The 70,340-nt window shown below is 36.8% G+C and overlaps 8 protein-coding genes, 1 long non-coding RNA gene and 1 pseudogene across 9 annotated transcripts; 4 read left to right on the forward strand and 6 right to left on the reverse strand.

Moving 5' to 3' along the window:
- Window positions 1-8,711: 8,711 nt before the first annotated feature.
- Window positions 8,712-10,137, reverse strand: LOC137744576 (UPF0481 protein At3g47200-like). Its single transcript, XM_068484355.1, has one exon. It carries the CDS (start codon window positions 10,135-10,137, stop codon window positions 8,764-8,766), a length of 1,374 nt encoding a protein of 457 aa, XP_068340456.1. The 3' UTR covers window positions 8,712-8,763.
- A 2,030-nt stretch (window positions 10,138-12,167) lies between these two features.
- On the reverse strand, window positions 12,168-15,364 carry LOC137744577 (E3 ubiquitin-protein ligase RGLG5-like). Its single transcript, XM_068484356.1, has 11 exons — window positions 15,324-15,364; window positions 15,004-15,053; window positions 14,785-14,919; window positions 14,579-14,692; window positions 14,392-14,489; window positions 14,132-14,178; window positions 13,947-14,052; window positions 13,735-13,862; window positions 13,366-13,477; window positions 12,629-12,685; window positions 12,168-12,550 (listed from the first exon to the last, which is right to left on the reverse strand). Exons 1-11 carry the CDS (start codon window positions 15,362-15,364, stop codon window positions 12,467-12,469), a joined length of 972 nt encoding a protein of 323 aa, XP_068340457.1. The 3' UTR covers window positions 12,168-12,466.
- Window positions 15,365-22,438: 7,074 nt separating this feature from the next.
- On the forward strand, window positions 22,439-30,338 carry LOC137744578 (heat shock cognate 70 kDa protein-like; annotated as a pseudogene).
- Window positions 30,339-30,493: 155 nt separating this feature from the next.
- On the forward strand, window positions 30,494-31,268 carry LOC137744634 (uncharacterized). The gene is made up of 3 exons (XR_011069610.1): window positions 30,494-30,822; window positions 30,947-31,039; window positions 31,209-31,268. It is a non-coding gene; the product is annotated as an uncharacterized lncRNA (long non-coding RNA).
- Window positions 31,269-33,403: 2,135 nt separating this feature from the next.
- LOC137746025 (F-box/LRR-repeat protein At4g14103-like) lies at window positions 33,404-37,390 on the reverse strand. Its single transcript, XM_068486072.1, has 4 exons — window positions 37,211-37,390; window positions 35,770-36,828; window positions 35,039-35,218; window positions 33,404-34,834 (listed from the first exon to the last, which is right to left on the reverse strand). The coding sequence occupies exons 2-4, from the start codon at window positions 36,772-36,774 to the stop codon at window positions 34,580-34,582; spliced, it is 1,440 nt and encodes a 479-aa protein (XP_068342173.1). The 5' UTR covers window positions 36,775-36,828; window positions 37,211-37,390; the 3' UTR covers window positions 33,404-34,579.
- A 2,333-nt stretch (window positions 37,391-39,723) lies between these two features.
- Window positions 39,724-41,646, reverse strand: LOC137744881 (F-box/LRR-repeat protein At3g58900-like). Its single transcript, XM_068484691.1, has 3 exons — window positions 40,636-41,646; window positions 40,231-40,398; window positions 39,724-40,038 (listed from the first exon to the last, which is right to left on the reverse strand). The coding sequence occupies exons 1-3, from the start codon at window positions 41,644-41,646 to the stop codon at window positions 39,724-39,726; spliced, it is 1,494 nt and encodes a 497-aa protein (XP_068340792.1).
- Window positions 41,647-49,367: 7,721 nt separating this feature from the next.
- On the forward strand, window positions 49,368-51,446 carry LOC137744049 (replication protein A 14 kDa subunit B-like). The gene is made up of 3 exons (XM_068483911.1): window positions 49,368-49,482; window positions 50,342-50,591; window positions 51,176-51,446. The coding sequence occupies exons 1-3, from the start codon at window positions 49,465-49,467 to the stop codon at window positions 51,238-51,240; spliced, it is 333 nt and encodes a 110-aa protein (XP_068340012.1). The 5' UTR covers window positions 49,368-49,464; the 3' UTR covers window positions 51,241-51,446.
- A 1,735-nt stretch (window positions 51,447-53,181) lies between these two features.
- LOC137744579 (heterogeneous nuclear ribonucleoprotein Q-like) lies at window positions 53,182-56,133 on the forward strand. The gene is made up of 7 exons (XM_068484357.1): window positions 53,182-54,107; window positions 54,187-54,303; window positions 54,518-54,658; window positions 54,893-54,917; window positions 55,004-55,185; window positions 55,499-55,584; window positions 55,761-56,133. Exons 1-7 carry the CDS (start codon window positions 53,673-53,675, stop codon window positions 55,894-55,896), a joined length of 1,122 nt encoding a protein of 373 aa, XP_068340458.1. The 5' UTR covers window positions 53,182-53,672; the 3' UTR covers window positions 55,897-56,133.
- A 315-nt stretch (window positions 56,134-56,448) lies between these two features.
- LOC137745763 (F-box/kelch-repeat protein At1g57790-like) lies at window positions 56,449-59,342 on the reverse strand. Its single transcript, XM_068485771.1, has 2 exons — window positions 59,229-59,342; window positions 56,449-57,770 (listed from the first exon to the last, which is right to left on the reverse strand). The coding sequence occupies exons 1-2, from the start codon at window positions 59,255-59,257 to the stop codon at window positions 56,672-56,674; spliced, it is 1,128 nt and encodes a 375-aa protein (XP_068341872.1). The 5' UTR covers window positions 59,258-59,342; the 3' UTR covers window positions 56,449-56,671.
- A 5,302-nt stretch (window positions 59,343-64,644) lies between these two features.
- Window positions 64,645-66,051, reverse strand: LOC137744136 (uncharacterized protein At3g28850-like). Its single transcript, XM_068484002.1, has one exon. It carries the CDS (start codon window positions 66,004-66,006, stop codon window positions 64,822-64,824), a length of 1,185 nt encoding a protein of 394 aa, XP_068340103.1. The 5' UTR covers window positions 66,007-66,051; the 3' UTR covers window positions 64,645-64,821.
- Between the last annotated feature and the right edge of the window lie 4,289 nt (window positions 66,052-70,340).

A 70,340-nucleotide genomic window follows, 5' to 3' on the forward strand; every position in this document is an offset into this window, starting at 1 on the left:
CTTTCAAGATTCAATTACAAAAGCATGCGCTTTTTTAAAATTCGTCAATTTTTTTTTTTTTAGAAAATTAGATTTTAATTCTTAAATAAGATAAGTTTAGAAAAATATCTTATACAAGATTAAAAATTGATTTTAGTCCTTAGATTATTTTATGCCAGCATATGTATTCAATTTCTCTCTTCTTTATTTATAATTTTATGGTGTTCATAAATTAAGTTTTATAAAAATATTATAAATTTTAATTCTCATTATAGGAAGTATCTTATATAAGGAAATATTTGAAAAATTTTAAGAACCCGAATTTTGTATCTCTAAACCCAACTTATAAAATTTGTCCACCAAACACCCAATTTATCGTTAAATAAATAAATAAATAAATAATATTTGAACTCAAAACTCATCAGAAGAGCAACAACACTATTCTATCTCCACACCCGCTCACTTTTTACCCGTGAACCCAACACGTCGTTGTCGTCGTAGACAGTTGCCTCCAAAAATTAGGGTAGTGAGAAAAAGACTCAAAAATCTATTGCACAGTATGATCCAAATGAATTGAATCCATTGGGAAGAAATACCAATGAGACATAATACACTCCGTATTATTTTATAATTATTTTCATCCTAATTCTAATTCATCATATGAAAGTGTAATGTTGGATCTTTTCCGCGTAGAAACCAGATAGAATACAGTTTGCTATGCAAATTACAAATGGTTGACATTGACAGCTTAGGAACAATGCTCTGTCAGCTTCGCCATCGACGTTGGTGATGATATAAAGATAGAAGAACTACAAGCTCCAACCAATTGGTAAACAAAGAGAGGCCAGCAAGGAGGGTAGTTGATGGACGAGAATAGGGCGACACAATTTTCGACAGTGTCACAAGCAGAGCGTTGTGGTTCCTATTAAGTCAAGAAGTAAAGAGAAGATGGGGATGGTGGTCGTTGAAGTCATCAAGATGTGCCAACGTTTGGATTATCGGAAAATACGAAGGGGTGTAGAGATAAAAATGGTGTTTTCTTTTCGAGTGGAGGTTTTAATATTATTTATTAATTTTAAGGGTAAAATTGAATGTTTGGCGGATAAATTTTTAAGTTGGGTGTAGAGATAGAAAATCAGGGTTCAAATAAAACTTCTCAAAATATTTTCGTACAGATTTTTTCAATACACTTATGTTTTTGCATATTTTCTTATGTGCTACTAATTCATTACAATATTTTTAGGTATGAACATTTCAATATATTAAGTTAGTATAATATGCTTAGGTACCGACATTTCAGTACACTAGTTTAGTACCATATATTTAGGTACGGAATTTTTGTTACACATATATTTTTGCATATTTTCTTATCTACCACTAATTCACTACAATATATTTAGGTACGGACTTTTGAGTACACTAATTTAGAAAAATATATTAGGATATGAACGTTCAGGTACACTAATTAGAGAAAGTTAAAGAAAATTAATGAATTAAAATGTGTATAATAATAAATTTAAAATTTCAATATAATGACATTAACTAAGATATCTATTAAATATTAACACAAAACGTTCAGGTACACTAATTAGAGAAAGTTAAAGAAAATTAATGAATTAAAATGTGTATAATAATAAATTTAAAATTGCAATATAATGACATTAACTAAGATATCTATTAAATATTAACACAAGAATATTATCACATCCCAGCCCAGGCCCCACCACATTCTAGGCTCAACTCCACAGTAGCACGATATTGTCAGCTTTGGGCCCCTACCACACCCTCACGGTTTTGTTTCTGGGAACTCACGGTTTTGTTTCTAGGAACTCACAAGAGAACTTCCCAGTGGGTCACCCATCCTGGGATTGCTCTCGCTCGAACTTGCTTAACTTCAGAGTTCTGATGGAACCCGAAGCCAGTGAGCTCCCAAAAGGCCTCGTGATAGGTAGAGATGATAATATACATATAAGGCTTACAAAATCCACTATCCTAGATGATGTGAGATCTAACAAATATAATATGAATTTGAATTGAGAACACATTAAAGGACCAAAATCAATATTCAATCTATCACCAGGTTTTTATTAAATTTTAATCTTCTTCAAGAATTAAAGTTCAAAGACCACATTTTCCTTTTAAGAAAAATTAATGAAAATAACTTCAAAACTTTGAATTTTAACCACTAATTTTATTTAATGGTAAGGACATGAGAGAAAAAAAGAAGAAAAAAAATTTTAAAAAAAAAAAAAAAAAAAAACCCTAACTAAAAGCACGTGAGCACACCAACCCCTTTACTTCTCTCTCCCCGTCATCTCCAACATTTGCCGCACACCATTAGAGGAAATTACAGCCAGCTTTTAAACGAACGCGAAAAGCATACAATGACCGGCCAAGTCAATCCTTTGGAGTTTGCTGCTGAATCATGATCCATCTTTTTCTCCTTGTGTGGTTTCCACCATTTATGTCGTTGCTGTGTCTTGTTTTCCATCACAAATAAAGTAAAAAGTGGTAAAGTTAAAGAGGAAGAGATTTATATAGAGGAGGATAAGGGAATCTGCATCTGCATATCTGCAAATATATTGGAATATTATAATTTAGTTATGATCATTTTGCAAATATATTGGAATCTACAAATGTCAGTTGTGATTATTTTGCAAGAAATTGATAATTTAGTTGTTCTTGTCTGTGTTTTGGAGGAGGGAAAAGTGAGTGAAAAGATTTGGGAATTCCAATAGCTAACGAAATTAAAAATAGCTGCTTATGAAATTGAACGAGACAGTATTTATAAAACTAGATCAAGAAATAGATATTATTTCTAAAACTGTACCAATTATTATACACTATTTATAAAACTGGACAAGAATTAGATATTATTTATAAAACATGACCAAGAACAGGCACTACATATGAAAATGGACAAAGAACTAAACACTATTTATGAAACTTGACCAAGAATGAGACACTATTTATGAAACTATACCAATTTCTATACATTATATATGAAATAGAACCTAATAACTAGACACTATGTATGAAAGTCAACCAAGAACTAGACACTATTTATGAATCTGGACCAATAAATAGTATAGTACCTTTCAATTTCATAAATAGTAGTTTCATCAATAGTGTTCAGTTTCATAAATAGTGAAGTATTGTTAAGTTTCATAAACAGTGTAGGTGCGGATCCCGCGCGCTAGGTTTTTTTTTTTTTTTTTTTTTAATATTAAAATTGTGTCCTTTTCATTAAAATTTAAATTGTTTTGTCTTCTTTATTAAAATTTAAAGGTTTTTCCATTAAAATTTAAGTTTTTTTTTATTAAATAAAGTTATAGCATGGTTTTTGTTTGATTCTATTTTTCTATTATGCCAACCGCTAATTATATATTCTATGTACATAGTAATGAGCGATTGCAAACAATAATTTACGTAGGATATATAATTAGCAATTGGCATAATTGAAAATCTTCACCTCATTTCACATGAGTCTTTTGGTGACAACTGAACCTCGTCAAAGTTAATGATCCTCGCTAAATATGCTTCATAGTCTTCAAATATGACCGGTCCCTGTGAATGACTTAACTCATCATTTTGGTCCCTGAGGTTTAAAATTGACAAAAGTGGTTCGTGAGATCCTCCAATTGAGCTGGTGATTTCTTCAATTTAACAAAAAAAAAAAAAAAATCACAGAATGACCAAAATGATTTACGGTTGACAATCTCAGAGATTCCTTCTATCGATTTTAAATCTTAGGGATCAAAATGAAGAGTTATGACAATCTTAAGAATCATTTTGGCTAAAAAACCTTTAAATTATTACCTAAAAGGGCATAATACATTTGTTCTTTATAGATATTTTTTAATTCGTTTATAGAAACAAAAATGTTCCCTTTTGATACAATTTTACGGCCCAACATTACGATTAGTCTAATGTTTGGTTAATTTTGACCTAGGTCTAATGACTAGGGCTGCATGTCAGCATTTTTTCTAATTAGATTGATTTTTTTTTTTTGTATTGTAATTACTATTTTACACGCTTTTCATATATTTTTCACGTTTTAAATTTGTGTCATCATTCAAACTCTATATATATCCATTGTTAGTTATCCATATAAAAATAAAAAAAATAAAAAATTCATTCTTCAGTTTCGTTTATCTTATGCTTTCCGATTTCTTGATAATAATTTTTGAGTTTAAATTACTTATTAATATATTTTTACGGAGGGATTTCATCACTTTTAACTTTTATGCAGATTAATTAGTTGTTTTTTTATTCGTACAGGATTTCTTCCGGGCCCTATTAATTAATATCCTGCACAGCTTCTCTATGTTTTCTGTTTTTCAAGCTCCTGTTGTTTTCGTTCCACCCCTGTAGGTTGACAACAACAAATTAGTTATAAAAACTCAATTCCCAGATCGAAGACAAAACACAATAGTTTTCCACCCATTCTGGTACGTAAATAGATACAAAATTCATTTCACACAAGTAATTTAATTTCATTCCACCCTTGTAGATAGACAACAATAGCAACTAAGAAACAACTAACACAATTCACCCAATTGGTTTGATATTGCTGTGCTTTGAAAGAAAACTGCTTCTGCTGTGCTATGAGAATAAACTCATTTTTGCTGCTTCACGTTTTCATCTCTTTTTCATTCAAAACTATGAAAATAAGCTATTTTTAAGTGTTTACCAAACACTTTTTTGAGCTTAGCTTGTTTTTTTATACCGTCTTTTTATAAAAACACATTATTACCAAACCAATACTCATCCCAATTAAAACAAGCTACCTGTGAAAAAATTAAAACAAGTGAGTATCGAACAAAAGTTACCTGTTCTACAGAACCCACCAACCCAATTCACACGTATTTAAAAACTAAAGGCTGAAAATTCTGCTGATCCTGATTCAAAAAACTTTAACCCGAACCAATAATATAAACTCAATTTCACAAAAGGAAAGGTTCTCTCAAATCAAGTGCATGTATAATCTACTTCCACTTAATAGGAACATTATGTTTTCCTTCCAGTCATAGGTAGACAACAAATGCAACTAACAACAATGGATGAACAGATAAAACAGGTGCATATTGCCCAAAGTTCATTATGATAGATAACATCGTTTGTTAAATAAATAAATAAATAAAAAGAAGTTAAAACGGGTATATAGGGTGGTTTCAAGTCGGAAGATGTTAATTTCATATCCGCCTCGTTGGATTTCAAGGTACAGATCCCCACATCTAAATAGTAATAATAAATTTTGTAATGTAAAGTCCTTTACCGTATAAAGGGCTCCATTTCCAATCTTTATACCCACACATTATTAATCCTTAACTTTTGTAAAATAAAGTCCATTACCTACTAACTTTTTTTTTTTTTTTTTTTTTTGAACATTTACTGAGTGCTTAGAAATAGAGAAAGGCCTCTTTTTTTCCCAAAGAAAAAAGCCTATTTCTGATGCCACTTTTTGGTAGCCTGGCTGAGCTTGTCTTGAGCTTTTACCTGCTTCTGAAGCAACTTCACGCCTAATTAATTAATTAGTATAACCTTTTAGCTACTCCATCAAAGCTAAGAAATTTTCTAAGATAGTACTTCAAGATACTCCGCGTTGTAATGCCAAAAGTTGGTTTGAAACTCCAGTGCCCCTGGCGGCCGGCTGGCCTCTTGTGGGACCTGCCACCGTTAAAGCATTTCTTAAGAGGGTTAATCATTAATAATACAAAATTATATTTGTGTTTAGATCTTATAACATAATAAATATAAATAAAGCATGAATGGCAGATTGATTTCCCACCGTAGCTTATTGTCAAGTCTATCCAACAATAGTATTTTTCTTTCTTTCTTTTGGAGAAGTCCAGCAATGATTTCTCAAAACCCAGGAGAATTTACCTACTCCTTGTGAAATGTAAAATGTGAAAATTGTTTTTACACTACTCTAAGTAGGTAAATTAAAATATAAATTAATTTACTTATATTTTGAATTCTCACTTAGATATCTCTTCCATACAAAATTATTACAATATTCCATGGAAAAATATCAATGAAATACTTAATAATTTTTTTTATTAATAACTTTTTTGTTAATTTACCTATATTTATCAAAGTAAATAGTACATAAACCTTTTTCATAGTAGATAGATAGACGTGGAAGACCAGGAGTAATATCCATGGGGTAGGCAAATTAGTCTTCCTAATACTAGCTTAAATTATATGCGCTGACAAATAACATCAATAACCCCTTATACATTTTTTTTTTATTTTATGTATTTTTCTTCTAGAATCATTAATTCTCAGTTTCAATTTGCATAGTTTGAAAAATATTTCATGACATTAACACATAATATCCATATAATTAATTGTAGATAACAAAAATATTAACACATAATATCCATATAATTAATTGTAGATAACAAATAAGTAATTTGGGATATTTTAGACATTTAGAAAATACAAATTGTGCAAAGTCAAACTTAATTAAGAAATTTACTTAGGTGGAGCCTAATTACTAGGTTTTAATCAGAAAATTAAATTATGTTGGATTTTAAATAAGAAAATTAAATTTCTAGAGCTAAAGTCATATTTTCATTATATATAATTAAGTAGGTGCTAGCACCCCTGGCACCCCAGTTTTAATTTAATTCCATCTGCGTTTTTTTTAATTTCTAGTAAGTTATTCTTTAATTTTGTGTGAATATTCCTTCCTAGGCCATTGGCCTTATAAAATGATGGATTTTTTTTAGTTAAAATGGTCTCTCATATTAGCATAACTTTTTACTTTAGTCCTTGGTATTTAAAACCAATAGAACTTGTTTCTGAGATTGGTCACCGCCAATCATTTTGGTCTTTATGTTAATTATCTCCGTTAAATTGAAGAAATCGCAAGTTCAAGTTGAGGGATTGATTTGACACAAATGCCCTTAATTTATGATAGCAAAATTCCGGCGTTTTCAATCTTGACGAACGAATAACACCTTTGATCAAAGACCAAAGCCTCACGAGCTCACAAGATTAGGGGGAGGGGGTTTGGCCAATGTGCTCAATCTTCTCATGAATACGCTAGCCATATTCATATGAATTGATGCATAATGATTCAGCTTCATGTTCGTCATTGGTTTCAACGTGATAATTATTATCCCGAATGTCTTTAAAGCTTAACAACATTCTTCCGGAATGAGGAGAATATCGTGCCTCTTTAAGGGTTAATTTAGTATCATTGGACAACATGATATGGGTAGTGTCGTATCCTTAATTAGATTGGATGGATCTGGGAGGGTTATCACAAGTGAATTTTCAGGTATGAAGTTAGTAAAATAGTGACATTCTCGCTGTATGTTATGTAACATTTATCCCTCACCTTCCCATATGCGGCATCTTTCTTACATTATTCGCATAAGAGTTCAACATCAGGAGGGCGTTTGAGATTCTTGAGAAGGTTCTTCTTCATTGGAGCCCTCTTCACCTTGTTTCGCATGAGTCTTCTGGTGATGACTGAACCTCGTCAAAGTTAATGATCCTTGCTAAATCTACTTCTTAGTCTTCATAGGAAAGCCGATCCTTTAGATTGGCATAACTCTTCACTTTGGTCCCTGAGATTTATATAAATAACGATTGGCATAATTGAAAACTCAATTGCCCAAATGTACGCCCCAATGAACCATCAAACCTGTGACAGATGTCAAATTACTATCTGTCTGTCTTCTAGCACACAGACAAACATGGCTCATTTGCCGGAAAGAATCTCGGAAAGCATACTTCATCTTGTTGTTAAAATATTAAAAGAGCTGCTAAAGAGACTCTCAAAAGTGGGACTCTCCTAAGTAGAAATAGATTAGAAATCCTTTGGGATCTAGAAGTTTTTTCCTATTAAACTTTGTATTACTTGGAAAGCAAGTTTCTCTCCTCCTTATCACTATACATAAAGGTACAAGGTCTAAGAAATAACACACAGAATTCCTCAAGCCTATTATCCATCTTTCTTCCCCTATTGCCGCTCCTTTCTCTTCCCCTAGTTAAATATAGGCCACAACAACTAGAACCAAGACCTTTTTTTTTTTTTTTTTTTTTTTTTTGGTAAAAAGAATACCAGAGTAGTGGTTGTTAGATGAGTAGTTCAACTGTGTAAGAGAAGCCAAATTCACACCAATGTAAAAGTCTTTCTAAATATCTAATTTGATAATGTGTGAAAGAAGGTAAGTAGATAGACTTTTTTGACAAAAGGAAGAGCAAAACGTGTAGGACCTATTTGGTGGGCTGGTTGGAATAAGTTGTGATCAATTAAAATAGATTTGAGTCTAGTCTATTGTTTGTTGTAAAAAATGAGAGCTAGACGTATGTTATGAATCTACAATAGAGTGGATTATATAACATGTCTTTATATATGAGTTATAAGTTCTGTCTTACAAAGCCTAATCAATCCCTGCCAACCCAATTCTATGTAGTCCACCAAATGGGCCCGTATTATATTTGAGGGAGAGAACAACGCCTCCCTCCAAGATTAAAAAAAAACTTGCTACTAAACTTTTTGAAGGAACAAGTCCTCGAAATATTTTGTGGGCGATTTCTTGCCATTTGCTTGTATATAGTTCGATGACTAAATCATTTCATACTTTATTGATTTACAATATGAACAGTTTCATGAGCAAGAAATTCAGTGAATCAGTCACAGTGTTTTGAGAGGACTTCTTTCAAAATTTTGAGCAGCCAATTATTGTTCACGTTAAAACAAAACAGAAAGTTTGAGGGAGAGCCAAGAGCCCCCTTCATCAAAATATCAATATTGTTGTTCTTTTAATTGTTGATGTAGCTCATGATAGCCATAGCAGTTTGGCCTCCGGTAACGACAAGAAGGATGAAGGCGTAAAAAACTGTAATGAAGGACCATTGCTTGCTAAAATAGGTGCGCATGAAAGTAGCCCAATGGCTGCTGTAATAGGCCTCCACATCTCTGAATTGCTTGGAGAGGTAGCAATCTCTTATGTTGAATCCAGCTTTTTCCCCCAACTTTCTAAACATCTCAGCTACGTTTTGGTCATTCTGTGAGAAGCCGGTGCTGATGATCCCATTAGAACACAGTAACTTGACGTCTCTAGTTGAAGTGAGGAGACAGCTCATGAAAGTAATGTAAGTGCTGAACCACGTACCTGTACTGTATTGGAGGCATTGTTCTAAGGCCAAGCAATTGATGACGAAAGTAGTGGTGAAGTCATTGATGGTTAAAGGTGGGATATATAGAACCCTGTTTTGGAAATTGATGTCAAGGAAGCTGTCCGCTACTTTGCGTGCCTTGAACTCGATCCCCGAGGATCGTAGTTCTGTGGTACACTGGATTGACTCGGAGGATGGACGGTATAACTTTTGAGAAGAGTACTGATCATTTGAAGTACCTTTGAGGGGAAGGAAGGTTAAGCGAAACAAGTCAAGCAAGTGCTCAGGCTCCAACAATCTTGAGTTTTTAAGGACCTCAGTAGGCCTAAGTAATGAATTACTGAAGAACTTCACCGCTTGAATGACTAGTGGAACCGCGGCTTTACGTTGATCCCTCGAGATGTCGTATAATGTTTCGAGGACAGAGAAAGGGAGTTGATTTTCAAGCTTAAGGAGGTCCCTCGTGAGAATTGGAATCAACCATGGCGTGGCTAAGATCGGGTTGCCCTCGCGATCATTTTCATCAACGACGTGATCATCGTCATTGCTCTCACAAACAAATCGAAAAAGCTCAATTATAAAGCACCCATCAAGAACCATCATTTCAACAAAGTCGCTGACGCTCAACTCGTGGTGGTCGGAATAGCAATTTCTCGTGCTTTTCTCCAACCTGCTCATGGCTTTCACGTAGTCTTGTAGGCCGCGCTTTGTTCGCCAAAGGAGGCGATCAAGAAACCACCATTTGTAGCTCTGAAATTCCGATAACTCCTTTTTGCCGTGGTGGTATGGCCCGATGGAGACTATCTCTGGCTGAATGGCTTTTGGACTGATTCCGGCGAGGCCGGGAGGAACTCTATATATGCACACCGAGCTCCTATTTTTTGTTGTTGGAATTTCTCGTCTGTTTTGTTCAAGACGGCTTTGCATATCAACTGCAGATTCGCCGATATCAATCACGACTTCTTCTGCAGTACAATTTTGCGCTGCTACCACTTGGATAGCCCCACTATAATCCATCTCTCTACAATTTGTGAATAAGGAAACATGGGAGCATCATGTTTATGTATATAGATTACTCATGGAGGGTAATGCTAAATTTCGTTGTGTTATTGAATATCATAATAAAAGTTGTGTTGTTTGTCTATATGTCACGCTTTTAAATAGGGAATTGTTATTTGCACTTGAAAATTTTTATTTGGTATTCCAAACTTTCTATAATTAGAAAGAAAAATACGCTTGTGAGGAGTGTAGAATGAGATTTTTGAAATGCTAATAACAATTTATTTTGAATATTATAATAAAAGTCGTGTTGTTTGTCTACTGGAAAATTTCGTTGAAATTTCATTTCTGATCAACGATAATTTCATTTGGTCGAAATTTCATTTATAAAGTTGTTGGTAGAAGTTCTGCAAGCACGCAGAAGTTTCCGGGATTATTATTTAAATGGTAGCAGCATAGTGCTCTTTCATCCACCAATGATTTATTTTTCTAAATTTACAGCATCTGGCCCTACTCCTTTCTGTACGTTTTCAACAAGTTTGGTTAGTGCATTCTTTTCTTTTGCAAATGGTTGTCAATGCTTACTCTCTAAGGAAAGCCTTAAGTTTTTAAAGCCAATTTTGAAGCAGTTGAATATTAATGCTTTCGGAAATGTTCATGCAGATGTTCGGAAATGTTAAATGTTGTTTGGAGATTTCCCAAGAAAATATAATAAGAAGAAATTAAATGTCTTTAATTTAAGCTTATGTACCTAATCCAATAATAAGATAATCTGGTTATAACAAGAAATTTGATTGTATACACAAAAATAGATAATATTTGAATTGTTTAATTGTACGTATGTACAAAAAAAAAAGATAATATTTGAATCGTTTAGAGCAAGTCCACCATTGTGGACTGCTCGAGGGACAGTGTATCAAACAGGGCTCAATAGCCCGGCTGAAGGCCTCCAGCATTGGGAGCCCGAGGGACTGGGCATGCCCGACCAACAGGCATGTGATTAATCGCTAGCCTGCGAGCCCGAGGTGGACTTGACGCAGGGCTAACGTCAGCCTGGCGTCAATCCCTTTTTTAACTTTTTTTCTGTCAGGCACGTGGGGACGCGTCATCCGACATATTTCAAACCCCAAGGGCCCGCGATGCAGTCTGCGTCAGTTACCGTTGGGAAGCCACGTGGCTTTCCACGGTCCGTTTGATCTCAACGGCTCTTTAAATTGGACCATCCGATTTGCAACGGTAATAAAAAAAATTTTGATTTAATATCAATCGTTCGATCTAAGATCGACGATTGATATTAATCTGCTTTATAAATAAATAAATAAAAGAAAAATAGTTTTAAAATTAAGAAAAGTTATCGTTGTGACACGTGGCACAATCTGGAGTGTTGGAATTCAAATTTTTTTATATCCAATGGCAGAGATTAATTAATTGAATAAAAATTAAAAAAAAATTGTAAAAAATCCGAAAAAAAAATATGATGGAAATCTATCCTTTAAGATTGTAAACAGATTATGACACGTAGCGCAACGTAATTGGTTAATAATCTTATCAGAAATCCATCACCAACAATTGTATTTTCGGATAATGACACGTGGTGCAACGAGTACGATTAAAAATCTTATTGAAAATCCATGTCCAATAATTGTATTTTCGGATTTTATGACAAGAGACGCAACGAAAACAATTAAAAATCTTATCCGAAATTACAAATAAAATTATTTTGTATTATTTAATAATTTTTGGGATAATGACGCAACGAGAACGATTAAAAATCTTATCTGAAATTACAATTACAATTATTTTGTATTATTTTATAAATAAAAAAATTACTAATATTTATTGCCTATTGTTTGGGCTATTGAAGTGCAACGGTGGAGATGCAAAAAACGATTATTGTTCATTAAGGGCATTTACTGTTCATTGAGTGGATATCATAGTGTATTGCCTGGGGGAGATTTCATACGCTGGAATTGCTCTTAACTGTGTAATATTTGACTCAAACCAGACCATATGACCCCATAAAACAAATACAATCTGAATCTGCACAATCAAATTTGATCTAATAAAAAATAAATAGAGGGCCGCAATAAGACCCAATCAATATAGCCACTTGTACGAAATATTATTTCTGAACTCACTCGCATAGATTCGAAACATGTCTGCACCAAAAAGATGAGTTGTAAAAGGAAATAATAGCAATAATATGCTCTCCGGTTGGTACGGCTGCAATTAAAACTGTTCAACAGCATGTAAATGAACACTCAGAAGACAGTGTGTTAAAAGAACGAAGCAAGCAATTGCATATGCATACAAAGTAGATGGAAGATTATCAAACCTTTTCAAATCCCTATATCAATTTGTAATCTTCGGTCCCCACTTGAATTCGACACCATGGGCAATGATAAATTTGTCGTTTGCATTCGCCACATATCTGCACAAAGGGGAAGAAAGTTCAAGGTCTTGTCAGCAATCACAGCATGTCTGCTGAGCAAAACTCAAATCAAAATACCTGATGCCCGCAATACAAGACCATGTTCACTGAATTAGCAAAGCAGATGGTGCAAACCTGCACAAGACAACACAAAATGTTAATCCTGATCCTCAACACCCAAGACACAATAAATCGTAGAACCATCGTAGCAGAAAATTGCAAACACATGTAATTATCCAAATGTGATACAGGTCCATAAAGGCACACAAAAGCTTCAAGGTTTCTGTGCAGTAGATGGTGGACTGTCAAAACTCCATACCCACGCCAAATGGAATTATGAAAACAAATTGGGTTCTGCTATGGCCCATGTCCTAAAGGGTTTCGAACAGTTACTGCTTTTAAGTTTATGGTTAGCACCTTATTGTTCAAAATAAACATCTTCACGAGTAAATCAAAATGTGTCTGTCTACAATATACAAGGACTGCACAGAACAATAAAAAAAAAAAAAAAAAAAAAACCAAAACCATACACAAAAGACCAGCAGCAAGAATAGACCTAAGCTTAATCTCGTGATGCCCGTGTTCCAAAGGGCTTTGAATTCAACACGAAAGTAGCAACTATAAAATCACAAACATCTATGTAGTAAATACTCATAGGTATCACTTTTCAACACAAAAGTACCACTTTCATAAACAAATCAAAATACATCTGCATAATGTAAATTGAACTTCAGATGTGCAATATAATACTCTTTGTGGAATTGTGTGAACAAAATCTATATACTTCAGATGTGCCAGCTTAGAAATCTGTATACCTTATTCTCATCGGTAGATCTGACAACAGTTGGAGCCGTGGTAACAGAACTCCTTTCTCTATAATGAGGAGGACAAAGAGAAACCCTCTGCGAAAAATTGCTAGTCTGACCACTGTCCATTTAAAAAGAAGAAAATATGTATGAAAAAGATGTCAACAGGTAACCAACAGCTTTTCACGGATGAGAAACATAAGAACATTGTGAGGAGGAAACCATTTGGGAAAATTGTCATTCCAACCACTGCCAATTTAAAAAAAAGAATAAAAGAAAAAAAGAAAAAGAAAAAAGAAACAGAAATTTCATTCGAAGAAATATGTCAACGGATAATCAAAAGCTTTTACAGATGAGAAATATCAAGAACACTGGTACCCCAACATAGAGAAGTTTCTTGTTGCTTTATACTGAGAAGGAACTTTCATCAGAACTGCTCGTGCAAATTCAGCCTCCTTTTTCGAAGGTGGCACATTCTTTGTCATAATGTCTGTAAAATTCACAAACTACAAACAAAGAAACGTTCTTTCCTATTCAGTATTTTCCAATAATCATTAGAATCAAGAATACATAAAATTTTAAAAGCTTACTTGGAGATTATCAAATAACCGACTAGGAGTAGAGTCACCAAGTTTCTTCACGATGTCCCAGGGCCCATCACCAATACCAACTAGTATAATTGATAGAGGGAACTTGCTGGGATATAAGAAGCATACCAGATCAAGAATGACTGGGAGAACAAACAACTATTATTAATACAAAGTTTACCACTCACCTTGCTTCAACGATGGCATCAAATGTGTTCTGCTTCTGCACACCAAGCTTATCATGCAGTATCACCACTTCAAGTTAGTCACACTACATCAAATGTTTACTACTCACATTGAAACTAAAAATACTGACGCAGACTCCTGAATTTGTGCTGAAATGTAAGCTCAAACACAAAATTTCCAGCCAACAAGAAAACCAAATTGTTTTGTAGATTAACTTACTAGTATATCTTCAACTAAAGAAAATGATATTTAGGCAAAATACCTGGCCGCTCGTAATTATCAGCAGGAAATGGAATTGGCCACCACTCTTCTCAACGATAGACGTGGCCTTTTCAATTATAGGTGCAAATGAAGTTGGACCTGCCAGAAACAAGAATAAAGTAGAATGACTAGTTAGCGAATATGAGGACTTCTCGAGCAATAAATACGTAGGATGAAACAGTAAAAACCTGCCAGTCGCCGAGAAGGAACAATTTTCTTGTAGGCTATCAATATTTCCTCAAAACCATCGCAATGTCTGCCATCCGGACGTATACAGAAGACACCATTGTCATAAGTTGTCGCTGAAAATTATAAAAACAGTGTTTCACATCCCCATTTTCCATAGGATAAAATCGTAGAGAAACAAAAAGGAAAGTAATGGTTTGATAATTACCATCTCCAAAGCCAAAACAGGGGATTATATTATCAAAAGGAGCGCAGGTTTTTCCAATAGTGGATATCGCCTGTTCAAAGGGATTTGGACTGTCCCCAATGTGATGCAAGCTTCTTCTGTTAAATGACTTTTCACCTATTTACAGAACAAATTTCAGCATTTTCACTGCTGCAACACAGACAAAGCATAACACATACTTCAAGAGATTGAAGGCTTAACCTGCCCAGTCACTGAACTTTGTGAAATCGATACCCACAATAAGTTTTGATAGGATACTGTTAGTGATATTTGTACAAGGTTGTGATAGGTTGATATTGTTAGTGAGAAGTGTCTGGGAATCATTGATTGAATGTTGTGGTGGTTAATTGATGATTAGTTAGGAAAATATCGTGTAACTACCCTAGCTTGCAATCTGGTATAAATACTGGATAATTGTGCAAATGCAGGATCATGATTTGTAACAGAAGTTTGTTAGTAATACAAGAGGAACTATCAGCGTATAAGTAAAGGTTAGAACAAGGGTTCTATTAAGTTTGGAAGAGTCGAGACCAACATGTGCAAGAGCCCGAGTCACCTGCATCAAGAAAAATAAATAAGTTTGGCAATGGCAGTGGCAGGCAAGAAACTTTCAACGGAATGTTAGTCTAGTAATGCCAATCTCACCGCCTTCAGGGAATTGTTATTCCCAGCACTTGTTGAGTACAGCTTTGAGTCATAGCACTGAGTTTCTTCAGAATCTTGCGAACGAGCTTGAGGATATACACTCTTTGAATAAGGCCTTGATCGAGACTTCTTCGGCCGCCTCAGCATGGTTGGAAAGCATCCAAATCCACCCATTAGCTCAATTCTCTGCAGAAATTCTCCAATCCTGGACGAAACCCAGAAAAAGAAATTTTTTGAATCCGAAGCTACAAGACACGAACACAAGCACTGATGAACATTTGACTACTTTTCAGCTAAAACAACATTTTTAGCTGAAACCATGATTAGGGCCCAAATTTTATCAAAAAAATGACAGATACCTAAAGATAATGAATTAGAGAGCAGATAACTATGTAGTACGCGGCCAAGGTCGGAGGCAGGACTGTTTTTCCAGGGACTTGCACCGCCTATATTTATATGCCGCTGCTTTCAATTTTTCGTTACCCTTCGTGGCATAGGAGATCTCGCATTGAGGATTTACACGCTTTCCCATTGGCTCAAAGCTCGTTTCCCGAATATATGCCCGTAGAATCTTTTTTCCCTCAAATCTTGTTTCAAACAGTGCCTAAAGATTCCGACAGAATGAAACGTGTCAATTCATCCTTGGCTATTCTGGCCACTTGACCCTTCTCAGCTTTCCAACAACTTTGATCGTACGCATATTTGTATATTGTACGCATGCTTCCAACAATTTTGGCTTTGTGGTAAGTGTGTTTTTAGTGGGGTGTTAGTATCACCAACTAAACCCTTAATTTGGATTCCCCTTAAAACTCTTTGACTTTAACTCATCATATATTGAGTCCTGACCTAAACCGCTGGCTGGGTTTTAACCAAAAAAAATTCATTAAATTTATTTTATGACTGAGATTACATAATGTCCCTTATTATGTGATGAAGCATTTGGTTGTATTTGTTTTTAATTTATTGCAATTTGGTTAATTAATGATTGTTGGTTTTAAATTCCTAAGAATTAAAATTTCAAATTAATACCTAGCATTTTAAACCCGACCCGTTAAAATTAGTATTCTGATGACTATTTAATGGGTCGGGTTGTTAATGAGTCAACCCGTTAAATAACGGATCATTTTGGATCAACCCGCGAAACCAAAAGTTTATGTAATGGACCATCTCACATTGTCATTATACATTATTTGTTTTCAAATGTCATAAGTTCATTGGTGGTTATAGTTGACAAGTAAGAATTGATGAAGGAATGCTAATTTTTCTTTAAATTTGACGAAGTTGTGGATGGAATATACCCTAAAAAAATAGTTCAAATGGTCAATTGACTGATTTCAAATAATTCAAAATGTCAAATGGCAATTTACTTGTCGAGAAGGCAGAATTTTCCAAAAACAAGAAAAAGCGAATTCTTCCAAACTAAATAAGTGGTGTAAAAAGCTAATGGTTCGAAATTGGTGTAGAAAGCTAATGATCGGTGTAGAAAGCTAACGAAGTCCTTATTAACCGTTTTAGTGCCTAATGATCCGAGTTCATTCCCATAGTGAAATGTGATAAATAAATAATAGGACACGTGTCATTTATCTGTCATATGTTATTAATCCAATGGATGAAATGTCTTAAGTATTTGATAATGGAGAAATACATTTTCAGTTCTCTCTCTCTCGTTTCTCTCTCTAAAGAATTATATAGATTTGCGTTCAAAAAAAAAAAAAAATTATATAGATTCATTCTCATATCTCTAAAGATTAGTGAGTCAGGTTGAAGAATCTATATAAAGTGAGCATATTATTAAAATTAACACGACAAACCGAAAAAAAAAAAAACAAAAATCACCCCCATTAGTGCTCAAGTCATCAAGGAATAAACAAAATCACATAGGAATAAACTAAAGTTAAGAAAAGATCATCCACTACCAATTAGAAACATGCTTTTCCAGTTCATTATTTGTTAGTGCTGTAGTGGAAGAGATCCTACTGTTGAATATATTAACATATTCGTGTGGAAGAAGTTGGGTATTTGCCCAAGAGTTACTCTTCACCAGATTAAAGCAATGTTGCTTTTCCAACTTTGCTAAAAGATATGATCCATAGCTAACTAGTGCATAGTTTATTAACAGATATAACCTTTGATAATTGATGCTTTGCATCAGGCATACGTATTGGGCATATTGCTGTAATATTAATTCAGTTGTATTCCATGACGAGAAGGCATACCCAAAATCAAAGGATATGAACCACGATCTGGTGCCCCAGTGGTAAATGACGAATTACGAGACTTCCTTAAAACTAAAAAGGAGGTTTCGGGTTCGAAACTCGCTGCTGGTGTGCAAGTCAGAATTGTGATCAGGGGAGGTTGAAATGCCTTCATGAGTCTTTCCGGCCTCCGGAATGGATGGAAAACTGGGACTTGTCACTAGTTGACCCCATTTTAAAAAAAAAATAAAATAAAAAAAAAATAAAAGAACCAAAGGATATGTCTAACGGGTGCAATCCCCTCTATGTATTGGTAAATTGTAGAAGAGAAATTAATTCAGAAATTTATTGTTTACACAATTTCCTTATTGTCTCTTCTCTCTCCCACATTCATACAATTTCTTTCTAGTTATTTGCTAATCGAATTTCAAACTTTGTTGTATCCTGTAAGTGATTTGTCAAGAACCCTTTAGCAAACTCATTCAAGTGAGGCAAATAACATTTAAAAAAAAACGATTCAAATTGTACCTCAAAGTCATTCTTCAATTTATTCTTTTTAATTTGCATTTACTCTAATACCTACCACTACAAATATCTTGTGTTTCTTTTTCCGGATGCCTTTTCTAATGCACCACTTATGTTTGGGAGTGATCATTGACAATTAAAAAATTTATTATGCACTCTTCTTAAACAAGAATGTTATTTTTTTTTAAATATAAAAAGCTTTAAAGTCCACAATAACTTTTTTTTTTTTTTTAAGATGATGAGAATGCCACCCCTCTAGCTATAGAGACAGCTCCACCCTTCCTTTTTTCCTACCAACACCTCATGCTAAGCCAATAATGGTGAGTCAACAGCATGTACTGAAACTTCAATATGAAAAATATATAAGATTGTAAACTTATTGGCTAACTAAGTATATGTACATGTGATATATTAGTTGTAGCACCTCACGTGAAAACCCTAAGTCAAACTAGAAAATAATAGTATATATGTGTGTGTACACACACACACACTAGTAAAGGTCACACACTCAGTATGTTGAGAAATATATTTTTTATATTTTTTAAATATTTGTTTTTTCATTTTTTTTTTATGAGAGGAGTTATTTGTTTTTAATAGGTTGCCAAGCATCCTAAGAAACTAGGGGTTTGTAGTTGGGAAAGAGAAGAATGAGTTGAGAGGGTATTGACAAAGTGACATTGTTGTGAGGTTTAGAAAAAAAAAATAGTAAAAACTTTTTGGTACAAAATTACTTTAAATACCTACATTGTTTTCTTTTCTAATACCTTATTTCGGTTTTGTATTAAAGGGTATGGTAATAATTTTATGAGTTTTTGGTTGATAAATAGCGTTTTATTAATATATAGTTTAGATATATTTTTTAAATTTCTCATCGTACTATCAAAGTTTTCTAAAAAAGAAATTCAAAAACTGATAATATCTTTTAAATAGGGATTCTCACAAATTGGAACCAAACCAAACTATTTGATTGCGGTTCGGTTCGGTTTCAAATAGTTTTGATTTCGATTTTAAACTATTTGCAAACTAAATGTTTAAAAAAATTCATGGTTACCAAAATAAAATATTTATATTTTGTGCACATGTCTAAATTAGTAATCAAATATTTGTGGGCTTAAAAGTAATCCCGATTTCAAAGGCATACACATTTTCCTGGTTTTTTGTTCAATCTATGAGTACAGAGGAGTAGCTATTTATATCACAATATTGTCCACTTTCTATTGGCCCTTCCTTACAACTTTATATATCCAATTTTCAATTACCCATTAGTTCTCTCATGTTTCATGTTTATGCTTACCACCACTCACATTGTCTTTTAGATTTCAGTCCTTTAAACAAATAGAACCAACTAACTAATTAGAACCAACACCTAATATTGGTATTAAATTAAACATAGGAACCAAATAACTATTAGAACCTAAATCTAATATTAAATTAAATATTTAATTTTTGCTGTGCGGTTTGGTTTTGGTGCGGTTTCAAATGTTCAAAACCGAAACCTAACCATTTTTTTTCACATTACGGTTCTGTTTCAATCCGAAAACCATTTCAAAACCCAAAACTGAACTGTTTGGTGCGGTTTGATTTGGTTCATGTTTTGGTTTCGTTTTTCGGTGTCAAGTGCCCACCCCTAGGTAAAAGAGAGTCAACTTCGACTTTCAACTTTAGGTTTATGGAAGAGTAAGGAAATGTCAGATTCTATGTGCAATGTATTCAAATTAGTAATTCCTCTCATAAGAGATACCATTGTTGGGACTAGGTCGTCACTCAAGATCGTAATGCGCAAACCCAATAAGAAATATTATCGAACGGCGCAGGCATAGAACCTTCCTTGAACAGAGCCTGCAATATTATAAAGGCAGACTCTTAGACAGATGAGAGTATCACAGATAATCCAGCAACAAATTTACAAAGTTGAGCATAAAACAACTTTTCAAGAAACATGCATAAACATCAATTATTCATATATTCAAGCTCATATCATGCTTCTAAATTCATTTGTCAAATCAATTGCTTCATACTTTTGGTAAGGTTTATACTTTGAGATGAGAGACATAAGGAAGAGAAGCGGAACAATAGATAACAACGCAATCTATTCTTCGTCCCTCTCCTTCACACATCTACCATCCAACCTGCACACGGGCATTACTCCCTTATTTTCATTCCATCCGATGTCACTACTATACTAAACCAATGATATCATTTGCTCTGAGCAAAAGATGAAGAATTGGTACAGAGGAAGAGAAAGAATTGGTAGAGAGAAACAAGAGAGATTGTATTGATTGATTAGAGAAAATGTATACAACTGAACTTAAGGAAATGATAGCTACACAATCTCTTATATAGCCATATATCCCAATTACAATGATACCCTTGTAACTATATTAACAAACTCAACCACTAGAATAATGTCACGTGGCATTTTTGTTATATCAGCTATTACTCCCCCCCACCTCAAACTAAACTTGGAGTATCCAAGTGAAGTTTGAACTAGCTAGGTATTTGGGAGACATGGTTGAAGCACCAACCATAACAACACTCCAAAGGAAAACCAACGCGAATGGCTTCCTTGACTACGATTTGTGATCTGACATCTCAATTCACAGCCCAGAAAAACCTTATCGGAATATATTGTTCACAACCCAGAAGTTACGGAACGATTGTGGAAGCACTAAGGAAATTAACAGAAGAAAAAAAATGAAACTAATGAGCAGTGGAACCACCAGAATTCATAGTGTAAGCCTGGTGGCTTTGACACCATGTTAACTACATTGCAGGAAATGAAGAATTGGTACTGAAGAAGAGAAAGAATTGGTAGAGAGAAACAAGAGAGATTGTATTGATTGATTAGAAAAAATGTATACAACTGAACTTAAGGAAATGATAGCTACACAATTCCTTATATAGCCATATATCCCAATTACAATGATACCCTTCTAACTATATTAACAAACTCAACCACTAGAATAATGCCATGTGGCATTTCTGTTATATCAGCTCTTAAAAACAACCTTGAAGTTTAAGAAACATGAATTAGCTAACCCCATAGCCAAGATATGCTCATGTAATATCCTTTAATAGATTCCTAAACAAATACAGTCTGCACAATCAAATTTCTTGTTATTTCCAAAAGAGAATATTAGCTTGCAGGCTAGTGCATCTTTACCTTAATGGTCTCCTGGTTCAGAATAAGAACTTTAACCCTGCATATACTGCAAAGTAACTCAGATGCGTTGTCAAAGTTATCACAGACATCTCTCCTCGGCTTCAAAAAAATCTTTGCCCTTTCTAAACGCATTAATTCCCTGAGATTTTGGCGGTTCAAGAAATTCCTAATCCATTTGAAGTATTTGAGATTTGGAGTAGAAATAGTTAATGATTTGCTGCCAGGTTGATAATATTCCCACTCTACATGTATATCTTCAAGTTTCTCAGCTGAGATGTTAAGATGGCAGATGCCACTGTGAAATGACACAATGAGTTTTCAATGGTGATATTTAGAACTGGTTTGGAATTGCTGTGCTTTGAAAAAAAACTGCTTCTGCTGTATTGTGAGAATAAGCAGCCGTGAAATAAAGCAGTAGAGTGTTTGGTAATCTTTTTTGTAAAAGTGCTTTTGAAAAAAAAAAAGTATTATAGTGTTTGATAAACTTTTATGTAAAACAGATGTGAAAAAAAACTGGTTTATCAAAGCTTGGTTTTGCAGCTTTGTGTTTTTGGCTTTTTTCCCCCAAAACTGTGAAAAAAAGCTAAAGCTGAATGTTTACCAAACATAAAAAAACTCCCAACATTTTTTATAGCCATTTTTTTTAGAATCACCTCAGTACCAAACTAGGGCTTACTGTTCTAACATCATAGAGCTGCACTTCCTTCATGCATTTGCAGGAACTTGAGATCCATTTGGAAAAGCCTTCATCTATTCGAACATTACTCAACTTCAAGTTTTGGAGATTAGTAGAACCGGCAAAGGAGGGAACTTTAAATGGTATTTCATGACCCTATTTCCCTGCGTTTCCAAACACAGGACAGGAAACTTCACTTCCACCAAGAGTTATTCTTTCTTCCATTTACTCCCTCTTTTCATGCTATTGTCATTTGATGATAAGCTATTTATTTCATTTGTTTACAATTTGATTGCTGCTTTTATTTGTGAAACCTTACTTCATAACTTGAAGACATAGTCGGGGATTGTACTTACCCAGGCATTCTTCATTCAACACGCTTTGCAATAATTTTTCTCCTTGTTTTGTGTTCTCCCAGTTCCTGAGTTGAGAATGAGTGGAAAAGAAGGCCACGCAATTGGAATTGATCTGGGGACAACGTATTCATGTGTAGCAGTGTGGCGATATATGCTAAAGTTTGTTTGTTTTGGTTGTTTTCTTAGGTTAGAATGGCAGATAATGGAGAGAATTTTGGAGAAGTTTTTGATGGTTTTCAAGGTTGTGTTCAATGCATCAACCATTACTTCATTAAGTAGGTGAATCTTTGTAGGGTATGGTGCATTGCCATGACCCATACTTGTTTAAGAGAGTGATTGACAAGAGGCTTAACAACCATTTCAGCCATACTACTCTAGATTGCATCCTAGCCCTTCATATGGGGTTTTAAGTGTTCTAATCTGGAGTGTACACTTGTCACTCACACACTCACATATACATTTAAACTGAAAAAACTAGCCGTTAGGACTAAAACCCTTCATTTCTTCTTTCTTCTTCGATGCAGACAGCAGCCATGCTTAGGAGCTCCTTACTGCCTTCGATCCTTTGACTTCAGAACCTGTTTAGCTTCCAACACTCCCCTCTAAATTGCTTCTGGGAGTCATTCTGAGCAATCCCCTCAGGTAATTGAATCTCTCCTTAGGTAATGCTTTTGTGAAAATGTCTGCGATTTGATCTTTTGTGCTGCAATAAATTAGCTTGATAGTGTTGTCCTGCAATGCCTCTCTGATGAAATGATATCTTTTTTTGATGTGCTTTGTTCTTTAATGAAATATTGGGTTTTTGGTCATGGCGATTGCAGAGTTGTTGTCACACAGAAGTGGTGTGGCATCAACCTGCAATTCCCCAAAGTCTTTAAGTATAAACCTTAGCCAAATAGCTTGAGTTGTAGCTTCTGGTGCACTCACATACTCTGCCTCAACTATGGACAGTGCAACACGTTGTTGCTTCACAAAGGCCCATGAAAATACCCCTGAACCAAAAGTGAAAGCATAGCCCGATGTGCTTCTGCTATCATCTTCACTGCCACCCCAGTCACTGTCACAAAATCCAATTAGGATAGTTGATTTCCCCATTTCATACTTGTTCCCAAAATCAAGTGTTCCTTGCACATATCTTAGCACTCTCTTAGCTGTCCTGATATGTATCTTGCTAGGATTCTGCATAAACCGAGAAAGTTGGCTTGTTGAAAACATTAGATACGGCCTTGTTGCAGTCAGGTACAATAAATTGCCAACAATGTTTTTGTAGAGACTAGCATCTGCAGATTCACTTCCATAATCCTTCTTAAGCTTCTCATTTACAATTAGGGGTGTAGAGTCCGGTTTGCATCCCTTGAACCCAAACTTTTCAAGCAATGTTTTAGCATATTTCTTTTGATGAATGAAAATGCTACTTGCTTCTTGAATTACTTCAATGCCAAGAAAGTGATGCAAGAGGCCTAGATCAATCATCTCATACCTCTTCATCATCTCTTCTTTGATCTCTTCAATCATTGCAGCATCATTTCCAGTGTAGACAACATCATCCACATAGATTGAGACAATGAGTGTCTTGTTGTTGCTTTCTGTCTTGGTGTAGAGTGTAGCTTCACTAGGACTTTTCTGAAATCCTTTCTCAGTGAAATAGGAATTAATCTCACTATATCAAGCTCTTGGAGCTTGCTTTAGGCCATAGAGTGTCTTCCTTAGCTTGTACACCTTTTCTGGAAACTCTTGACTAGTGAGCCCTTAATGTTGTTCCACAAACACCTCATCCTCTAGCACTCTATTTAGAAATGCATATTTAACATCCAATTGAAGCAACTTCCAACCCTTCTTGGTTGCTAAGGCTATCAAGGTCCTTATGGTGTCTAACCTTGCTACTGGAGCAAAGGTTTCATTGAAGTCTACTCCAGGCTTCTGTGAGTAGCCTTTAGCTACCAATCTGGCCTTGTTCTTCTGCACAGAACCATCTAGGTTGAGCTTCACTTTGTACATCCATTTCACACCAATCACAGGTTTGTCATTTGGTCGATTTACAAGTTCCCAAATATCATTCTTCTCAATCATTTCAAGTTCTTCCTTCATTGCTTTCTTCCAAGCTTTGTCTTTCTCAGCTTCTTCATATGTTTCTGGTTTCACTACACATTAATTACATCTAGCATAGATCTCATCCAAGCTTCTTAACCTCACTGGAGTTGAACTTGGAGTTGTTATCTGTGATTGACTCGGTTGTGGACTCATGCTTACTTGTTGTAGAGTTCTTTGTGTGTCACCATTCTCTGTAATTTCTTCTTGAATTAAGGTCTCCATAGTGAATGGTCAGGGGAACAGAACAACTCCGTCTTATGTTGCTTTCACAAATTAGAAACCCCTCAAACTCAATCTTTGGTAAGGCTAATCTTCTCACATCTATACCCTTCGAGGCTACAAGTGTTTGCATTCTTATAAACTATTTTGTGTTTTTGTTTTGTTTTTTTATCATCATTTTTTTCATTAGCTAAATATTGACTTTTCTTAACCTGAGCTTTGTGATCCTGCTAATGGGTGCTTAATGCTATGGTTGGGTGAGGGAATTTTCAAGTCTCGAGGGTCTGAGGATAAGTTAGCAAGGAATGGATCTCAAACTGATAGACGAGGAATTAAAAAAGCACCATATGAGCATTAGAAGGCAATGTGAGAGGGATTTGTCAACCCTTGCTTGCAAGGTGTTTATAAATCCCTCTTACAAACCTTTGTAATGCTCACACGATGCATTTCTAATCCTTCCCAATGTTTAGCGATCGATCCGTTACTAATTTGACATCAATATTGTGGGATTTGGAAGTCCCTCACCCCAATATATCCTATGGGTATTTCTTGGGTAGTTTCAGACTTACAGTACCCAAATTAACTATTTTTGCATTTTAATGAGGTTAGTTATGTAAAAGACATAATTAAATGATTTAGGTACTGAATGACATTATATAACTCTGATAACAGCATCTTTTTAGTTCGGTCAGACTGAATGAGAAACTTGGAAAAAGTGAAACATTTTTCATGTTAGTACTTGACATTTACAATTAAATAGAGATATAGCTAACTGAAATTTTTGGTTTATGTTACACCATTGTTTGCAATCCTTCCACTTTATTTGATTGAGTTTCGAAGTTTGGCATTCATTTTACAGATGCAAGACGATTAATTGGAAGGAGATTTACTGACGCTTCTATTCAAAATGATTTGAAGCTCTGGCCATTCAAGGTCACTGAAGATCCTGATCACAAGCCCATGATTGTGGTTACCCACGAGGGTCAAGAGAAACAGTTTGATGCGGGAGATTGCTGAGGTCTACCTCGGCTCAAGTGTGAAGAAAGCAGTTATTATTGTCCCTGCTTGCTTTACTGACTCACAACGTCAGGCTACAAAATGTGTTGGTGTCACTGCTGGCTTAGAGGTGATGCGAATCATCAATGAACCAACTGTGGCCGCCATTGCTTATGGAATTGACAATAAGGCTGGTTGGTATAGCAAGAGAGATGTTATGATATTTGACTTGGGTGGTGGTACTTTAGATTTGTCACTGCTTACCATAAGTTCTGGTGACTTTGAAGTGAAGGTGACGGCTGGAAATACTCACCTTGGTGGTGAAGACCTTGATAACAATATGGTGAATTACTTGGTTGAGAAGTTTAAGAAGATGCATAGTTTGGACGTCAGTGGAAACCCTAGAGCTCTTAGGAGGTTAAAAAATGAATGTGAGAAGGCGAAGAGGAGACTTTTGTTTACGTCTGTGACAGATATTGAAATTGACTGTTTGTATCATGGTGTTGATTTTTATACAACTTTTACCCGTGCAAAATTTTAACAACTAAACATGGATTTCTTCAACAAGTGCATGAAGCCTGTGGATAAATGTTTGAAGGATGCCAAAATGGACACAAGCAATGTCGATGATGTTGTTCTTGTTGGTGGCTCCTCTAGAATTCCCAAGGTGCAGGAGCTATTACACAACGTGTTCATCGGCAAGGAGCTGTACAACGGCATTAATCCGGATGAGGCTGTGGCATATGGTGCTGCTGTTCAAGCTGCTGTCTTGAATGGTAATCAAAGTTTGAAGCTTCAAGACTTCACTCTCTTCGATGTCATTCCTATGTCACTTGGGACAGAATATGGTGAAGAAGAACAGCTCATGCGTGTTATGATTCCAAGAAACACCAAAATTCCCACCAAGAAGAACCATACTTTTGTAACTGGTCACGACAACCAAAGTTCTGTCCCCTGTGGAGTTTACGAGGGTGAGAATGAGCTAACCAAAGATAATAATTATTTGGGTGGCTTTGACATCGATGACATTCCTCCAGCTCCTAAGGGTGTTGCTAAGGTAGATGTTTGTTTTTCAATTGATGCAAATGGTATCCTGAATGCTTCTGCTGAGGTCTTGTCCACTGGCCAGAAGAAGGAGATTACAATCAAAAGATGAACTTTGGGAATTTACAGGATGAAGTAAGTAACGACATATAATTATAGCATACCGAAAATCAATTTGCTACTGGTTTACTTGTAGTTTTTCGTCATTTGGTTTAGTCATTCCATGTTTGTTAAGAATCTGCTGGTGTGTGGTAGTCGATGGTCACCCATTTTACTTCTTGTTGGTGCATTGTTTTGACATGTTGGTTTTCTTTGCTAGACTCTTGGTTTTTATCCCTGTTTTGGGAGCAGACTTGCCTGCTGGATTAGTATAATTAATTATGCAAGAAATCATGTTTTTGGAGTTCTATTAGTTCACTAGACCACAATACGTTAGACATATACAAAATGCCTGACATAGATACACATGTTATCGTATTCCGATTGCTAAATCTTCACTATCAAGTGCTTAAAATGCTATAATATTTGTACTCTTGCTCGTTTTTTTTTTTTTTTTTTTTTCAAGATACGATGAGGAGAAGTTAGAAACAGTTTATTCAACCATTCTCCTGATTGATGCAAGAAATTTCGAAAATCGTAAAATGTGCTTCATGAGTGTGTGCAAGAGAGTGATAGAGGCGCAACATACGTACAGTAATATCATTTTCTTCCGCTTCAGAACGGTTTAAAGATGATCTACCAGTCTGTCTTTTGGTACTTGGTGGATCAGATGTTATGCACACAGTATTCAAAGTAGTCTTTCATCATAGAAGAGGTAACATTGACGAGACTAGGTCCTCGTTCAAGCTCGTAATTTGTGTACCTGATCTAATGGGAAAGATAGAACTATTCACACAATTATTTTTACTTTCCACACCCTTCTTAAATTTTTAGTTATTGATCTTCTTCAATTCATTCAATCCAATGGCCAAAAATTAAGAGAAGTGTGAAAGTATAAATGGGTGTGTGGATGGCACTACCCAGTGGGAATGACGTTGATCCTTCTCTAAAGAAAGCTTGCAATTTGGCTTTTTAGCCAAAATGGCCCTAAGATTGGTATAACTCGTCACTTTGGTCCTAATGATTTGAAAAGATTGAAGTGATTCTTGAGTTTGTTCACCATCAATCATCTTTGTCATTACATTAAAAAAATCTATGTTAAATAACGATCAAAATTATAAAATACCTTCAATTTAATAAACAATGGATCAAAATATTTGACGAAAATTGAAGATATTTTGTCATATTAGTCCTTATTTAATAGAGATTTTTCATGAAATGACTAAGACAGTCGACAAACTCATGACCATTTCTATTGATTTCAAACTTTATAGACTAAAATGAAGAGTTATGTCTATTTCAAAAATTATTTTGACTAAAAATAAAAAAAGAAATACGGAGGGTCTTCCTTTTTTTTATTTTTTGGGACAACTCGCAGGGTCTTCTTTGTAGCACAGCAAGGTTACAAAGCTGAGAATTTATGTAACCTGAGAATTTATTTCGTTTGGGCCTACTTCTTTGTGTTATAGTTTTGGGCTCTCTGCTTAGTTCGAGCGGCTACATTGTGTGAGTCTAATTGGAATATATAGTGCAATGTATTCAAATTAGAAATTTCTCTAAGAAGCAATATCATTGCTGGGACTATATCGTCACTCAAGCTCATAACACATGTTGAACCCAATCAAACTCCATCTGAATTTTGACACTGACAATTTTAACTTGCATAAATGTTCAAACCAAATCCTTTTTCTCTCCTCTACTCGTTCTATTCCGCCGTCAAGACTGCAAGATCACTTGAGTATCAACTAACTTGGATATCGAGTTACTTGAGAATCAAGTAACTTGATCGACGTACCATTGCCATCATAACGATCTTACATATTGACTTAATTTCAAATAAGAAAAACAGGAGAGAACCAAGCTTGAAGCTTCCATCTTTAGTGGGAAAATTTTGTAATTGTTGTTTTATGGTTTCATTGTTATCGCTCGCTTTTAGATTTTACTTTACAACTATAAAAAAATTCAGAACATTTTAAGTTATTTTTACTTTCAAGATTTTATTTTCATTCCTTTCTTAATTATTTCTTCCTCTCCCCTATCACCTTTCGTCAACCCTCATTTCGCTATATACATTTTTCATATCTCCAAAATAATAATAATAAATAAATTAAAAGTAAAAATTAAAAGTTGCTCATTTACCTGTAGATCCAACGATCAATGACAAATCCCTAATCTATTTGAACGAGTCTAAATGTGTTTGTATTGAATTCACCAAAAGCAATAGGGAAGAGAGGTAAAGGGTTTCGGCGGTGGCAGTTCCAAGTTCCAACCTAAACCTAACAGGTATTTCTCACTTGAAGAATTTTAGCAATTTCATAATTCAAGTTTTCTTGATTTGTTCTTCTGCTGTTTGAACAAATTTGCAGATTGAATATGTATACTTGTATTTTATCCAACAGAAGAAGCAATAGAAGAGAAGGGTTTTGGCCGTTTATACACCCTGTGGTCACAGCCTAACGTGAACGGCGTTTTAGAGCAAGAGAGGACAAGGGTTTTGCTTATTTCCTCCTAACGAGCAAGAAGGTAGTTCTAACTTCAAGGCTTTTCAACTTTCGGGTGTTTTTTTTTTTTTTTTGAAATTATGAATATTTATGAGAGAATTTATATTTTGATTACATGTGATTGAATACCATCGATCTTTTTCCATTAACAAGAAAAAAAGAAGCCCTCGAATCGAATAAAGTTTGCTGCGTTTCTGCAGTTACTTCCTTTCTGGCAGCTACAAGCCTACGGTTATCTGGTTGTCTTTCTGTTTGCATATAAAACTATCAGTAATAAAGATTGGAAATATCAAAATGTAGATGGGATTTCGTTGAAATGCGGACCTTCACCTCTTGGTGCTTAATCATTTGCTAAGTTGCTAATTGGAGATGCTTAACTGAGTAGGCATATGCGTTTGTGTGTTTGTCTTTATATTTGTGGGTTTGTGTAAGTGTTTGTATTTGTGGGTCTGTGCGTTCGCATGTATTGCAGTTTTGGATTCAAAGTTTTCTTTTTCTGGGTTTTGTTGTAGGTTCTGCATAGTGAATACCAGAAGAGGATTTTGTCTAGAATTAGGGAATTTCCCTAGGAGAGTTGAGTTAATGGGTGGATGCATTTCAGCAATGCCGAGGAGGCAGTCTTCTTCTCGATTGAGACTTCCTCAAGTCCAATTTCCAGATCCTGTAAAAATTCAGAGGTATGAATATCCATCGTTAGTTTATTCCTATCCTCCATCACCATATGATGCTGGTGTTCTGGTCACTGATGATAAAAAGAGGTTGGAAAGAAAATATTCTGTAAAAGGGTCCGCTTCGCAATGTTCTCTATATTTCTCATTCGTGAATACCTGTTGATTACATGTTGACATCATTTGCATACATATTTCCTTCTTTTAAATGGACAGCGGTCAGGCTGGCAATTTTTCCCAGAGGGTTCCTCTTGGTCCTTTTCATTATAGAGAAACCAGTTCTGGTACCACAGCTCCACCCTCTGCCAGTTCGACCAATGAGAATGAGGTATACAGACTTCTAAGCTGGCACATCTAGATTTTGTTCACACGGTTTTTTTTTTTTTTTTCACAAACAGCTGGTACTTGTATTATCAAGAGAATTTATGTTATGGAGGTGAAAAATGCCATACAGCATATTCGAAGTTCTAATACGAGACTATCCATTCTTGGCCATGCTGGTTATAATTGCAACAGGGTTATTTTCAACATGGGGATTCTCCACCGGGAATGGAGAGAGTTAGGAGAACGGAAGGGCCTCATAGCTCCTTACTATAGGCGATTCAGGGAGCTAAAATATTTTGATTTGTTTATGAAAATGGTACTTTCAAGCAAGAAAGTAATAACCTAAACTTAAATGTGGTTACTATGAGTCTCTGCTACATTAATGCTTATGTTTGGTGGTACAATTTATCGTGTTATGGGTGTTCATGACTACAATTAACATTTTATATGGTCTTAAACAGGTTTGCACCATCTGCTACGATAATCCAATGGACATTGCCTTGGGTTGCAAGCATCGGGTATTTTCATTTGAGTTTTATTTCTCCCACTTCATTTTTGCCCAACTGAGACTGAAAAAAAGCCTCGGTTTCGAATGAAAGTTGAAGGGTTAGATTTTGTGTAGTAATTCATCTTTTGGTGCAGATATGTAGCACATGCGAACAGAAGGTTTATCATTGCCCACATTGTCAAACCCCAATACTTACCAAACTAAAATTGATTTGTGGGGATGAAAAGGTATGATCTTCTACCATACATTGCATATGGTATCCTTGAAGATTTTTGTTAATTAATAGGCCAATTGCACTCTCTTGTATGCATATGCAGTTGTATGCTTCCTACTTTTATTCGTTGCGTTTTCAGACTGTTCGTCGCTGGGGCTAACATTTTTTATGCTGTTGAACAGTTTTGGTGCCCCATCTGCCTTGCTAATCCAAAAGGCATGGTCTTTGGTTGTGGGCATCAGGTAGTTAATTTCATTTGAATTAATATTATCTCAAATACAAATAATTTTTCAGGTGGATTTAGAGGAGAATACTATTTACTATTATTATTATTAGATTTTTAGATTTTTTTGCCAAAAAACGGTTCTTGAGATTATTATAACTCCTCACTTTGGTTCTCGATATTTAAATCGGTATAAGTGGTCCTTGAGAAAGTCCATCTTCAATCATTTTGATTCTTTTGTGAAAAATCTCCGTTAAATTGAAGAAGCCACCAGTTTAAGGAGAGGGGCAAATTTGACAAAAAAAAAACCTTCAATTTAACGGAAATTTATCACATAATGACAAAATAATTGGACAATCTCATAGACCACTTTTATCTATTTTAAATCGCAGAAACCAAAATGAGAAGTTATGCCAATCTTAAAGTCCATTTTGGATTAAAATAAAAACCTTATTACTGTTAATGCTTATTCATTTTATCTTCTTGGTGCAGATATGTTTGGAATGTGCACGAGACCTTCAGTCATGTCCAAAATGTGGAAGTGTTGGGACCCCAATGCAGCTGTACTAAGAATTCCAGTTGTTCATATAGGTTTTCCATCATCGTTTTGTTGATTGTTGCTTTTGGATGGTGGTCTGTATCTGCTGGTTAATAACAGATATATCAGAAATGCCACATGGCATTATTTAGAAGATGAGTTAGTTAATATAGGTATAAGGGTACTGTTGTAATTAGCACTTGTGGTCATATAAGAGGTGATAGGGCTTTCATTTGTGTAAGGAATACATTGTAATATTTTCTGAAAGCATTACTACAATCTCTCTCTTTCTCTCACTCTCTCTTTCTCTTCTTCTTCGACTCTGTCATCCATTGTTCTTCCTAGTTCTTATGTGTGTTAATATGGTATCATCCTTGGAGTTGGCTCGTCGCCATTCTCGATTCTGGGGAGGCCTTCAGCTGGTTTGGGTGTTGCTCGAAGATTGGGTTTTTGGTGATCTGAAACGATGATATTTGGAGATCTGGTGGTGTGAGTTTCGTGAATCAGGTGATATTGTTTACTGATTTTGTATGATGCCTATTCTTTGAAGCTGTGGTGTTTGTTTTTCCATAATTTCGTGGTTTGATTGAAGTGAAGATTTGGGGTTTTTTGGTAGAATCTTGATGTGTTGATCTTTGACCATAAAAGCAATAATTGGGCTATCCTTCGTATCGAAATTCAACCCACACCCGACCTTCATCCGGGAACGTAACCATCACACCTCTCATCAATGGTTCCCTTAGATTGAATCGAATACGAAAAAGTAAAAACGTACCAATACATTCCCGACTCGCTGATTTATCCACCGTTAATACCGTGCCAATCTTCCCCCCAATTGCCAAAGCCACCGTCGCCGTCATACTCAACGGTGGTACCTTATGAGTCTGAATCCACATGTCTCCCATGGATAATGAATTCCATTGTGCCTCCTTCCTGTTCGTGCAATCCCCCACCAACACAAAGTCATCACGAAACATCCAAGGGAATTCAGAGTCAAGAACTCGCTGCATATCCCTCCTAGCCACAAACCTGATCAGGAACCTTCAATCACCAATGTCCCTAATTGAGACACCTTCCTTCCCACGCCACAATGACGTGAATCTATCGATGAAAGCCTCCTCATGCACCGCTCGCACTGTCAACACCTCTGCCAATAACATATAGTGAAAGCCGATCAAAGCCTCATCTACATCCTTTCTATCGATCACTACTCCCTCATTCTCTCTATCGGTGAGCTACAACTTATCTCCCAAGGTCTGCCATAATTCTTCCATAACACAATCTGTATCCAGTTCCTCCATAGCAGCCCTCCTATCCTCGCCCGCCCTCTGCACTACCTTCTACCACTCACAAAGCTCTCCAACAATCCCCGTGAACCCACTATACAGCCGCCGTCGCTCCCATAGGGTTTACGTACGCAAAAAACTCCCAGACTCTTTGTTCCGACTTTCTCGAACTAAACCCTCCTCACGAGGACGAGTGGGCACAAGTTAGCTCTGTTCATGCTTTTAAGGTTCAAAACTTCAAAATCAGCAAAATCTCCTTAAGTTTAACTTAAATTATTAGCGTATTAAGACCCTAAACTAAATTGAGTTTAACTTAAATTACCTGCTAGATTTATGCATGGACCATCAAAGAAGCACTTGGGAGAGACTTCTCAGGTATACAAGGCACACTAGACTATGGAATTGAGTATGAGAAAGGCAAGGAATCAATGCTTAAAGGCTATTGTGACAGTGATTGGAGTGGAGATGAAACTGATATGGAAAGCACATCTGGTTATGCTTTCTCATTTGGAAGTGGGGTTTTCTCTTGGGCCTTAGTTAAACAACACAGTGTTGCATTGTCAACAGCTGAAACTGAGTACATGAGTGCTACAAAAGCAACCACACAAGTGTGGTTGAGGTTTGTACTTCAAGATTTTGGTGAAGAACAAACTAAAGCTACTCATCTCTACTACGATAATACATATGCCATTGCTCTGACAAGAAATCATGTGTTCCATCAAAGAACAAAGCACATTGGAAGCAGATATCATTACATTCAAGAAGTATTGCAGTCAAACATCATCAAGCTAATCTATTGTAAATCAAAAGATCAGCTTGCTGATATTTTCACCAAGGCACTTCCCAAAGATCGATTCTACACACTTAAAGAGAAGCTTGGAGTTAAACCAGCTACTAGCTTAGAAGGGAGTGTTGGTGGATAAGCATGGTAGCTGGATCACAGATGCATAGCAACTAAAGAATGGAAGAAGGAAATGGAGTTCGAATGGTTCTAAGTGCTAGAGCAGCTGATATTCAAATAATGTAATGAACGAACAGGATTATATCATCTCTATGGTGTATACTTGGCCACGTGTCTAGTTCATTAGAAGTTAAATGAAAACATGTGTTGTGCACGTGATCATAGTCATGCTGCAAATGTGCGTGTGGGTATGCAACGGCTATAAATCCCACCATGTAAGCCGACTTTGGTGTATCGAATCCAACATAGATTCAAGGAGCTATGCACTCCTTTCTTCTCTGAATTTCATCTTCCATATATCTTCTCCAATCTCATTTCATTTACTTGTTGAATTGATTACAAATACAATTAAGCCTAAAACTATCCAAAACACTAACACTATTTGCACAATTTGATCTATCAATTTCTACCTGATACCGAATTTGCAAGTGTACCAAACACAACGATACAGCTCCAAGTTTGTTCAAAACCTTAAAAGCAAAGTTTACAAGGTTTAAGCTTCTGTTCACAAAATCTTTTGAAAAATACAGAACCACCTTTGCACATCATCTCTGCTGTTTCTTCCGAAAGACAATTTGGGCAGCGGAGACTTTCTTGCTTTGATTTACTCTTTTTATGACATATGACTGGTGGGGTAAATAGAATATGAACATTTTCTCCAAATGCTGAGCTTGCTCGAGAATATACCTTGCTAACTCCATGGCATTGAACCCGTTGGAAAGCTCTATTGTTACCTCCTTAAGCTGATCTGTAAAATTCAGGTTTTGGGATTTCCAGTATTTCCTATTACATCCGCGTGCCTGAAAACACAACAGCCAAATCAATAGGAAAAAAAAAAAAAAAAAAAAAAACATTCCAAAACACACGAAAAGTAGCAATATGAATACAAACTATGAAACAAGGAAGTGCCAGTCCCTGAACTAGCGTACATCTGTGTGTGTGTGTGTGTGTGTGTGTGTGTGTGTGTGAGAGAGAGAGAGAGTCAACTTCGACTTTTAACTTACTTTAGGTTTATGGAAGAGTAAGGAAAGGTCAGATTCTATTTGCAATGTATTCAAATTAGAAATTCCTCTCAAAAGAGATACCATTGCTGGGACTAGGTCATCACTCAAGCTCGTAATGCGCAAACCCAAGTAAGAAATATTATCAAACGGCGGGGGTATGGAAACTTCCTTGAACAGAGTCTGCAATATTATAAAGCCAGACTCTTAAACAGATGAAAGTATCCCTTAAAGCCTATAAAATAATACAGCAGCAAAGTTACAAAGTTGAGCAAAAAAAACCATTTTTCAAGAAACATGAATAATCATAAATTGTTCATATATTCAAGCCCATATAATGCTACCAAATTCAGAGGTCAAATCAATTGCTTCACACTTTTGGTAAGGTTTATACTTTGAGATGAGAGACATGACGAAGAGAAGCGGAGTAATAGATAACAATGCAATCTATTCTTCGTCCCTCTCTTCAACCCTGCGCACAGGCATTACTCCTTTAATTTTCATTCCATCCGATGTCACTACTATAGTAAAACCAAAGATCTTCAAATTTTAAACCACTTTGTAGTTTAAGAAACACGAATTAGCTATCTATTATTGGCATGTCATAACCCCATAGCCAAGATATGTTCCATGAAATATCCTTTTATAGATCCGAAAACAAATACAATATGCACAATCAAATTTCTTGTTATGGCCAAAAGAGAATATTAGTCTGCAGGGTAGTGCATCTTTACCTCAATGGTCTCGTGGCTTAGAAGAAGAACTTTAACCCTGCATATACTGCATAGAAACTCGGATGCGTTGTCAAAGTTTTCACAGATACCTCTCCTAGGCTTCAAAAAAATCTCTGCCTTTTCTAAACACATTAATTCCCTGAGATTCTGGCGGTTCAATAAACTCCCAATCCATTTGAAATATTTGAGATTTGGAGCAGAAATAGTTAATGATCTGCTTCCACGTTGACAATATTCCCAATTAACATGTATATCTTCAAGTTTCTCACCTGTGATGTTAAGATGGCAGGTGTCATTCTGAGCCGAAACAAACCTAAATGATTCCAAAGATGAGCTTTCAATGGTGATATTTACTGCTCCAACATGATAAAGCTGCAACTCCTTGATACATTTGCAGGAATTTGAGATCCATTTGGAAAAGCCGTCATCTATTTGAACATAACTCAAGTTTAAGTGTCGGAGATTAGTGGAACCGGCAAAGGAGGGAACTTTAAGAACTGTATACAGAGTCACAATCAGAGATCTCAAAGATCCACAAAGAAAGATGCAAGATGGTAATTCAAATGAAGCCATATCATTTTTGTATACCCTCAACTGAAGATCAAGCACTTCAACATTACACCTTGCTGCAATGTGGATCCACGTGATCACTCGGAAAATCTCATCAGGTAAGCTTGAACAGAGATCCAAATGTACTTGAAACTTCTGTACCTTATTACCTCCGCGAAGAATCAAAAACCTATCGAAAGAATTCAGCAAGTTTAATTGGCCCTGCTTATCTCCATAGTACGATGACCAAAATTTCAATGATGGGGTTGAGAGATAAAGCCCTCTGCATCTTTTAGAAAGGCTGCCTACTCGAATGAGTTCTTTTAAAGAGACAAGTGAAAGAATCTGATGAGCGACTTCATCTGGAAGATTACTAAACCTGTCCACTACACTCTCGGGACAGAGTCCTTGAGCTTGAGAATTCGCAATAGCCAAGAACTTATCCTTGTGTTCCATGACACACTAAGATTTCTTTTTGTTTTGGTAAGAGCACCTACCTAGTAGCTACACCTACAAAGATTAAGGACAGGAGAACAAAATTAATGCAAATATTGAGTATTTCCCCTCTAATCTAGATATAATCTGAACACAATTGTGTCAATTTTTCAGGGGAATTCTGGGTTTCTTTGAATGAATTTAGGAGACAAACACTTGCAACAAATCATAAAAAAAGCCTCACATACCATCTGTAAATTAAATTCAAAATTTTGAGATACAGAAAACACCGTAAGAGCGTCTACCCATTTGCCCGACGTCGTCAATATCACTCGTTTCACAAATATAAATAAAACGAAATAAAGTTTGAAGCTTGTCCGTCAATGGCATCCCAAATCTTCCTATTGATTACCAAAAAGAAAAGCAGAAGCAGAAAACAAGTAGAAGCTGGGCTTACCCAGAATTCATTCACCGCAAAAGCCTCTGTTCGAAATCGCGGTAAGCACTTAGCAATCGCATGCAAACAAGAAACAACCCCATCAAAATTTTCTGGAAAAGCCGCTGTCAGAAAAGCTATTTAAGTCGAAATTTCGGGAAAAAGCCGCGATCAGAAGAAGCTATTTATTAGGAGAGGGAAATTGAAAAGAAATGTGCGCGTTTCTTCATTTGGCTACCGCCTAGTTGACATGAGAGACTTTTTTTACTGCTTGGGTGGGCCTACTGTTATGTGTTTGGGTTGGGTTTGGGCTCTCTGCTTTGTAAAAACATTTTCAAAAGAGATGTAAAATTTAAAATTGAGAATTATTATTGACATTCCAAAAATTTCATTTTACACTTATCACAAATATATTTTTCTTTCTAAATATAGAAAATTTGGAGTGTAGAATGAGAATTTTGGAGTGTCAATAACAATTTTCTTAAAATATTAAATTAATATTTGATGGTTTATGTGGTAATTTGATATTTTGTATATTTTTTTGTTCTACCCAATGCGTTAAATAATAATGTCAGTCTAAATATTTTTTTTATCACTTTGTGGGGAAGATTTGTGAAGGCAACCAATCAAGTTCTTAGAATAGACAACAATATTTATTATATATTGCATTAAATCTATTAAAATAATTATTAAATGAATTTGACAGCAAAAGGCTTTACTTTCAATTGACTCAGCGCCACGTAAGAAATTGAAGAATCGGTTGGAGAGAGTTTTTTTTACTGTTATATGCCTATGAGGAACTTTTGACATTTCCTTTGGAGATGCCGTAAGGTTATATTTTTGGGGACTATTGGAAAAATTATGATAACACTAATAGATTGGTGAAATGATTATTTTTCGAGATTTTGTGAATATTCGTGAAGAGATAGATTGTGTATTGTTTGATGTTGTTGTTATTTGATTTTGATAATTTTAGCAATAGAAATTCGTAGAATCCTTATTTCAACTATTTTATCTTGGTTGTCTCTCTGCTTAGAATAAGAACTTTAACCTTATAGATACTACAAAAACCTCAAGTACAATTGTTATTTACCTCATGCTTCTGAAAAATCTCAAGTACGGCAAGCGGCACCGCGTGAGTCCTTTTTCAAACACTTCTAACTCCCAAAATAAGTTAACAAAAAGGAACTTTCGAGTGTTTTCCTTAGTTGTTTGAATTGCATGTAGAAGAGACTTATCTCGAGGATTTCAAAGGGCAGGCAGGGCAAGATAGCTACGACCCTACGATGAATCAGTGAGTGGGCTTTAGTTTTCAAATTATATTTAGGGAAGTGTTATTGACACTCTAAAAATCTCATTCTACACTCTTCACCAGTGTATTTTTCTTTCTAAATATATAAAGTTTGGAGTGTAGAATGAGAAATTTAGAATGTCAATAACAATTCCCTATAATTATTATATATAGTTTCCATAACTATTTTGTTGAATACGCATATATCATGTCATGACTTTTACTTAGAAATTTGATATTGTAGTTTATGAGTATTGTGAATCCAACTATGGCATGATCTTTTATACCATTTATATGCTCATCATGTATATGTTTGCACAATGTTTATAGTAATGTCCGGGGGCTATAGACCAGTTTCACATGTATGCTCACGTTGTTTATAGTAATGTTCAGGGTTAAAGTTCAAAACTTCAAAATCAGCAAAATCTCGTTATGTTTAATTTAAATTAATACTAGCATATTAAGACCCCAAACTAAATTAAGAAAGATGCATGACATAGGGTTATAGGACCTCTCGAAAAGCATTGTGCTTTAGGTATTAGTGAGCATAATTCCATCAGTAGTAAAAATGTTGATATCAAGTAAAATCTCACTATCCATTGAAATTTCACACTGCATGTACATCAGGACTTTTTTTTTCTTTTTTTTCAAAAAATGATACCTTTCATTAATTAAGAAAGCTATAAAAAGCTCAAAAGGCAATTCTAATACAAGCATAGCTCAAGAGGAAATACAATGGATAGGTCTAAAAAGTGCAAACCCACAACAGCAAAAAAACCTTAGATCTGGAAGATTGTTGTCTCCATCACACCAACTGCAACGCTATCGCAAATCCACCGCCACCACCAAGAAGGAGAACCTATGAACAAACTGGATGAACATAAAATGGGGCTAAGTGAGCCACTCGCGTAAAAAGTGCTCCCAGAATCCTACCAAAGAGTGATAATACCACTCTAACAACCATCCAACACTAAAGTACACAGCCGAGAAGAGACACTTGATGGGCCGAGTAGCAGAGATTGGAGGTGGAAGACTGACAATGGGAAGTTACATATGAGGAAAAGGGTCCATAAAAGCCTAAAATTGAGACAAGCTTAGGAAAGTTGAGACAAAAGCTCAAACAACACAAGAAATTAAGGGCCAAAATGAAATAGAAATGCAAAGAGGCGAAGGAGATGAGAAAGAAGTAGCTGGAATTGGCAAATAAGGAGAGAAACCTCTGCTTTTTATTCGGGAAGACGATTCAATTAGTCTTCTGTTGTACATCAGGACTAATAAGATCATCATTGTAAACTCTTCTGGATTTATCATATACCTTAAACTCAACTGTGGCGGGGGAGTTCGTCGCACTTTCAGTTATCTCCCTAAAGAGAGTAAACTGATTGGGCACATAATATATGAACAGTTTCTTCAAATTCTTAGCATTCTCGATGATATACCTTGCTAACTCCCATTCATTCGTCCCATTATTGGAAATCTCAAACGTTACTTCTTTAAGCTGATTAATACAAGCTAGGTTTTTGAGCTTCCAATATTTGTTACCAAACTTTCCAGATGCCTGCAAAAGATATAACAGACAAATATATTGAAGTTCTTAAAACGAAAAAAAAACACCACGCAATACTTTTCCAAATATATATTTAGTACAATCGAACTACTACAGGAATCATCTAAGACATCGGATAATCTGTGTTGGAGAGAGAGAGAGAGAGAGAGAGAGAGAGAGAGAGCAAACACCAGTTTTACTTACACAGCAAACAGATTTTGAGGTTACAATGTGCAAAGTATGCAAGTTAGGCATTCGTTTAAGCAGAGAGGTCATTACTTTGACTAGGTGATCCGTCAAGCTCATGTCACGCACACAAAAGTGACCAACATGAGCTAATAATCCCGGCATGGAACCTTTCCAAAATAGAGCCTGCAATGTTATAAAGACAACATTTTATATCGAGAAAGAACGAGAGCCTGCAATGTTATAAAGGCCACATTATTTTATATAGAAACGAGCAGGCTAGGTTCAGGATTCCAAACCTTCCAAACGTTTGATTCTGAATTCATTTTTAGTACATTGCTAATTGTAGTTTAGATACTGAATTGAGATAAAAATAAGCAGGTTTGAAAAGGGTATAGCTAGGGTTAGGGAAGTGTTCCGTACCTTCATGATCGCTACATTTAGCATAAGAACTTCAACTCTCTGAATACTACAAAACGCCTCAAATAAATTGCCAAAATCAGCCTTTATCCTAGGCTGGAGAAAAATCTCAGCTTTTTCCAAACACATGACCTTCTCCAGATTTAGGCGACTTGCCACCCTCCCTTTCCATTTCAAACGTTTAAGATTGGGAGCGAAAATACTTAGCTTGCTTAATTGATAAATCCAGTACATTTGTATATTTTCAAGTTTTTCCCCAGAGATATTGAGATGGCAAACATGACGGTAACTAGGCACAAATCGAAATGATTGTAAAGATGAGCTTTCAATGCATATTTTTTCTATCCCAACAACGGATTCAAGCTCTAACTCTTTAATGCATTTACATGAACATGAAATCCATTTGCAAAACTCCTCATCTATCGTAACACTGCTCAATTTTAGGCATTGTAGAGTAGTGAAACAAGCAAAGGAGGGAGTTTTAAGAAGCTTATCCCCATGCAAGTCCACCATTAGTGACCTCAAAGATTGACAGAGAAAGATGCAGGACGGTAATTCTAGTACTGGTCTCCCTAGCTCATATTTACCTGGAAAGTAAAGATCAAGTACTTCAACATTACATCTTACAGCTGTATACATCCAGTTGATCACTCGAAAATACTCATCATAATAGCTGCTTGCATCATCATCTCGACATAACCAACGTATACGAAAATGTTGTATCTTATTATCACCACGTTTACTCAAGAACCTATCCAAATAACCTAACAACTTCAATCGCTGCCGCCTACCGAAAGTCCTTACATCAAAGTTCAACGACGGAGTGGATAAAAAAAACTGCATGCACCTTTTTGACACACAGCCCACTCGGCAGATATCTCTTAAAGTGAGGGAGGAAAGAATGTGATGAGCAACTTCATCTGGAAGATTACTAAATCTGTCTATTAATCTCTCATGACGAGGACCTTGAGACTGAGAAATTGCAGTTGCCAATGACTGACGTTTGTGTTCCATGGCACTTGGTTCCTTTTAGTTTTTGTATAAGAGGACCTTACACCTACAAGGAATTGATTGAGGACATAAGAACAGAAATCGTGTAAACATACGACACGAAATTATGAACAGCAACTAAACCCTAAGGCATTATGTACATAAGCTATACAGTTTATGAAAGGTTAATAGTTGTATAGAACAAAATCATGGAATCAAATAAAAACTTGAAGTACTAGTATATGCATGGGCTAACTCAAAGGGTTTACTGCTTGATGAAGAAGGTAATTGGTCAAGAGATGGCTCCGTTCCAAGTAGCCAGCGGCAATGCGGCACACAACACAACTGATAAGTGTAGGTTTTTTAAACACTGCCCTCGAAACCCTAAAAAGTGTAGGGGATTTTTTATATTATTTATATTAAAAAAATAAATAAATTAGAGAAAACCTGTGAAGCACGGGAGCGGGATCCGGATTGGCCGGAATCTTCTGCGTTGGTGCGGATGGGAGCGGCACGGAGCAGCTGAAATACGGCTCTGATACAGCTTGGTGCATTCAGATGCTTATCGTATTCTGCACTGGTTCGATCGATAGCCTTCGCTTGTTTACGGTTGCCGACGGTGGGTCATTCACCTCCGGGCGTGTTAGGAAGACGGCGGAAAGGTTGCAAAGTTGTATGTGTCTTATTTTCCCATTCATATTATAATCCCATCCATCTTAAAAAGTTAAAAAATTAAAATGTATTTCCTCACCCACTATTATTCTCTAAATAACCTTTAATATATACATACATTGTTGGGGTTTAAAAATGCTTCACTACTTTGGAGATGTTTATCTCACAAAAGGAGAATGTAATACAGCATAATTTGATAGGCAAGAGAAAGAAAGAACACTCAAAGTGTTATACAAATTTTTTATTCTGACAAACTAGTACAAGAGGAAACACTCAAACACTCTTAGAAGCTTTGTTGCTTCTTCTTACTTCTTACTTGACACTCTCACGTCTTACTATTTGCTCTCTTGGTTGTTACAAATGGTGTGGATGCCTTCTCCTTTTATTGGCATGGATGGAACCTTGGAGAAGCATGGAAGCATCATGCTAGAGATATCTAGATAATTCCACTACCTTCCTAAGCTAGAATTATCTACACTAATCTTGTATGTTGGTGGAATCCTCACCATTCTTCTAGACTCTTCCACCAACTTGAACTTTGCTAGAATTCTCTAGCATGTGCATGGATCTTTCTTTGTGTATGGGCCGGATCAATTATCTTTGGGCCAAGACAAGATTACAATTCAACATCCCCCCTTAATCTTGTCTTGTGACACCGATTGAGTTTCTTAGTCTGGCAAAGTCTTTTTGTTTGAGTGGCTTGGTGAATATGTCGACTACTTGGTCTTGAGACTTCACGTATTCCACTTGCACATCCTTTCTTGCAATGCACTCTCTTAAGAAATGATAACGAGTATCTATGTGTTTGCTTCTGTCATGGAATACTGGAGTTTTTGCTAGAGTTATTGCAGACTCGTTGTCGACATAAATCTTTCTTGGTTCTTTTTGCGGCATGCTTAATTCTTTTAGCAAGTTTCTTAGCCAAATTGCATGACAGACGCATGCGGTAGTAGTTATGTATTCAGTTTCGCAAGTAGATAGTATGACAATCGGTTGCTTCTTCGACATCCATGTGAATGCAGTGTCTCCCATGAAGAGCATAAATCCAGTAGTGCTTTTTCTATCGTCGGAATCTCTTGCCCAATCATTGTCGCTATATCCAGCAAGTTTGTAGTTATCAAAACTTGAATAAAACAAGCCAAAGTTAACAGTACCTTTGAGGTATCGAATAATTCTTTTGGCGGTCTTCAAATGTGTAGTTGTGGGATTCTCCATGTAGCGACTGACTAATCCGACGACATAGAGAATGTTTGGTCTTGTGCAAGTCAAGTAGCGCAAGCTTCCAACTAAACTTTTGAAAAATGTTGGATCTACGCTTTCTCCTTTGTCATGCTTGGTTAGTTTGACTCCATATTCCACTGGCGTGCTTATGGGCTTGCAGTCGTTCATTTTGAACTTTTTCAGTATCTCCTTTGTGTAGCTTTCTTAGGAGATGAAAATGCATTCTTCGTTCTGCTTCACTTCAAAGCCTAGGTAGTATGCCATCAACCCGATGTCGGTCATCTCAAATTCTTTGGTCATCACTCTCTTGAACTCTTTAAACATGTTTGAATTACTTCCGGTGAAGATTAGATCATCCACATATAAGCACACAATCAAAATATCTCCATCTTTGACTTTGACGTAGAGAGCATGTTCATGAGGGCACTTAATGAAGTTGTTCTTCTGAAAGTACTTGTCGATGCGACTATTCCATGCTCGTGGCGCTTGTTTTAACCCATAGAGGGCTTTCTTCAGCTTCAAAACTTTGTCTTCATGCCCTTTGATTTCATAGACTGATGGTTGCTGAATGTAGACTTCTTCTTCAAGGACTCAATTTAAGAAGGCGGACTTCACATCTATTTGTTAAATCTTCCAACTGTTTTGAGCTGCCAAAGAAATTAGTAATCGTATAGTTTCTAATGAGCAACGGGTGCAAATACCTCATCATAGTCGATTCCGGCTCTTTGACTATAGTCCTTCACCATTAGTCTTGCCTTGTATCTTTCGACCTCTCTGTTGGCATTCTTTTTTGTCTTGTACACCCACTTGACTCCGATGGCTTTGTGTCATTTCGGAAGAATAACGAGTTCCCATGTATCATTCTTCTGGATTGCTTCAATTTCTTCATCCATTGCTTTCATCCACTTAGTATCTTGCACTGCTTCTTGGAAGTCAACTGGTTCACAATCAGCAAAGAAACAGAAAAGTGTAGGATTATCAAGTCTTTCAGCTACCTCATAAAGATCTCGTATACTTCTTGTGCATGGTACTTCTCTTTCATTTAGATTCCCACTTGACGATGTTGATGCTGGTGAATTACATAATTGGTTAATATTGGTGAAGCAGGTGGAGTAGTGGATTCTTGTTGAACCTCTATTACTTGCTCCATCATCCCTTGTTCATTCTCTTCTTCAAACTGAGGAAAGAAGTGAAGATCACCTGCATGCGACCCAAAATCTCATTCTCCTTCTTCATCGAACGTCACATCTCGACTGATCACCGTCTTCCCATTGTTTGGATTATACAGCTTATATCCTTTTGAATTTGTGTCATAACCGATGAAGATGAACTTCTCACTTTTGTCGTCGAGTTTAGTTCTCCTCTCGTCTGGTACATGTACATGGGCTATGCTTTCAAAAACTCTTAGGTGAGAGATACCTGGTTTTCTTCCACTTCATGCTTCTTGCGGAGTTTTTCCCCACACACTTCTTGTTGGAGACCAATTGGATAGGTAGACAGCACATGCTACAGCTTCTGCCCACGATTCCTTAGGCAATTTCTTGCTTTTAAGCATGCTTCGAGCCATGTCGAGGATGGTTCAATTTTTTCTTTCCGCCACACCATTTTGTTGAGGGGATCTTAGAACTGTCAAAGGTCGATGAATTTCATTTGCTTCACAAAACTCTTGGAATTCCTTCGAAGTGAATTCTCCTCCTCGATCAGATCTCATGGCTTTGATCTTGCAACCACTTTCTTTTTCTACGGTGGCTTTGAACTTCTTAAATGCTCCAAATACCTCTGATTTCTGCTTCAAGAAATACACCCAGGTTTTCCTTGAAAAATCATCAATGAAGAAAAGGAAATAATTATTTTTACCCAAAGAGCTTGGTTTTATTGGACCACACACATCAGTGTGAATGAGCTCGAGTGGCTTCTGGGCTCTTGTGGTCGACTACTTTGGAAAGCTTTTCCTGACCTGTTTCCTAAGTAAACATCCTTCACAAACTTGATCAGGGTGACTGATACACGGTAAACCTCTCACCATCTCCTTCTTGGATAATAACTCCAGTCCCCCATAATTAAGATGCCCAAAATGAAGATGCCAAAGCCAAGATATGTCTTTGTAACATATCTTGAGACACTTTACAGCATCGTTTTGAATGTTTATGGGAAACATCCTATTCTTTGACATTTTCACCTTGGCAATTAATCTTCCTTTGTCATCTCTAAGAAAAAAGATATAATTTTTCGTATGAAAATCATAACCTTTTTCTAAGAGTTGACCTAAACTCAAAATGTTGCTTTTCATATTGGGCACGTAGGAGACATTTGAAATTAATTGGTGACCGCCATTTTTTAGGGGAATAAGGATGTTACCTTTTCCTTTTACGGGTATTTTGGATTCGTCTCTAAAAGAAACGTTGCCGCTCACTGATTCATTGAGCTCTACGAAGATGCTTCTTCTTCCGCACATGTGGTTGCCGGCACCGGTGTCAAGGTACTATGTATAGTCTTGGTCTCCATCATTGTTCTTGCATGCTAGTACCACAACGCCATTCTCTTCTTTCACATAATTGACCTTCTCATCAAGTCTGTTATTTAGTGCTCTACATTCCCAAGCATAATGCCCAAACTTTTGACAATTGTAGTATTGAACTTGAGATTTTTCATACCTCAAGTTTGAGCGTCCTCTTCCACAACCTTTTGTTGAGCTTCCTCCTCTTTCGTAGTTGATATGGTTGTTGAAGTTTCAACCATGTCTACGTCCATGTCCACGTCCGCGACCTCGACTACGACTTCTTTCATATTGGCTTCTCTCATTGTCGATGCTTTCTTCTTTTTTCTTTGGCTAAACGTGCGTCTTAAGGAGCTGCTCATCATTCCCTTGCCTCTTCTTATGTTTCTCTTCATATGCTTGTAGCGAACCCATTAATTGCTCTATACTAATATCTTCCAAGTTTTTAGTTTCTTCAATCGTCATGACAATGTGCTCGAACTTGGGGTCGAACGAGCGTAGTATCTTCTCCATAATTCTAACATCTTCTAACTTTTCTCTGTTTCTTATTAATTGATTGGAAACGGCTAAGACTCTTGAGAAATAATCAGAGACTGATTCAGACCCTTTCATTTGTAGAGATTCGAACTCACCTCTTAATACTTGAAGACGAACCTTTTTCACTTGTTCGGCTCCTTTGTAAGAGGTTTGAAGCTTCTACCATGCTTACTTGGCAAAGGTTGCACTCGAGACATTCTCAAAGCCATTGTCATCTAATGCTTGGTAGATGAGGTAGAGAGCCTTCTTGTCTTTCTTTTTTGAATCTTTCAAACTTTCATTCTGGGGTTGAGATAGAGTAGCTTCATCATCTGGCTCAGTATAGCCTTTCTCCACGACTTCCTAGGCATCGTGTGAACCCAAAAGGGCCTTCATTTTGATACTCCAATTATTGAAGTTGTTGTTGTCGAGCACTGGAACTTGTAAGGCTGCCATAGCGTTGCTAGCCATAGCTCTGATACTACTTTGTTGGGGTTTAAAAATGCTTCACTACTTTGGAGATGTTTATCTCACAAAGGAGTATGTAATGCAGTGGAATTTGATAGGCAAGAGAAAGAAAGAACACTCAAAGTGTTATACAAATTTTTTATTCTGACAAACTAGTACAAGAGGAAACACTCAAACACTCTTAGAAGCTTTGTTGCTTCTTCTTACTTCTTACTTGACACTCTCACCTCTTACTACTTGCTCTCTTCGTTGTTACAAATGGTGTGGATGCCTTCTCCTTTTATAGGCATGGATGGAACCTTGGAGAAGCATGGAAGCATCATGCTAGAGATATCTAGATAATTCCACTACCTTCCTAAGCTAGAATTATCTACATTAATCTTGTATGTTGGTGGAATCCTCACCATTCTTCTAGACTCTTCCACCAACTTGAACTTTGCTAGAATTCTCTAGCATGTGCATGGATCTTTCTTTGTGTATGGGCCGGATCAATTATCTTTGGGCCAAGACAAGATTACAATTCAACATACATGTGAAATTATAAAATTGTGTCTTAAAAAATATAAACAAATAATATGTAAATGAAAATCACTGAGGTCTGCGTAGTCAAATGGAAACGACAAAGATATCCAAATTCAAAAAAATTCGACAACGACAAAATCAAAAATACGATGGACAAATTCAAATGACTCACACACAAATAATGGCATCATAATCTTCTACCTCTTCCGTAAAAGCGTCATCTTCCATCTCTTCAATGGAAAAGTCATCATCTAAGTCCATTGATATTTGTTTTACTTTCTTTGAATGATAGGAGATGAAAATATGAGTTGGGGTTTAAGGTAGACAAATCGTCTCCCACAACCAACCCTTTTTTTTTTAATTAAGCAAAACAAGATAATTAATGTCCTTATCAGTCTTTTTGCAAATGGACAAATTTGTAATTAAAAAATTCATTAAAAGATAGATGAGAAGATAAGACATTGGGGTGGGAATAAGTTCACTCTAAAATTATTATAAATTGACTAGTACCTACACATGTGCGAAATTTTTTCTTTTTCTCATGAGATTGGGCTGCGAATATTTTATAAAAAAATATAAAAATTTACTTAATTACCGTGTTACCTATTAGTACACCAATTTTTACTTTGTCACACATTCTTGTTAATTTTTGCAATTAGTCTTTTTCAATTTATTCGATATGCCGACAAAAAATTGTAAGGAGTATTGATAAATAAAAATGAGTGTGTGAATATGCACTACCCATTAATAAAATCTTCTTCATCTACAAACCATAGAGTAAAATTATGGACAATAATGTAATATCGCACAAATTAATTAATTTTTTTAAGATAATTTGGTTTCTACCACAACGTAAAATTATGAACAATAATGTAATATTGCACAAACTAATTAATTTTTTTAAGATAATTTGGTTTCTACCACAACGTAAAATTATGGACAATAATTTAATATCGCACAAACTAATTTATTTTTTTAAAACATTACATATATTTTATCATAGCATCTCTATAATGAACATGTTATTAATTTTTATTCGATTTTAAAAAACAAAAACACTTTATTTTTTATTTGATCAAATTAAAAAATAAGTATATAAAATACCTAACTGTTATGAGTACTAATGGATGCATGTTGCCCACACACAAAGTGTGTGGAATTTTTTACTTTAGTTGTTAAAATTGAAGGGGAAAGGAAAACGTGGGAGTGAGGAGAAGAGGGAGAGAGGTTGTTCCTTCTTTTTTTTTTTTTTTTTTTTTTTTTTTAAATTAGAGATGATAAACTTACATATAGATGATGTTAATAAAAGAAAACAAAATTTTGTTTTATGAAATTACGTTACTGTCTTTAATTTTTTTGTTGTGATAAAAGATAAAGATGTTTTTTCACTTTTTTTTATTAACAAAAAGAGTTCCATTAATGTAATTTTAGATTATGCGGGAAATTGTTTTACAAAAGTTAAATCCATGTGTTGCAAGATTAACAAAAAAAAGTTTCATTAATGTAATATATTTTGTTTGTGAAAATATATGGCCCAACAAATTAATAAAAAGAGTTTCATTAACGTAGTTTTAGATTATGTGAGAAATTGTTTTACAAAACTTAAATCCACCTGTTGCAGGGTTGGCGGTGAAGTCGCTTCCATAAAATCAAGAGATTTTTCAGTGTAATCGTCATACAGAATGATACACCACGTGTCACTATATAAATGGTGAGATATGTGTGTTAAAAAGTTAACAACTGAAAAAATAAAATTTTCCACCACTTAGATAAAAACACGTGTATACTACTCGTGTTCCGTTATAACCAAAAATTTCCCCATAAAATCCTCACACTGCGAAATCCCTGATCATTTCATTTTTGCCGCGCTTGGAGTCCAGCCCTTTCTGTGGCTCAACCTCCCAATTTCCAACCCTACTTCTCTCTTTCCACTCCATTCTCCGACGATGCCTCCCCGCCGTCGAGTAAGATCTCGAATCCATCTCTCTCTCGAATGAGAAACCCACCGTTTGGCTCTTACGGAGAAACTGTCGAAAGGGAAAGTTCATTTCACTTTCGATTTTTGTTTCTCAGTAACCAAACGCAGTGATTCAATGTGCTTTTTTTTTCCTTTTTTTGTTCGATTTTAAATATTGTTTTCAAGTGCTGATTTACTGCGTTGATTTTGTCCTCATTTTTTATTGAATTATGTATGAAATTGGATTGAGCAGGGTGCTGTTAGAATAATTTCATGTTGATGTTAGTTATATTAGGCTTTACGCACGATTGTTTGATTTTCGAAATCGATTACGAATTTCACCATAAAGAAAATATTCTAATGATTTCAATTGACGTCCACATGAGAGTGATGAGATAAAGAATGCCGAAAATATTCAATTGTTGGGCTTGTTTGGGATTTTGTTATGGAAGGGCTAAACGTGTTTATGATAATCAAAAGCACTTCTAACTTCATTTGGGTGAAAAACTTCTGACCCATTAGTGCTTTTTGAAGAATCACTCTTTAGGGAGCGCTTTCTAGTGCTTTTTCAGGAAGCACTTGGTTTTTTAATAAATTTTTTGACATGTTTATAATAAAATCAATTCTAACAGAAGTGTCAAGGAAGTGTTTCCTATAGAAGCAGCTCTCAAACGAGCCCTTTAACTACATTATTGCAGCTCTCTTAGGGGTTTTCTCTGTACCATCTAATTGCATAAGGGGTTTTGGGTTTTTGTAAAATTGGAGATGATTTTGCATCTTGTATGCGATTTATTTATTTATTTAGTCAATGAGCATTATGATTTTGGCGAGCTTCTGAGCAAATCAACCTTTGTTTTGTTTTGCAGGATATGAATCCTGCAGTTTTTGTCAATGCAGAGTTGTTGCGATTGTATGTTGGAAAGCGGGTTCGGGCACTGATTCAGGTGGTGCAAATTGAGGGTGAAACTATCATTGGAAAATCTACTGATGAAAGCCAGCTAGTTGTGAAGGGCATCCCAACGTTTCCTCTTACAAAATTTGTTGAGGTCATAGGCATTGCTGACAGTGATACGTCCATCCAAGCTGACACGTGGACCAACCTCGGAGAGACAACTGGTATGCCTCCTTTTTCCCCAGCCTTCTTCAGTTTCTACCTAGGGTTCACAATAAATATGTAATTGTCACTGTCGGAAGTTTATGGTGCTTGGATTTGGGATTGGGTGAAGTTGAATCTTTAGAAAGGGGCTTCAGCTTAAAATTGCCAGAAAACAGTTCATTTTATCGACACTTTTAAGAACCGAAATATACAGTTTCTGCCTAACTGTTTAAAGCAAAATAAACTGGAGCTTAAACATGCATCAACATAACCTTAAAAAGTGAGTTCCCATTTTAATCGCGGTGTATGTTCGTTCTTCAAATTGGTTATCTTGCATGAAACTTCTATAGAATGCTTGCGTTAATTTAGCATCCCAAAATCTATGTCCTCAAACTGTGGTGTTTAATCTTTTGGAACCAATGAACTATGTCCAGAAGTAGTTATAAATTTGAGAAACCCGAAATGTACCTCCTTCTTCGGTGTCCATGCCACAGTTCATCTTTTTGGTCTATTTGGTGCTTAATCGTTTGGGTATTAGAGTCTACTATTCCAGGTTCTTTTGCTGGTTCTGATATAATTCAATTTTTTCTTCACCTATTTGCAGACACATACACTTACAATCAGCTCTGTCAGATTGTAAACGGGGAATATAAAGTCTTGTTCGTCTGAGTTACAACGAGATTCAGTTGTAAGCGGGAAGGCGCTTCCTAGTTACATCGTGATGGGACAATTAATGTAGTTGGTCATGTAGTTTTAACACTATATTCCGCAGTTTTTCGAATTTTATGGCAGCGAAGTGATTAAGATCTTCGCTATTTGACATATGCAGAAGTCTCAGATATTCAAATTTTACTAGTCCTTCAAACTTTATGCGATTCATTATCCGCAAGATTGCTGTGTTGAGTTTTTTGTTTCATGTGTTGCAGATTCAATGCTTTACCCTTCAATTTTTATTTCGACTTCATATTTTTTGATGCCTTGAGCTGCAAGTTTGCCTAATCTATGCAAAAACTGTGAGCTGGGCTGTCTAATTGATGGAGGACTTTGTCCTATCTTTTGCAAACAACGTATTTTCACGGTGTAAATTTTATAATTGAACTGTTCAAAATTTTAATGTTTATTCGAAGATCATTGCTATGAATCCATCGTTTAGTCATTCAAAAATGCAATAGAGGTTATAACATGAATATTTTAACTTACAATGATTCAGTCAGGGTTGATCATGAATATTTTAACTCATTACGGTTCATCATGAATACCTAAGATGTAAAATAATGAGCAGAAGTCCATAAGTTGTCCATGTCACATAAATTATGGGCCGAAAACCCACAACTACGGCCCAATATCAAAGATTACATATCCAATAACCTTTGAACATATCTTTGTCGAAAATTCGCAAGATGACACTCAACCCTCAAAAAGCGATTCCCTTTTCGTTTTCGTTCGTTGGGTTCGAGCTTAGTAAAAAGCTCAGAGCACCGAGTTAGGGTTTCCAAATCGAACAAATTGGATCCGCAACTGAATTAATTGTTCGAATCACTGAACCAGGTACTATCAAAGTTTACACTGTTTTTAATTGGATTTTTCTCTCCAATTTTTTTTTTTTTTTTGGGCTTATTTTCGTTGAAATTTTCAATTTTCTGTTCTCATTTCTTAATTGGATAACTAAAAATGCAAATTAATGGCTTTTGTTTACTTGGGCAGTGTTAGTTCTGTGTAGAAATGTAAAGAGGGAAACGAATTAAATGTTGGTGGGTTGGCTAGGTTTAGCTAAAAAGAGCCAGTGTTTTATTTCCCCACTCATATTATAATCTCACCCACCATAAAAAGTTAGAAGATTGAAATGCTATTTCCCCAACAACGAAGTCTCCTCTGACGATAATCTATCAGAAAATGAATGACCCTTCAAATGCTCTGCTGTTGTGTGATTATGCACTCCAATAACTAGCATCAATATCCAACCATCATCAGTTGCTATAGCTTGTTGCCCTTTAACTAGAAAGGGCATCCACCTTTTCGTTCCAGAATTCCTTCTGTCTTCATCCTTTGTGTCTTTTTTGCGAATTCGGCTTACATATTGTCCATTCCTTCCACAACCCAATGTGAGTCTAGGGCTCCTGTTACCTATTCGTGCCCAACCTATTATCATTATATATCTTTTAAGGTCCTTATCGGTCATTTTACAAATGGGAAAACTTGTAATTAAAATTTTCATTAAAAAGTGGGCCGGGAGATAAACACGGGGTGGGAATAACAACACTCTAGGGAAATTAAGGTAATTCTGGGGTGGTTGGTTACAAGTTCTAAAATTTGAGGCATTTAGTTGTTTTTTAATTGGATGGGATTAAGCAAGGAACTTGTAGCTTAGTCGGTTAATAGCATTCCTCCTTGCTCCAGAGGTCACGAGTTCAATTCCCCCTCTCCCAATATCACTTGTATAAGGGAAAAAGAAAAAGTGGGATGCGGTCGGGTTGGGTTTCATTTTTTTATCAAGCTTCAGTATAATCTTGTTTTATTGAAAGTAATAGCCGTCTTTATATCGAAGGGAATGCTAGAATCTGAAAATTTCAGTGCTTTGCAACATGTCACCCTCTTACTGTTTCAGCTGTAATCTGCAATGTGTTATTGTATATCTATGATTTCCACTATATGTTGTTTGATTTCTTATTCATGTTTTTTTTCCTTTTTGTTTTTGTCCTCCTTGTGCATGAACCTCTCCAGATAGATAGATAAACAATTACACCATCCATTTACTGTCAAATGTCGATATCTAAATATCCGAGAAATTCACTGCTTCATTGTTTGCTTCGCCTGCTGAGCATCACCATCCCCTTGATAAATCATGCAGAATTCTTCTGTTGCTGTCTCTGTTACTATTTTTACAATATAAATGACCCCTTAATTGAAAATCATTGACTTTGCAAGTCCTCGAATCCATACCTCATGGCACAGATTCTTTCGAAATTCTTACCCTGCAACTTCATTTGGCCTCTCATGTTGTTTCCACCTTTCCATTTCTGTATTCTTTCTTCTGTGAATGCTTCTGGCCTCTGTGCTTTCTTCACAGTTGCCTTGCAAGCTTGTCTTTCTAGATATATAAGATGCCGAAAACAAGGACAAATCTTTCTGGGGATGCATCTGAAAGGCTTGTAGAATCTGACGAGCGGGTGGATCTGGAGGGAGACAATGATCCCGAGGAAACAATAGAAGAGGAGGTTGAGTATGAAGAAGTAGAGGAGGAGGAGGAAGTCGAGGTGGAAGAAGAGGAGGAAGAGGAAGAAGAAGATCCTGAAGAGGAGGTTGAGGAAGAGGATGACAACAAGCGACCTGCAGCAAAATCTAATGGACAGAAAAGCTCAGATGGTGATGAAGAGATGATCGTTGCTGATGCAGAGGACGAGGAGGAGAAAAAGAAGCATGCTGAGCTTCTTGCTCGTCCTCCGCATGGGTCAGAGGTGTATCTTGGTGGCATTCCTCATGATGCATCCGAAGTGGATTTGAGGGGATTTTGTGAATCTATTGGGGAAGTGATTGAGGTAGACATATATTGTTGATTGTAAAGCTCTGCTTGTGTCTTTTACATTTAGGCTCATAGAAATCTATATATGTTCACAGGTTAGAGTAATGAAGGGAAAAGATTCCGGTGAGGCCAAAGGCTATGCTTTTGTAACCTTCAGAAACAAAGAATTGGCCTCTAAGGCAATCGAGGAACTGAATAATTCAGAGTTAAAGGTAATCTCAACTCACTTTTGGTCACTTCTTTTCCGCAAACACTGCTTTTGTAAATTATCGACTCAGGTTTGTGGCACTACTAATATGTGCATCTACTTTCATTCGCACTTCTCCTTTTGAGATAAATTACTTGCTCTCCTTATCTTTAATGGAAATTGGAACTAAGGTTTTCATTTCTTGCAACACTAACTTTTCCGCTGTCTTCCATTTATAGGGAAAAAGGATTAAATGTTCGACATCTCAAGCAAAGCATCGGTTGTTCATTGGAAATGTTCCAAGAAGTTGGGGAGAGGAAGATATGAAGAAGGCTGTAACAGATATTGGACCAGGAGTCATTTCTGTGGAATTGTTGAAGGTTTGAGATATATTCCTTAATCTTTTGTTTTGCTTCTTGATGATTTTTCTTGTATCTTGATCTAATTCAGTTTTCGGTTGAATCTTCTTTATACACGACCCACAGAACTCCAGCCGAAATCGGGGATTTGCGTTCATCGAGTATTATAATCATGCCTGTGCAGAATACTCAAGACAAAAGATGTCAACCCCAAAAATATGATCATGCCTGTGCAGAATAATCATGCCTGTGAAGAACACTGAAAAATATGAAATTGATGGTAGCTTTCTTATGCTCTTTTACTATTCTCAGTAGTCAAGCCAAATTTTCAGTAGAGAATCTTAATTCAAATCTTATGTGTCATAGGTCAAGTTTTGGAGTGTTCTCTTGCAAAACCACAATCAGATCAGAAGTCTTCTGGATCATCAACTCAACAACGGTCAGCCTTACTGCCGACCTACCCACCACGTCTTGGTTATGGCATGGTAGGGGGTAGTCCATATGGTGGTGGCTTAGGTGCTGGATATGGTGGTCCGGGAATTGCGCAAGTAAGGTTTAAATTATAGTATTATTGTGGCATAAAATAAATAAATAGGGTTAACTGTCTGTTAATCTGATGACATATTGAACATACGGGGAAACTGCATTTGTATGTTATAATAAAGTAAGTCACAAATTAAAAGTATCTTTGTTTATGTAACAATTTTGACAACAGCAACTACACGTCTCTCCCGTGAGACCAACTTCAAAAAGGAAAAAATTTGCTCATTTAACTTCCTACGATGCTTCCTATGTCGATACTCAGTTTGTAGCAAGCTTTCTCTGGATATGTTTGCTGATATAGGTCTCAATTTCTTGCAGCCACTGATATACGGTAGGGGACCAACTCCTGCTGGCATGGCAATGATGCCTATGCTTTTGCCTGATGGAAGGATTAGATATGTCCTGTAAGTATCGTTTCTTTTGGTATTTGTTTGCTGCATGTACTGTCTCGTAGTTAATTTACGGGCCCGTACAAATCAGTCTCGTATATATTGCCTGCTGATCTCTTGCATATGGAATTTTACTCTTTTTCAAGTTCGTATTTTTACTCTGAAGTTGAACTTTGCGTTTCTTTCTCCAGGCAACAGCCGGGAGTACAACCACAGATGCCTCCACCGCAATCCCGAGGTGGAAGAAGTGGTGGCGGTGGCAGCTCAAGTGGTGGAAGGCAAAGCGGTGAGAGCAGTCGTGGCCGCAGTCGCTACAATCCGTATTAATTAGTGAGTTCTGTCTCTTGTTTCAAGAAAACGGAAATAAGATGGCGTCTTGGATTGACAATCAAGTACTTTGGGCGTACGAAGGAATGTACACATTTGTGGTTGTGCAGTTGGTTTTAAGTTACAAAATCAAATGTAGTTTGATTCTGCCGACGCCCGTGTAGTATGCTTAAACTAAAACAAGGTTTAGTTAAACTATGAATTTGGTTGCTTTTCCGTACGATTCAAGCTCTTCATCCCGAATTTTGTCGTAAAAATGCAATCTCACCATTAACAGGTTTCTTTCGTTAAAACGTAGACAATGCTTTAATCAGCCACACCAGCAGCAGTTATGGGAAAATAAAAATCATAACCGAAAACTCGGTGTGCAAAAGTACTTTGTGAATAAGTTTCCGAGAAAACTCTGGCATTCAAACATGCTCGGTAAAAACCTTTCGGAAGAAAACCACGTGAGACAAAACTTCAGGTAGGAAAGTAGCGCCGCGGCCGCTAAACTTAACCTTATGCAACTCACTTTACCTACTCGACCTTGGGGTCTTAAAACATGGAGAGAAGCTAAAGTTTACGAGCTTAGAAAATGAAGCATTTGTACATCATGTCTGAAAATGTTTACATAACTCGAGGATAACGTGCACATTAAGAAAGAAGTTCAGATTTGAATGAGTTTCTTAAGGAGTATGATTGACCCCAATAAGCAACTTGTTACACATAAACCATCTATACTATTGCACAACATCCAATTGATCGCGCTGTCGCGAGTTATTCACTACAACTTTCACCAATTTAAGGTTGAGAAGTCTTGAGGTGCTTCAATCCAAATCTTCTTAAAAGGATCTTGCTCTCCCCAGTCATGGCAATCCTTGCGAGGGTGGTATCTACAAGAGTCGAGAGAGTAGGATATGCAACACCTTCCGTAGAAACGGACTTTCGAGAAGTAGACACTGTTTCTCATTATTCCAGGGAGGTCAGTTCTTGCATGAGACGACAAGAAACTCGCAAAGAGTGTCACACCATCGAGGGTCGTCATTTCTTCCCAAACCATGTTTGTCTGATCCAGCTTAAATATAATTGGGTTTTCACTTGAACAAGTATATATAACTAATATGTCTCCCTCATGCTCTGCCATAAACTTACCTTTCCACCAATTTTTGGCAAAAAAGTTCTCTGGGCACTTGGGTGGAGGAACAGCAAGAACACTCCAACTGCGTTCTTCGGGGTTGAACACCCCTAACCAACCGGTGAGGCTCAGACAATAAAAGACTCCGTTGCAGAAAACAAGCTTGTTCCAGATGCTACTCACAAAGGGCAAGCGGTTTTGGAGATTAACAGTAGTCCACTCTCTTTCCCCAGGACGACAAGTGCTAATAGCAACAACCGTGGGGCTGATGTGTTTCAACGTAAACAGTATGCAGCTGGAAGAAGTTGGGGCACAGGAGAATGCAACTATCTGATAAGTCAACTCGAATCTTGGTACCTTTATTATCTTGCGAGTGAAGGGATTAAAGAAGAACACACGGTGAGATCTGGGTCTGTATAACAGTAGCCAACCGTCTTTAGTGTAGCAAATCCTAGACCCAGTCAGCTCAGGTAACTCCAAGGAGTAGATTTTGCGCCGCGATGGATCATAGAATTCATATAGGTCACCAAATCTTGGAAAGTACATAAGCAATGGTGATTGGTTGATCACCCGCACAGAAATGGCAGCTGAGTGCCATCTCTTGCACACAACAGATACACGAATATTATCCCGCAGCGTTAAACGAGACACAATGAGTTCCAAAAGTTCAGCAGGAAGGTCAGACCAAGTTTGCAGCTCCAATTTCTCCTTTTTCTTGCTTGCTTTTCTGTTACTGTTTGTGATTGTTTCAGCTAACCTATACATCATAAATTCCAACACAAATATGAGGTAAGTATGCTATAACAAAATGGAAAAGGAAAAAGAATTATTTCCATGAAATTAAGACGCAGATATGAATAAATCAACATCATCCGCATATTTAAATTCCTTTCTATATTAATCCGAATTCTTTAGCATGTAACCGCCAACCCAAATGCCAAACGCAACCCTTCCCCAAAACAGCCACACACCACATCCACACCCACCCAAAACAGAAGAGCATATAAGTCATTTCAGAAGTACTAAAGGTTCGACCGTTTCAATAACATATGATTAAGGTTAACGCTACTAAAGAGAAACACACAAGAAATCAATAGTTGTACTGGACTGTACGAATCTGACAAATAAACACACAATCCCCACAACTGACAAGAGAAAAACCTGGTTGTAACTAATCAACTATCATATTCATTTCCAGCTAACATAAAGGATCTTACGAATCCGTTAAATAGACACAATCCCCACAACCGACAAGAAAAAAACCTGGTTGTAACTAATTAACTACCATATTCATTTCCAGGTAACGTACTGGATGATACGAATCCAACCAATAAACACAATTCCCAAAACCAACAAGAGAGAAACCTGGTTGTAACTAATCAACTATCACATTCTTTTTGGGTAACGTACAACATGTGAATCCGACAAGCGAACACACAATCCCCACAACCGACAAGAGATAAACCTGGTCGTAACTAATCAACTATCATATCCTCTTACCCTATTTTTTTGGGTAACGTACAAGATCGTACCAGTACTTTTGCTTAAGCAAGATCGGCAAACAAGTAATTAATGAACCTATGACATAATGAGCTCATATAAAAACGAAAAAAATGATCACACAAGAACCACTAAAAACCCTTACCTTGGATTCCCAAATTTATCAAAAAATTAAAATGCGCACAACATGAAACCGAAAACCATGAAATTGCTCAGAATTTATTCAATTTAACATTTTTCCATAATTAAAGCCTACCCTTTGTTTCTTGATATTACTACATTCCTAAAAGACCCTATGATCTAACAATGGCTGGGGTTTTAACAAATTTAACAGCCGAGTCGAAATTTTCAATTGTGACTCTTGAATCCAATTTTAAACAAATTCAACCTAATTTTTATCCTAAATCAATTTGAGATTCTTTTAAAAAACTCACGTACCCCAACTTCGCCAAGACCCTAAATTCACAATCTTGCCAGACATAAACCCTACTCCGAAAACCCATCAAAATTCTCACAATTGGCATCAATTTTCATCAATTAAACCTAATTCTTGACTTAAATACATTTGGGTTTCAACCATGAAACCTAAATTGATCCAATTAATAAAATCCTCACAATCATTTCCAAAATCCAGAGTGAAAGAACAAAGAAATGAAACATGCAAATTACGAAATGCTTTCACTGAGAAATATAGAATTCAGAATTCAAATCTTACGATTTCAGCTTCCTCTTTCTTCCGCCCATGGCGAGAGCCCAATGTCAGTGCCTTTTAGAGAGAGAGAGAGAGAGAGACGCAGGGAGAGAGAGGAGAGAGAGTTTGGGGGAGGAGGGATGGGAGTTATATTATTATCACTCTCGGCACCACTTGCATAGAAAACAACACGTGTGAGCTGCTCAGTGAAGCTGAATCAGGTGCACGCGCCTCCAACGTTTTACAGTGGCTACCACTAATCACCAAGCGACAGCATAGAAAATATTTTTAATTTGTATAATGTGGCAGGTTTTTATTGGTTGCAGCTCGTGAGGTAATTTGGAGGATTTCTCAGGTGAAAGAACCGCGCTACAATCGGTGGAATCGGATGCCGTGTTGTTAGTTACTGTGTGAGTGAGTGTGCGGTTCGTTTTTGTCCGGGCGCTGTTGATTGTCAGAATTACTGTACTACACAGCAAACCGACTCCAACCGCTTTGCATGGAGGAGGATTATCGTTCCTTTTAATCTGTGTCTTAATCTCTCTCATTCTACTTAAATGGTTACGATTAAATCATATTAATATTTTGTATTAATTATAAAGACAAAAAATAAATTGTGATAAGAGAATAAGAAAGGGAATAGGAATAGGAAGAGAAAAAAAATCCTACTCTATTTTTCATATAAAAATATAACCGACACTATTCTTGAGCACTCGGAAATATCTGGTTAGTGAAAATTTACGTTAAGCTATGTAATAAAGTACTCTTATTTGAACAATGTAAAACCATAGTTCAAACAATTGATTTTGAAGTTATCATATTCTATTAAGAATTCATCAAAGTCAAAAATCACTTCATTAATTTGACCACATTTAAGTATTTCTCTTTACTCATAAATCTTACGCTTGAATCTCGTAGATAGCAAGTTTGAAACCAACCTGCCAACCCCATATTGTAAATTTCCTTGCATAAAATTAAAAAACTCACTTTATTTGATTATTGTTGTGAATATTTTTCATTATTTATAGATTAATTTTTCATTATTTATAGATTAATTACTATGTTTGTCTATTTATAAAATAAAAATTAATAACTGAACTATTTTTCAATTTGATCAAATTTTTTGTAGGATATGTTACAAAGTGGGCCAAATTTAGTTATTATTGAAGTAAAATTGATTAAAATTTGGCTAATATTGATAAGATTGTTGTAAGCCTATTTAGCAGAGAAATTATTCAAAGGGGAAGAGGGGAGGGGTGCGGCGGCAAGGAGAGAGAGAATTGGGTTAGTTTGAGGTGTATTCTGAAGTGGATTATCTCACTTTATTGTGTCTTTATTTATAATAGTAGAAAGGTAAATTATCTAGCTTCTTGTTGTAGCTATTAATGTTGCTCCTTGGGTTCTTACCGTTGCTGCTAGTACAATTGATCGAGAAGTTTATAGCTTTGTACGTCTTGGCAATAAAGAAGAAATAAAGGTAACTAATACTTTTTTTAAAGAAACCTTATAACTTCGTTTAATCGCGTCGAAAATCCATGATTAATCTGTATAATGAATTGTAGGGTTATGGATTCAACCTGCAACACTCATAGGGTCCTTACCAACTCCTATCAGCAAATGATGCCGCACTTCATGGGGTAAACTTCGTCGATGAGGTGAAGCACGTCGAGGCAAGGTATGTTTTCTTGCACAGTTGCACACACATTATTTTTGCTCGTCAAGTTAGTAACTTCAATACTTATTGACAGTATGTTATTTACAGATTTTGACGAAATGGTACACTCAATCATGATGAGAGGAAAGATTGTGGTTTGTATCATGGATAAAATCAACGACGATGTGGTGGAGAAAGCAAAGGTCGTAAAAGAAGGCGGAGCCGTTGGAATGATTCTCATCGATCAATTTGATAACTTCAACGAGCAGCTTCCTTCTTTTGATCTCCCTAGCTACTTCGGTAATTAGTAGCGTGGAAGGACGCAAACTTTCCGATTATATGGCTACGAGAAGGTTAACATTTCATTCATATTTATAGCGGTTTGTGATAAAATATGAACTTGCTGGTGTGTCGTGGGTTCTAGGGTTTAACCCATGAGAGAGAAGTGTTGAAGATGGTTTTGTATATTTGCTTATTGAAACAATTACAAGATGAAACATATATATAGGGAAGAAAAAGAACATAAGCCTAATTTTGCCTAACTTACCTAACTTGCTTGACTAACCTAACTTGCCTAACTTTGAACAAGAAAATTGACTAGCCTACCATTATTCCAACATGTTTATTTCAAGCATTTTAACACTCCCCCTCAAGTTGGAGTGTGAATGTCGATGACACCCAACTTGCTAATTAAGACCTCAAATTGTGCCGAGCTTAGTGGTTTGGTGAACAAGTCTGCAGGTTGATTCGAGGTCCGTATGTAAGCTGTTTGCACCGCTTCAAGGTGTGGTTGTCGTGGCTTGTCCATGAATTGGCTCAACATATTAACCACATAAGTCAGGTCAGGTCGCGTGATGGTTAAGTAAATCAGCCTCCCTACGAGTCGCCTGTATGAAGAAGGATCATGTAGGAGCGTCCCATCAGTTTGTGTAAGGGACAGGTTTAGTATTTGAGTTTTCCCAAATCCTTTAGTTTAAAATGTTGGGAAAGGAAGAGTAATTTGCATACTCGTGTCTCCCCCTTTCGTCCGAACCCAGGAGGCAGGGACATATAAACCTCCTCGTATAAGTCACCATGCAAGAATGCGTTGTTCACATCAAGTTGATGAAGATGCCAGCCTCGTATGGAGGCAATACTCAGGAGGACGCGGACGGTAGTGAGCTTGGCAACTGGAGCAAAAGTTTCCCGATAATCAAGCCCCTCAAAATTATCCTCACTTGGTTTGTTGATCGTCCCGTCAACAAAACCAAGTTTGTTTTTGACCGTTAAGGCCATACTCATGGATTGAACCCATGTGTTGTAGTTGTCTTCCACCAATGGTTGTGGTACGAGGATTGCACCAGGTTGATCCGAGTGGTGGAGATAGAGCGGGTGGTTGGACTTTCCCATTTTGAATGAGAGGCCATGCCTAGAATGGTTGACCTCGTGAAAGATTGCACCAGCAATAATCTCAAGAAATCCTTTCTGATGTGGAAGATCAGTCAAAACTGCAACCACAGAGCATACTCGAAATTTCAAGAGACTTTACAACCAATACTTTACCAAGAACGATCCCTGACCGACTTGGCTCTTGAGATCAGTAGCCATCTCTAATGGTTTTGTGTTGGTTCCTGAATCACTCATGATGACGATGTTGTTGGTTGTGGTACGGAAGCGTTGAAGATAGGTGGGGTATTCAGAGTCACCAGAAACGATGCTCTGATACCATGATAGAATATGAACGTGCTGGTGTGTCGTGGGTTCTAGGGTTTAACCCATGAGAGAGAAGTGTTGAAGATGGTTTTGTATATTTGCTTATTGAAACAATTACAAGATGAAACATATATATAGGGAAGAAAAAGAACATAAGCCTAATTTTGCCTAACTTACCTAACTTGCTTGACTAACCTAACTTGCCTAACTTTGAACAAGAAAATTGACTAGCCTACCATTATTCCAACATGTTTATTTCAAGCATTTTAACAGTTTGTTTGCAGATGAGTAATAGTTTGAACTATGTTTGACTAATTGTTTGATTTTCCAGATGCCCGATCGCAAGTATCTTGGAGACTCGGGAAGTAATTGGTGTAGAACTGGCACCAAAGATGGCGTTGTTTTCGTGGAGAGGACCTAATTCTGTAACACCTGACATCAATATCAATGTAAGCTTGCAATTACTTGTTTACCAAGGAATAAAAGAACTATTAGAGTTGAAATTTTCTCGCTGCAAAAGCAGTCTTGTGACATTTTTTCTCTCTATGTCCAGCCCGACATCACTGCAACAGGAGTCAACATTTTAGCAGCAGCGCCACCGAGTAAAAATCAAGCCGCCAATGCAATTTCATACAATATGCGTTCAGGTACTTCAACGGTGTGTTCGCACGTCGCGGGTGTTGCAGCAGTTCTAAAAGCTTAATACAAGAAATGGAGTCCTGCGGAAATAATGTCCGCCTTAATGACTACAGGTGTATTGGTTACCTTGATAAAAATTATTGATCAAATTCCTAACAACTTAAACTTCCGCTGTTTACTTGTCTAGCGGTTGTCGAACATGTTATCAAATTTCCATTCTTATGCAGCTAAAACCAAGGACAACAACGGAAATACCATTTGCGATCGGTCTGGTAAAACTGAAGCAGCACCCTGAGACATAGGATCCGGGCACTTGAACCCTGACAACGCATTCAATCCCGGCTTACTGTACGATCTTGAACTGGACGACCTGCTGCATTTTTATGCTCCCATAGTTATTTTATACCCCAACTCGAAACGCTTGCAGGCAAGCCTATACCTTGCAGTTCTGTACCTGTTCCTCCATACTTTCTCAAGGTATAGAATTGGTTTCCAACCGAGAAGGTTTTGGGCCTCGTCCATGGCAGCCTAACTTGGAGTGATGGACTCAGTCGTCATGTTAGGAGTCCAATTCTCCTTAACCTTGTTAAGGAATAAGTATTAGAGAAGTTGCATATATTTTGTAGATTTATATCTGTGTAGGAATTTGAAGTTAACTAGGGAGATTTTCGGATCTGTATGCTTTTATGTTTAGGTAGGAAGAGTATTTGGTTCTAAAAAATTCTTTTAGCTATGGATACTACTGCATCCCCCAATGTGGAGATGCACATCTACCTACATTTACAAATAACGTATCTTAACTGTTCAATTTTTGAATCCTCATTCGTAGATCACTCCTACAAACAATCATTTCAATTGAAGATCATTTAGATTTTGCATCAAGAAAGGTCGTTCGGGATAAGCAATAATAGTTTTCTCAATTCTCGGGTCGATCCTCTGAAATAATCTACCAAGTCGAAGGATTATATCTAACTCTTTGAAGTTTTTCTCAAACGAACAACAATAACTTATCTGCAATAGTAGTGTCCTCTATAAACAAGTACCCCGTCATATGAAGCCTCAATTATCTAACTCCAGCTTCTTCTTTTCTTGTCATTCCCGCAACATTCCAAATATCTTATCAAGATGTTGATGAACTTCCTATGCTGATCGCATAGGTTGTCTCGACAATCAAGGCTTTCCTGATCATCACCACCCTTGTCGAAATCTAATAGGGGACTGCTTCAACAGTCAACACCACACACATTCCCATTTCTTGGAAAGAATTACTCATAGGAATGGGGGGTTTGGTGGGAAGAATTTGACTCCTAACATGACGACTGAATCCATCACTCCAAGTTAGGCCGCCATGGACGAGACCCAAAACCTTCTCGGATGGAAACCAACCCTGTAACTTGCCCTTTTTCACAACACAAGAAAAATCCAAAACAGGAAACTGTATATAATTCGTGGAAATCCAGAATCTTAAGTTTAAAAAAAAAAAAAAATCTTGAACTACAAATCCAGCATCTAAAGGGGCCTAAAACACACTTTAGAATCCCACTAATCAAATAAAAAAATCCTTGTTCTGCCTTCAGAAAACCAAAGATTTCGTAAACATGAAAACCTGAAAATCTGTCAATGGAATTACAATTAGCAGCAACAAATCGGGCAGTGGATCAAACCATTCTCATTACATTCACCACATTTTACCATCTTCTTTTGCAACTCATCCAAAACCTTGCAGCTTCCATTGCATACCATGCACATCACGAATCTCATTCCGGCACAGCCTTTGCATCCCATGACCGCCCTTGGAATCCCATCAAACAGAATCCCAAGCTTCCCTTCCTCCTCCAACTTCACCACCTCATCGGCGCCACCAATCAACCTCCCCTTCACAAACACAAGTGGAACCTTAACCTCCTTGGTACCCATTAATCCCCTTATCTCCTCCTTAAAACCCGAATCCATAGATATATCGCGCTCGAGAACATGAATGAGGTGTGACTCCGCGATGGATCTGACGTTGTTGCAATCCTCAAAAGTCTTCCTAATTCCTCTGAGTGTAGTTGTGTACACAACCACAGCATTTTCTCCCCCCGGTGGGCATTTTTTCTCGAATAATTGCAGCATAGACTCTGAATCCTTGGACGAATTCCTCAATTTTCGGGGCTTTGGTGATGGCGGAACCATCCTCTTGATCTGCTCTTTCTCCTCAGACATCTCCTTTTCGTAAGAAGCAACAAGTTCCGGATCAAACAGGGGACTAAAACTCCTCTGCGACGAATCGCTGCCAAAGCTCTGCCTTTTCGCTGCAACTGGCGACCCTTTTACGCCGGGGCTCCAATTCAACATCTTCTTGCACGAATTCTCACCACCATTTTTCGGCTTCAGAACCTGTTTCGGGCTATAACCCAACACATTAACATTCACCACTCTCCCTTTACTATTCTCCTTCCCTCCATATCGCTTCAATTTCAACGGCGACCCGATCTGATTCAACAACTTGAACGGACTTCTCGAATCGAAATCCACAAACCCGCGAAGCAGAGCACGCGATTTCGGGCTCTTCTTCGCTGGATTCGCGATGGGCACTCCTTCTTCGAGTCCTTCCATGAGTTCCCAAGCGTTGATAACCTCCGGATCTTCGCGGGGAGGCGAAGATTTCGCCACCCTCTTACTCTCCTCAGCGCTGTCTTTGGTGGGTTGTCGGTCATTTTCAAGGTTCAGGACGCCGTAGGTGCTGGAAGTGAGAGAGACGACGTGGTTGATGACGTATTCGCCGCCGCCATTGTTATCTTCTTTCTTGAACAGTTTCGATGAAACGCAGCCCATTGACTAGTGGGGTTCTCTCTCTCTCTCTCTCTCAATGATTTTCTCTGTTTCTCTGTTTTCTGATTAGAAGCAATGTTTGTGGGGTATTGGATTGAGGATTGGGCATGGCCGTGGAAGTTTTTCTTTTGATGTGGTTTGTGAATCTTAACGGTTACCTTGTCGGCCAACGGGCCTCAACGGTCTGAAAATTCGAAAGACATCGAGGATTTTTTGCAGGGAAGTCCTTGTCGTCTTTTGTTATTCGCTAATTTGTATCTTATATTTCCTGTATTAATGTATTTGACCCACAAACTTTTGCTTGCCTGCTGCACCTTTTTTTTGGTGCTCGAAAGAAAAACATTTGATAGTTGCACAAGTGGAAATATTTTGTTCTAAACTTTTAATTCATGCCAATGTCTCATCACATGATTAGCTTTATGAAATATTTCTTCAAATTAAGACTTCTTTCTATTAAGTTTCAATTTCTGTTTTTTGAAATATGTCTTTTGTATTAAACTATTCTTTTTGAAGAAGAATTTCAACTTGGTTATAAAAGGGTGAACATATTACTTTAGCGAACTGACATAACTTGCGAATTAATATTTTGTGTTAGATTCCCCCTTTTCACTATATCACTTTTATTAAAAAAAGATAGTGACACAAGTGATTAACCAAAATTGTTCCCCAGAGGATTGCTAGATTGATTTCCAAAAAAAAAAAAAAAAAAAAAAAAAAAAAGTTAGTAAGATTGGCTAGCTAGGAATTGAAAGATGTGGATAAAAGAGTTGGTAAAACGACTGGTCGAAGCAAGATATGCTGGAATTTTTAGGTTTGCAGTGGTAATATGGAGAGTGTTTTGGGCTCCTTGACCACAATTCTGGCTTCGTCACTGTGAATTCATATTTTCAGGTATAGAGTGGAGTGTAAAGTGGATTTTCAATTGAGCAATATTAATTACTGGATAGATATCTTAAATCAGTAGCCTGTTAAATGAAATATCTTAAATTAGTAGCCTGTTGGATGAGCAGTCATAAAGAAAATCATGAGTCTTGTGTAAATTTGGTGGAATTTTTGAACCAATTTTATCCATTAATCAAACTTCATAAATCACATAATACAAAATTAGGAATGCAAAAACTTACATTCTAAGACGGTTACACGGTATCTACTGATGCAGAAGTATAATGGTTAGACGGGTACATTCTTAAACAATTATATCCATTTTTTAAGTTTCTTCTCCAATGCAAAGGCTTGCATTCTTAGAGGGTTAGACCTATATGCTTATAATTTTGATTTTTAAGATTTCAGTCTAAATTATCTAGTGTGTATTGGAGATGTCTTAAAAAACAAATAAAAACTTCAATAATTGTTGTACCATATTTAGGAAGAGCCTCTTATTGTATTCTAAACCCTAGCTATTGTACACCATCTCAAAAGTGCGAGCCTTCATGTACAATGTAATTAACCTGATTATGTAGTGGAAACAAAAACTACACCAACATGAACGTAGCCCCAACTTTGAATGAACCACATATATCTTGTGTTCTTATGTGTGTGTAATCTTACGGTTAGGTCTAAATTGGTTTACATTTGTGCATCAACCATAATCAAGAACTGTTTGAATATGGACATTTCAAAATTTTAGCACAGAAGTTAAACAATGGCGGTTTTAGCAATATAAAACATGCATGATTGAGTTTAAGCAATAGGTCACAATCGTTTTTCCCTTTTGGTTTGTCCATTATTTTGTTTAAGGAAGAATGCAGAAGCAGGTCCCAAGCTCCAGCTAGCTTGATCCTTAATTCTTTCCCTCTCCGTTTTGAAAAGCTATGAAATTCATATCTTCAAATTTCAATATGATCATCTAGAAACCTTTTTATGGTGGTGCAACTTAAATAAAAGCTTGATGTGATTGTATAACCACTACCCTTAAAAGTGCAGTAGTGCTTTACTTTTGAGTTTTTTTTAAGAGCTGGAAACATATATAACCAAGGCGAAAGCCAAACGTACAAGGAAAGCCCACTATAGGGGCAACAAAGCAACATAAATATGAGAGGGCAATGCTAGGGTTAGGAATAGTAAGACGCTGCTAATGAAGCAAGCATCACCCCAAAGCACCCCCGCAGCAAAAACCTATTAAGGAGGGCACGGAAAACCATCCTATGAAGATGGGGGCCGTCTAACCCAAGTTTTATCGCACATCTCCATGTTCTTCCTCGATGTCAAACAGTCCGTCGTCTGGTTGGCCTTGGTATCCAAGACCAACGACAACTCTGGAAAGAATTTCCCAAACTTCAAATTCCTTCTAAGATTGGAAAAATTTCCCAGCTGCCATTAGAAATATCTCCTTGCAATGAAGAGATTACCCCAATGGAGTCTAATTCCACCATAACCCAATGCAAGCCTAACTCAGCCGCTAACTCACAACCCCGGAGCATTGCCAACGTTTCAGCAACCACCACCTTCGGAGCCACAAGAGAATGCTTACAGGTAGCCACAAATTGACCCTCGTGGTCTCTCAGCACCGCTACCAAGTAAGCCCAACCATTCACCGGGTTCTAGCTTACATCAACATTCAGTTTGATATATGGGTCATTTGGGGGGCACTGATAGGGAATTGGCCTAGATGAATCAGGAGGTGACCGAGGAATAGGAGAGCTTGGAATAGTAGCCTTCCAAAAGGAAGCCGGTGTGAAGGAAATAACATGCACCACCTGATAAAGGAGCAATGGCTTATGCATTGAAGACATAACTACATTGCGCCTTCCAAATTTGCCAGCAAGAAAAGGAAATAACAGAAAGGAAACGTGACCTATTCGATGGGAAATTAGCCACATCAATCATCCTTCCAAACCAGATTCCAAGGGAAGAAATTCCATACCTATTAATCTGAAAGCCAAGCGAACACCAAAGCAAACTGGCTCAACCCAAGGGCAAAGCAATAACATATGCATCACCGATTCCTCCTGCTTTTTGCAAATTCAGCACATTGGCAAGGGAACCGACCAACGAGAGAATAACTTTTCCAAAATGGCCAACGCCCTTAGCACAGCTCACCAAATAAAATTCCTAACTTTCAGTGGGGCATTTATCTTCCATACTGTTTTCCAAACCTTATCATCCAAAGTAATGGGGGATAAAGATTGAGAAACCCCAATCCCCGACAGAGATGATTAAATCCAATGATAGTCCGACCGTATTGAGTACTTACCGCATCTATCAGTTGACCAAATCAATATGTCCCACCTAGAAGAATGCCCTAGGAGAGTATCCCGAATGGCATTAAACTCCTCCACAGAGATGAGAGGGCGTAAGGACTTAATTTCCCACATTCTGGTGTTTTGACAGATAAGGAAGGAGACCTTAATATTCAATGTAATATGATTGGAACATCGGGGGTCAGGGTGTCCGGGAGGAAGTGAGGGAAGCCACCTATCAACCCAAAGGTGGGTGTCCCTCTAATTCAAAATCTGCCAATGAGTTCCAGCCTTGAGAACGTCATGGCATGCAAGGAGGCTTTCCCAAGCCCAAGAGGCCCGACTCCCCAATTTAACGTCAAGGAATGAAGTATGTGGACAATAGCGAGCCTTGAGGATCCAAGCCCAAAGAGAATTAGGATTGTGAATAAGCCTCCAACATTGTTTAGCTAACAATGCGTCATTAAAATCTTGAAATTTTCTGAAGCCCAGTCCCCCATCGTTCTTTGGCAGCCCCAACTTGTCCCAGCTCACCTAATGGATCCTCATTTTCCCTCATTTATCTCCCCACCAAAACCTGGCAGTTAGAGAGTCCGAATCCTTGCACACCGAATTACAACTTCCTTCCCCGCAAGTGAAAGAGATGCCTTTTTCCATCCTTGTATATTCCCAAGCATTTGCCCATTAACATAGGCAAGGCTTTGACGCTTCAATCTTCCCCATATAGTTGGCAATCCCAAGTACGCCCCCGGGTTCAAAACCGATGACATCCCAAGTATTGAACTAAGTTGGGGCCGCAAGTCAGGAGTAACATTCTTGCCAAAATAAATACTGGATTTCTGGAGATTGACCATTTGACCCAATGCCCTACAATAATTATTGAGGATATTCATTATATTTTCACAGCTCTCCCTCTTAGCTTGAAGAAAAATGAGAGTATCATCCGCAAAAAACAGGTGAGAAATACTGGGCCCATGACGGTTCATTTGGATACCATTAATCTCCCCTTGGTCCACCGCTCTTTGAATAAGCCAAGAAAAAACATCACTAACCATGAGAAATAGATATGGAGAAAGGGGGTCACCCTGGTGGATTCCACGGGATGAGGAAAAACTATTCCCAGGCTTCCAATTTATCAAAACCGCAAACTCCACCGTG

This window comes from Pyrus communis, chromosome 9, assembly GCF_963583255.1.
Source record: "Pyrus communis chromosome 9, drPyrComm1.1, whole genome shotgun sequence".
Classification (NCBI taxonomy): domain Eukaryota; kingdom Viridiplantae; phylum Streptophyta; class Magnoliopsida; order Rosales; family Rosaceae; genus Pyrus; species Pyrus communis.

Excerpts from the sequence above, each read along its gene's own strand:
- LOC137745763 (XM_068485771.1), bottom strand. The coding sequence starts at position 59,257 with ATGGGCGGAAGAAAGAGGAAGCTGAAATC. Across the intron at positions 57,771-59,228 it reads AGAAAGAGGAAGCTGAAATC|GTTAGCTGAAACAATCACAA; the intron begins GTAAGATTTGAA and ends TATGATGTATAG.
- LOC137744576 (XM_068484355.1), bottom strand. The coding sequence starts at position 10,137 with ATGGATTATAGTGGGGCTATCCAAGTGGTAGCAGCGCAAAATTGTACT.
- LOC137744579 (XM_068484357.1), top strand. The coding sequence starts at position 53,673 with ATGCCGAAAACAAGGACAAATCTTTCTGGGGATGCATCTGAAAGGCTT. Across the intron at positions 54,304-54,517 it reads TGAATAATTCAGAGTTAAAG|GGAAAAAGGATTAAATGTTC; the intron begins GTAATCTCAACT and ends TTCCATTTATAG. Across the intron at positions 54,918-55,003 it reads TGAAAAATATGAAATTGATG|GTCAAGTTTTGGAGTGTTCT; the intron begins GTAGCTTTCTTA and ends TATGTGTCATAG.
- LOC137744881 (XM_068484691.1), bottom strand. The coding sequence starts at position 41,646 with ATGGAACACAAACGTCAGTCATTGGCAACTGCAATTTCTCAGTCTCAA. Across the intron at positions 40,399-40,635 it reads TAAATGTAGCGATCATGAAG|GCTCTATTTTGGAAAGGTTC; the intron begins GTACGGAACACT and ends ATAACATTGCAG. Across the intron at positions 40,039-40,230 it reads CCTCAAAATCTGTTTGCTGT|GCATCTGGAAAGTTTGGTAA; the intron begins GTAAGTAAAACT and ends TATCTTTTGCAG.
- LOC137744136 (XM_068484002.1), bottom strand. The coding sequence starts at position 66,006 with ATGGGCTGCGTTTCATCGAAACTGTTCAAGAAAGAAGATAACAATGGC.
- LOC137744577 (XM_068484356.1), bottom strand. The coding sequence starts at position 15,364 with ATGCAGGTGACTCGGGCTCTTGCACATGTTGGTCTCGACTC. Across the intron at positions 14,053-14,131 it reads GATGCCATCGTTGAAGCAAG|CAAGTTCCCTCTATCAATTA; the intron begins GTGAGTGGTAAA and ends CTTATATCCCAG. Across the intron at positions 12,551-12,628 it reads TCTTGTATTGCGGGCATCAG|ATATGTGGCGAATGCAAACG; the intron begins GTATTTTGATTT and ends CCCTTTGTGCAG.
- LOC137746025 (XM_068486072.1), bottom strand. The coding sequence starts at position 36,774 with ATGGAACACAAGGATAAGTTCTTGGCTATTGCGAATTCTCAAGCTCAA. Across the intron at positions 35,219-35,769 it reads TAAGCCACGAGACCATTGAG|ACTCTGTTCAAGGAAGTTTC; the intron begins GTAAAGATGCAC and ends ATAATATTGCAG. Across the intron at positions 34,835-35,038 it reads TACTCTTCCATAAACCTAAA|GCACGCGGATGTAATAGGAA; the intron begins GTAAGTTAAAAG and ends TTGTGTTTTCAG.
- LOC137744049 (XM_068483911.1), top strand. Across the intron at positions 50,592-51,175 it reads CAACCTCGGAGAGACAACTG|ACACATACACTTACAATCAG; the intron begins GTATGCCTCCTT and ends ACCTATTTGCAG.